The 54659-nt window shown below is 30.5% G+C and overlaps 1 protein-coding gene across 4 annotated transcripts; it reads right to left on the reverse strand.

Moving 5' to 3' along the window:
- Nucleotides 1–7111: 7111 nt before the first annotated feature.
- LOC142334106 (tRNA endonuclease ANKZF1-like) lies at nucleotides 7112–54388 on the reverse strand. 4 transcript variants are annotated; one of them, XM_075381807.1, is made up of 14 exons: nucleotides 54282–54338; nucleotides 53407–53527; nucleotides 52992–53268; nucleotides 43610–43909; nucleotides 37548–37741; nucleotides 34832–34961; nucleotides 32203–32354; nucleotides 27180–27405; nucleotides 23980–24201; nucleotides 23242–23451; nucleotides 15492–15753; nucleotides 14841–14982; nucleotides 11539–11712; nucleotides 7112–8736 (listed from the first exon to the last, which is right to left on the reverse strand). In XM_075381807.1, the coding sequence occupies exons 3-14, from the start codon at nucleotides 53203–53205 to the stop codon at nucleotides 8545–8547; spliced, it is 2418 nt and encodes an 805-aa protein (XP_075237922.1). In that variant the 5' UTR covers nucleotides 53206–53268; nucleotides 53407–53527; nucleotides 54282–54338; the 3' UTR covers nucleotides 7112–8544. The 4 variants fall into 4 exon arrangements, with proteins under 4 accessions (XP_075237922.1, XP_075237924.1, XP_075237921.1 ...); XM_075381809.1 differs by lacking the exon at nucleotides 53407–53527 and having other exon boundaries at nucleotides 54315–54388; XM_075381806.1 differs by lacking the exon at nucleotides 53407–53527 and having other exon boundaries at nucleotides 54282–54380.
- Nucleotides 54389–54659: the final 271 nt, after the last annotated feature.

Below are 54659 nucleotides of genomic sequence, written 5' to 3' on the forward strand. Positions count from 1 at the left end.
GTGTAGGCAGGCCACGTTTGGAATATGTAAAACAAATTGTTAGGGATGTAGCATGTAGATGGTATTACTGAAATGAAACGACTAGCACTAGATAGGGAATCTTTGAGAGCTGCATCAAACCAGTCAAATGACTGAAGACAAAAAAAAACATATATACTTAATAACACAAATTATATAATAAAAAAAAATTCGTCAAATTTTCTCAAATATGTTGAGTGAAAATGCAAAAACTCAACGCAAATCATATGAGTGATGGTAATTCTCCAGTTCTAAATCCTAATTAGTCATTTATAAGAACTCCTAATGTATAAAAAATTTGATGCAATTCGGGTGTATCATGCAAAATAATGTGCATTTAATTTATACAATTATTTTTGAAAACATACTTCATTTTTTTATGTTTGAATTTTTGACAATGTTTAAATTTAATGAAAGAAAAGTTTGATCTATTATTTTTAATTCATGACAGTATCAAACGATTCAACGATTGAATATAATTAATTAATTAGCTGAAAAAAATATTAACGGTTCGAAATTTCTTTGTTTCAAAAATTGATTTTATTCTACAACAATATTTTGTATAATTAAAAAATAGCCAAACAAAACGTAAATTTCGTTCACAAAACTGAAATATGTTTTAATAATTTTTTTATTCACAAAGTTAATTTTTTCCAAGATAATTATTAATGCACACTTAGAGGCGGTATTGGTAGTATGACACTTTAGAGTAAAGGGGACATTAGAGATGATTTCGTCACTTTGAATTTTCAAAATATCAAGGGACATTTTATTAAAGGTAAAATTACATACGATTAATATTGTGTGACGTTTTAATCATTAGGAACATATGATAAATATATCGATAGAAACCTACGAATAATAATTAGCTCGCGTAAAAAGGTGTGTAACAATCACTTTAAATTGTCACAACGACCCGTACTGCCCCTACTGTTGATTTTTGATTAATCTGTTCATCAAATGATCAATTAATTGAAATCAGAAATTTGTTAGTTTTTTATAAAATTTTTTCGCCGTAACGAACAAAGTTGAAGTTATTTTTGAGATCGTAATGCATTTGCGTAGAACAATAAATAATAATAGTAAGCGTAAAATATTGAACTTTCGTTCAAATTTGTTCTTAAAAGTATGAAATCGGGCCGGCAAGAGTTTTTGCATTTTCAATCAACATATTTGAAAAAGTTTGACGAATTTTTTATTGCATGATTTGTGTTATTAAGTATATATACAAGTGCATAAAAAATTTGTTTATCTCCAATTATTTCTGTATGATTTCATACATATTTTGTAACCTTTTCCCAGCACAATGATCCGCGGTTGATTAGCGCACCGCGAAAATATGTCGGTATCTGATTGCCTCCCTTTATAGTCTTATGCTACCTTCTTGTCAAAAAAATTACAGTATATTAAAGAGATTTAACAGATTCTGACAAAAAAACCGTTACGATTGGATATTTATTATGCCTGTAACAAAAAAAAATGAAACAGTACAAAAATTACGATAATTTAATTGCAGAATTTTTTTGCGCATTTCTTAGTAGAGAAATTTTTTTTTTCTTTGTGTTTATGAAACATTTGCTGATTTAAAAAATAATACTTTCATGCAAATCGGTTGAAAATTGGGTAAAATATGATGAAAAACCCGTGTCATAAATCACAGATTAGTAACATATGTTAGTAAAAGTGAAAGTAGATTCAGAAAACTACGTTTTATAAAAATCCCCACCACTCAAAAGGCTATTCAGATTGACAAAAAACCATTTTTACTGCATACTGTTATGCATTTACGAATCGATATGTGTTACATGTTTACTGATATAATTTGTCTGAAAAGATATTTATAGACCTCAAGTAAAAGTGACGTATTTATGACCACAAATTCCTTCTTTTTTTTGTGTGCCGTATATCAAAATTTATTATGTGTTTCAATACATCAATATGTTGCTTGTAAATAATAAATAAATCTGTAATCCTCAAAGCAATTATAATACACAAGTTACACACAAGCACATTTCTGAGAAAAAAATGGTCATATTCTTTCTAGTCTATATAAAACATTTTACATCGTATAAACGTCGTTCAAATTGTGTAATAAAACCGATTACTTTATGAATATTAAAAAAATAACCGACTTAAATGCCATATGAAATGATTTTGTAACAGCGTTTTAAAATTGACGCCGTATGTAACCAGTTCCAAGGCTACATGATCTGAAAAGGTTAAAAAAGTTCTATCGTTTAGTTACAATATTAGTAGAGGAATAAAATATTTAACGGTGTATGTTGTTGTATTTGAGAAAATGAAGTAGTAAAAATATGTAACAATTATCTCCCTTTTTATACGGGCTGATAACTGCCAACATTACTTCCTTTCCTGGTTTTAAGAGCACCCACACCAAAACCACTTTCCAACAAGTCCGGAAGCAGTCCCAGCTAAGGCATCCCGTGAACAGCCTGCCAAGCGGCTCTCTTATGACAGGCAGCAGACGGTAGAATATATCCGGGTCAAGTCGGTCAATCCCCGGCGCCTTTTTCAGTGCCAATCGAGAAAACACTCAGTCTATATGTACAGGATCAACAGCCCGTACGCCAGGGAAGGGTGTAGCCCCCGCCCTAACGCCGACCTCTGCTTCACCCTCCAGAACATCTGGAAACAGAGCATCCAGGAACGTCCGGTAAGTCGTCACAGATGTTAAAGTGTGATCACGTGAAGATTAAAGAAAAACAAACCAACATACTTGGCATTTATAGACCTAGAAAAGGCATTCGATAACGTAGACTGGAATAAAATGTTCAGCATTTTAAAAAAATTAGTGCTCAAATATAGAGATAGAAGAACAATGGCTAACATTTACAGGAACCAAACAGCAACAGTAATAATTGAAGAACATAAGAAAGAAGCCATAATAAGAAAGAGAGTCCAACAAGGATGTTCCCTATCCCCGTTGCTTTTTAATCTTTACATGGAATTAGCAGTTAATGATGTTAAAGAACAATTTAGATTCAGTGTAACAGTACAAGGTGAAAAGATAAAGATGCTATGATTTGCTGATGATATAATAATTTTAGCTGAGAGTAAAAAGGATTTAGAAGAAACAATGAATGGCATAGATGAAGAAGTCCTACGCAAAAACTACCGCATGAAAATAAACAAGAACAAAACGAAAGTAATGAAATGTAGTAGAAGTAACGAAGATGGACGGCTGAATGTGAAAATAGGAGGAGAAAAGATTACGGAGGTAGAAGAATTTTGTTATTTGGGAAATAGAATTACTAAAGATGGACGAAGCAGGAGCGATATAAAATGCCGAATGGCACAAGCGAAACGAGCCTTCAGTCAGAAATATAATTTGTTTACATCAAAAATATGTTTGGAGCGTCGCTTTATATGGAAGTGAAACTTGGATGATCAGAGTATCTGAGAAGAAAAGATTAGAAGCTTTTGAAATGCGGTGCTACAGGAGAATGTTAAAAATCAGACGGGTGGAAAAAGTGACAAATGACGAGGTGTTGCGGCAAGTGAAGAAAGAAACATTTAAAATAATATAGCTAAAAGAAGAGACAGACTTATGGGCCGCATACTAAGCCATCCTGGAATAGTCGCCTTAATATTGGAAGGACAGGTAGAAGGGAAAAATTGTGTAGGCAGGCCACGTTTGGAATATGTAAAACAAATTGTTAGGGATGTAGGATGTAGAGGGTATACTGAAATGAAACGACTAGCACTAGATAGGAAATCTTGGAGAGCTGCATCAAACCAGTCAAATGACTGAAGACAAAAAAAATAAAAATGTATATTTTATGTCATTTTCAATTGAAGCGTATACACTATTGGAACTTAAAATATTCGATTTCCAAGAAAGACGTAAATATTTTATTTTCTACAAAAAAAGCCATTATCACTGTGGAGCCTAATAAAGATAACATACACATTTACGTGAAACATCTGATTTTCTTATCGCATTCAAACCTCAACTGTAATACAGATAAGGAATAAAGCAGCATAATTATTCTCCTATCTGAATAATAAAGTAGATAAATCATAATTAATAATACTTATCTCTACAAAATTAAAATTTTATCAACATTATTTCCAATCTGGGTGTCTTAAACAAATTATTCTAATAAAACTGTGTACATATTACGCGTGTTGTTAAATTCATCTTTACGTGAATAAACAATATTATTTCATTTTAAGTTTTTTCTATTTTTTTTGAATTACTAATTAAAATTACTAAATTAGACACATTGATTGCCCAAAGGGGTCGAATTAAGGGAAATCTAACAAGATTTCAAACATTTTTAAACTAATACTTAGTAAACCTTACATCATCGGCTGAAATAAATTTACGATTAAACAAATCAAAGGAACTACTTGATTAATTTAACCTAATTCAAGACAAAATTGACGATCTGTACATTGAAGATGGACAACAGGCAAAAATTACGGGACCGAAAGGACGGACTTCGAAGATAAATTTTCTAACGTTATTAGGCTGAAAACATATCTCTTCCTCCACCTGCCAAAATACCAGTGCTAATAGCACGGTACCCACAGTAAAATTCCAAACAGCTACTCGAATAAGGCTTCCTCAACTGAGGAATTCGATTTGTATGAAGGTTTTCTGGTTTGTATGAAGATCTGTTTGCAAGTAAACAATTTACCAAACTACTTGAAATTATTAAATACAAATAAATATAAACTAATATATTAATAAGTAAATAAAGGGTGTTCAAAAACTGACAAAACCTTATGGAAGAATGTTTCCTTCTTTTGTTGAAGGTTTAATTGAGGAAAAATAGATTACAGAATGCAGCAGAAAATAATCATTGTCTCCCGACGCATTAAATGTGCCAGATTTGCCAGACTAAGAACGCCTTCACAGAAAAGTACGGTATGGACGCACCAAACAAGTCCTCCATCAAGCAGCTGTTCCAAGAGACAGGGAATGTGACAGATGCAGCCAAAGGTACTAACACCAGAAAAGTTGATCGACGTGCAAGCTGGATATTCTGTTAGTCCCAAGAAATCTGTAAGACATCTATCTAGCCAGTCCGGTCCATCTGCATTCATACAGAATTTGTGCTGTTTACTGCAGACTCTGGCTGGTATTTTTCTGTCAGCGGTTCACGTCAAATTTGTAATGCCAAATGGGGTTAGAACTCTACGACCGGTTTTGGTCTGATGAGACAAGGTTCCACCTCAAAGGAAACATGAATGCGCAGAATTCACGCGTTTGGTGTATGAAAAATCCAGATCAACTGCACAAGTATCTTCTGCACGGACAAAAAGCGGGTGTTTGGTGTATGATGTCATGAAGGCAAATCATCATGACAATCTTTCACGGCACAGTGAACAGTGAGCGCTACATACAGATGGTGCAACAATTTGTAAACACTATACCTGTAGACCAGCTACAGTACATGTGATTTCAGCAGGACAATGCTACGGCTCATACAGCCAACGTGATTTTGTTGGATCAGTGTTTTCATGGACAAGTAATTTCAAAGAGATTGCGGCCCCATGAGTCTCCTGATTTATCAGCTCCAAACTTTTTCTTGTGGAGATACCTTAAGCACGGTGCTTACAAAACTCATCCTCACACCGTTCCCAAATTACAGAGCGAAATTGAACGATGTGTCGGTACAATTCCTCAACAAACATTACAACATTTGTTTAAGAGCATACAATGTTGTATTCAATGATGTCAATCGCATAATGGAGGCAACTTTCAACTATTCTAACTTAATCATTTTCGCATAAGGTTGTGTCACTTTTCGAACATCTATAGAATAATGCAAGAAAATATTTTTTTAATATTTCTAATAAATTATATAAGAAGTATTTTTATTAGATTAACTTGGTAATTTATAGCGACTTATAATTTTTTTAGAGTAAATTCTTTTTTATGTTTTTCTTTTTAATTCTTTATCCAAGCTCGTACTAGGTTCTATAAACCTTCTAAGAGTTGGAGTGCGGCTTATTATGTGTACTAGAAGATCCTATACACACTTTATAAATTAAAGTGTGTATAGGAAAATTGTAATAATACCTGGTAAACAAATAAATATATATATTTGAACTGGTTTTTCAACAAAAAAAATTAAAATCACTTCAATAAGATGATGAAAATAATTCTTTACCTGTTTCATGATATTTGGACCTACTTTTGATAACATTTGCTCATAAATGTTTGAAATATTACTTTCAAAGTTAGTTTACAGTATCAAGGGTAAACTATTTTGAAAAAACTATAATTCTTAAATATCCTTGAAATTAAAAACCGATTGTGTATAATTCAGAAATTTTGGTGACAGCAAGTCATTTTAGATGAGTTGTGGACCTATTAAATAATGATAATCAATTTTATATATAATTAAATGATTATTTGAGAAAATTGTGAGGTTTTTCAGCGTTCTACAAGCATTCTCACCTATTTTAACAATGAACTCAGATGTCAAACCTTTTCTCTAAATTAAATATGATTTATTATAAACTCTGTAAAAGTGAGGAGTCTACTTTTGGCATCTGACAATTTGTCAGAATGTTGTTAAATTATTCATATATAAGATAATTGTACAACAAAATTGTTAGAAAACAATAACCTGTCTGAAGGTCCGACTGAGAGAGAGAGAGAATTTGAAGTTGATGAATTAGAAAAAAAACATAAAATTAATACTATGGTAGTGTATTACAACAATATAACCATGAATATAAATATTCTTTTACTATGATAAAAATATTTTATTCCACTTAAAGAAAACATGTCATCAACATTTGCATTATCAATAAACATTTAAATGTATATTAAAACAGGGTTCCCACCGAATTTTAAGATTTGTGTTTACTTACCTTTCCTGACTGATTTAGTAAAAATTTACTGATGCTCATAATGTTATGCTATTGCCATTTACTCCCCAATATATATAGATATTTTATTTTTTAGCAACCTCCACCATCCCTATTGCTGCCCAACTCACGCCTTTTTTTATTATTTATTTTTACATTCATTTTTTAATGACTTTTTTACAATATACATTTAAAATTAGGATATTTTTTGTGATAAATTGTTTCAGTAAAACACATTGCAAAATAAAAAAAAAATAACACTATTTAATAAGTTTCTTGCACAAAAAAGAACAACATGGTAACTCAAAGTTACATAGATAAGAAATAAAAATTAACTAAAGCAATTTTTAAGAATAATTGGCTCGCACCAAAGACTGCTAAACATTTTTCCATAAAAACTAGCTTACATTATTTTTCAGAGTAAACAGAAAACAATAAATATTTAATAACTTGGTTTGCATAAACATGCTAAGTAACACAGATTTCAATTTAACAAAGAATAAATGTATGATCACAAATCAAAGGAAAACTAAAATGTAAAAGTAATATAGATTAAAAAAACTAGAACAGAACACCTTATTTTGTACAGAAAACAAACGTTATTAACATTTACTTGAAAAATATTTTGTCATTATTATTCTAGCATATTTACATGAAATTAAGGATAACTTATTTTGTACAACATTCAGAATCCACATTATCTCCGCCTTAAAAACATCATCTTTATAACAAAAAGAAGTAATTGTGTGGTCATTTTACGTAAATGAAGTCGAGGATTCAAATGTATCATTTGCTACTGAAATACTATTATTCTGATCGGAAGATCCAGGCAAAGAACACATAGATATATCACAACCGTTCATCAAAGTTTTAGTTTACCGAGTTGAAGTAACGGGAGATAAAAACGTTTTCAGTGAAGGCTGAGAAGTCCATAACTTAATTACTCACCATAGTGAAATAATTTCCTTTATTGTGCGAAGTCATTGCCTTTCAGCCCATACTGCCCGGTCCAAAATGTTTTTTATGCATATCATAAAAAGCATTTCTACATCTTCGCAGTGGACTGAATTCTGGGTGTAAGTTTATATCTAACCACTGGTCAATATGCCTTTAAAAGCAATTAATTACCTTAAATACAAAAAAATTCACGATGGTTTGAGAGAAAAAACAATAAAAACCTTTAAATTTTTTCCTTTAAAACTTTTTTTTTGTTAAAATTTCACCGGTGAAAAAATTAACTGGAATTTGGAATAATCTTCTTTTAATAAAAAAGAATAAGCCGGGAAAGTATATCAAATACATTCTGTCATTATTGAAAAAAATACTTTATTAATAACTAACATAATCTTAATTTGGTAACAAAAATGCAATTGTTTCAACATTTTTACAATTTTTCCTGACTAAATTTATATTTCCTGACATTTCCTGCCTGTGGGAACCATGTAAAATACATTTAATTTATTTAATATTTAACATAATATTACTGTAAAACCTTAATCCAGTTTAAATAATTATAGAAAAAGAATATCTTTAAAAAAAAATTGTAAACATTTTTAATACTTCAGTTTCACTTTTATTTTTATACACACAATATTTATTATAATGTTTTTAATAAAGAAACTGAAATATAAAAAATATTTTTAACTTTAAAAATAATAAATAAATAAAAAAACACGATTATAATTGATTTGTTTTGTTAATTAACCTATGAGCTTTTAGACAATCCATTGAACAAAACACAAAATTATTATATTCAAATGGAACTTTGCCAGTGATATTAACTGCACACTTGTAACATCTGACCAACGCAAGATTATCAGCTGCTTTACCAACAGCTGCCAATATACGGCGTTCAGCTGCTAATGCTCTCTGCAAAAAACAAAGGTTCATTAATAACTCAACACAATCAATATTTTTGTATACTATTGACAAACTACACAGAAACGTAATGCATAACTTATAATACATAACATACGATATTACAACCTCTATATATATTTAGTGCAGCTTTCTTAACTCAAGGACTAAAAGCTGCTGTGTTCTTTTTGTGTAATGAGTATACTTGTAGCCTCTTCCATAAACAGCCAAGCCAGAATATGTTAATTAGAAACCCAACAACAGATACATGACAGGTGACAGTATCAAAAATGTCATATAGTAATGGATTATAGGAACCAAACCAAATTAAAGCTTAAAAACCTACTGATTTAATTACAATGCAATTTTGAAGCAAAAAAATATTTTTTCAGTGAATCACAAAAATAATGGATTAAGATTAGATTTTACAAGATGTGTAACTAAGGTCTGTTTTGAAATAAAAACAAAACTGAAAAATATGAATACACTTAATTACATATTTTACTCTACATTTACTTGATACTTTTGTACATAGCTGCCTTCAATTTCAACACATTCTTCATAGCGTTTCACTAGCTTCTTTATTCTTTCTTCAAGAAATATTGCTGCCGCTGATTTAATTAACCACACAGGAAAGTCATTTTTCAATTCATCATCATTGTCAAATCTTTGTCAGCAAGCTGCTGTTTAAGGTAAAAAAAAAAGAAAATAATCACTTGGCACTAAATCAGGGCTATACGGTAGACGATTGAATATATTCCATTGCAGCAATTTTTCTGATCGTCTCACCATCTAATTTGCAAGTGGCCAGAGATCATCATATAAAAACAAAATTCCAAGGAATAGCATTCCACGTCGTTTGTTTTTTATAGCTCTTCTAAGATATTTTAATGTTTCACAATATGTATCAACATTTACAGTAGTTCAGTGATCACTAAATTTGACTGTCAAGACACCCTTTTTGTCTCAAAAAAGAAAAAAAAACAATAATCATCGGCTTCTTTATCAAACATTCTTATTAAAACTTCTTTGATCCTTCTTTCTGCTGTCGAGAACCACTGTAAAGTATTACTTCAGAGGATGAATGTAAATGAAGGCAGTGTTGTATGGACTCAGGTCGACCGTTCCGGCAATTTGTGGTTAATTGAAAACCAACCGCCAAGGAACATTGGTATCCATGATTTAGTATTCAAATCCGTATAAAAGTAACTGCCTCTACTACAATTTGAACCTTAGAACGCTTGATTTTGAAATCGGCCGAGTTGCGATGACGAGTTAACCGCTACATCAGCTCGGTGGGCTAACTTCTTTTCCAGATGATGATAAATGTCACCATTACTGCCACTTTGTCTCAACATTCGAATAAGAAAACTAGGTTTCATCTTAGTAACATTGAGATCAAACAATTCACCTTCATTTTCATAATGCTGCAAAAATTCAAGCACTGCAAGAAGATATTTTACCTTGTGTGCGTCAGTTAACATCTTTGGCATCCATCTGGCCACAATTTATTAATTCCCAATTTTTCTGTTAAAAGTTTATAACTAAGAGAATGTGAAACATCAAAGACAATTGTGATACGGTGAAGTGCTGGTTTTCTTGAATTTTTTTAAATTTTCCAATCTACTGAAAAATTTATCACTGGTGGCTGGCTACTACGTTCTTAATCATGAATGTTCATTTACCCTCATAATATTTCACTCATAATTTGCCTCTGAATTTCAGTGGCAGAATTGTGTTTTTCCAACAATAATCTGGTTACTCCTCGTACTTCACAGTCAACAGTATCAGGAATTGTAGCGCTCATTACAAATGAATGATATAAACAACTAAAAACAAAATGACTAAATGATTATTGCTAACAGCTGTCTACTGATTAAAATAACTGAGCTATGTAAGCGTCATCTGTTTACATCCCATACACGGGTGGCAAATTTGAAATGAACTTTATTTTAAAAACAAGCTTTCACGAAAGTGATCAAAAAAGGTGATAAATTTAAAATGTAATATTTCAGTCAAACGGTGATAACATAACAAATTAAAAAAAGGTAAATTTTTGAAATATCTATAAAAAAAAATTTCTTCTCTTTCCTCTTCCATATAACTTAATAGTGCCATTCTGACATGGGCTCAATGTTGATCTCGGATACCAACCTTATCTTCTCGATTCCCAAAGCAAAGAAAATAATGTAAATCTTAAATCACAATAAGTGTAATTTTGAAAACAAATATTTGTATGCATTGTGGTTATAGCGTATAATAAAAAACAAGTAATAAATAATTTTATCAAATTAATGATAAAAAAGTAATTGATTTAAATGCAAATTGCAAATCATTATAAATTTTCTGTTATTATAGCTGTTATTTGACAATCAAAGTAATGTCTTACATGTCAATTGAAGTAGCCTAAACAAAGGTAATATTATATTTTAATCTACCTATAACAACTGTGACAAAATAATAAATTAAAATTGTAGAGTAATAATATTAAAAAATACATTTCATAATTCTAAAATAGCAAAAAAAAAGGGTTTGAACCATTCTTGTCATAAAACTTAACTGGTTGAAATTGAAGATCATATAGCGCAACCAAACATTTAGTACACGAAGAATGCACGAATAAATCATAACAAATCTACTTATTAGAATACAATAGAAGTAAGCGGGTATAGAAGTAGAATAACCAGGATCTGTAGGCTGGGCAAATTGAAAAAAATAGTACGGCCTTCAACTATCAACTGATTTCAAAACTACTATAGCATAATCAATACAAAACTAAATATTATTCCATAAATTATTTTCTTTTCTAATTACCTTTTCTCTATCACTTAATGACAAAAATCGCTTTTTCTCAGCTTCTTCTTGTCTTCTTGGTTCATCGGCGATTCTTTTTTCTTTTTCTTTTTGTCTTTTAGCTTTTTTCAAGGCTTTTCTCTTTTCTGCCATTTCTTTTTCAATAGAATCTGTCAAAGGACTAGGTATGTGTGACTGAAACAAAAATACTAATAATATTATTAAAAAAACATACGTTACTACAAATTATAAATACTCTACATTTGAACTATGTTTTTTTAATATAAATACGAATAGCTAAGGATAACCGACTGAAATGATGAAATACTATTTATTTTTGCACTGAACTCTATACAATCTAATAATAAAAGGATAATTTTGATTTATAATTAATATGGACTTTGTAGCTTAAAGCAATTTTGAGAACAACATCTCATAAGTAAAATTTTCTTTAAGATGCACTGATAACTATAAAATAGCAACAAAAATTAAATTAATACCGTTCATCATTAACAAGGTACATTGTATTTTAAGGTAAATTATATAATAATTAAACTAAACTTCAAAGAAAGATAACATTTAATTTAAAACAAAAACTTTTAATGATGTTTTTGAGTTCCTAGATCACAAAAAAATAAAAAAAATCTTAAAATTTATTATTTATTTTTTGGCTGAATTTTAATGTATAGTTCAGTCAAAAGATTAAAACGCCCTAAGGCTATAAATGAAAAAAAACAACAAAATAGTCTAACATTACTTTGCTGAAACACACAGATCTGCTTTACTATACTTTGCCTAACCTAGACTTAGTGCCAGATAATAAGGCTTTGTGTGATACACAGGTTTTTTGATACTATATCATGTTTCAAAATGAATACGTGGTGGGGGGGGGGGCATTAATGTTACATAACATTTATTAAGTTTTATTAACATTGATAAATTTTACATGAAAATGAAAAAGCAACTCAAACAGTTTTCCTATTTTCCTACAAGTGTTCAATGCAAGCACCATTCATCACAGCAAACGTCTAGCTGATAGGATTGTTCATCCCATACTTTAATCACCAAGTAAGGAATAATTGATGCAATGGCTGCTTCGATCCTGTATCTCGGGTAGGTCAGCTGCGTAACAGCGGCAGATATACTTGATCCTTTATATACCCAAAGAGAAAAATCACAGGGTCAGATCAGTTGAACTTGGAGGCCACAGCAAGCAAGCCCTATCATCTTTTCCGTGGTGACCAAACCAGCGGTTGGGAAGAATTTCATTCAACCAATCACTTAAAATGTTATACCAGGGAGGAGGCGCACCATCTTGTTGCCACATAAAGTTCTGTGGTTCATACTGCAGTAGTTGTATCATATCAAGATTCACTCCAGACACACTTGTTCCCGTGAAAAAAATGGTCCATAAATTTGCTGTCAGGATACGACACAAAAAACATTCGGTTTTGGGAAGTCTCGTTCATACTACAATATTTTGTGAGGATTTTCTGGCCCCCAAATACGCACGTTATGCGTTTACTTTTCTATTAACTGTTGATTCATCACCGAATATGACATGATAAAGAAAGTCTTCATCGTCATAATGCATTTCATTTGCAAAGCAGGCATGCAAATCATAATCTGTAGGCTTTAGAGTTTGTAACAGTTGTAAACGATATGGATGCAGTTATAAGTATTTCCTTAAAACCCTCCCTACAGACGTCACTGGAATTGCTAATTCACAGCTAGCCTTCCTAACGAATTTCCTAGGACTACCCTCAAAAGACTCGTTACACATTCAACATTGTCTTTGGACACACTTGGTCATCGTGTAATCCTCCCTTTACAAATACAGCCAGTGGTTTCAAATTGTTTATACCATCTACAAATGTTATTGTCCCTAGGCAATCGAAATGGAATGCATGTTGAACAGCGATTACAAATTCACGCTTGCAAACTGCAAAACACAGAATGCTTTCTGTCAGGTGGTCGCCATCTTTGCTGCTAGTGTTTTCAAGCAGAAGGTACAGGAAACAGTTTAAGAGCTTGCACACAGCTAAAACTGTTTCAGTTGCTCTTTTGTTTCACATATGATTAATCAATGTATGTGAAACTTGAGAAATATTAGATAGCTCTAAAACTCAAATATTTATTTTGAAATAAACGACACAACTTTGCCTTAGAATATGATTCTACTAGTCCATTTTTTTAATGGAATTCTGTACTTTTTTAAGGCTTCACTACGTATCTGAAAATTGTAAGTAATAATTTTTTTTTTGAGATTTGTAATAATTATATTTATTTTCATTATATCAAAATTTATATCAATAAAATATGATCTATTTTTCAATTTCCTTTCAAAAATTTTTTTGAAAAGTATTAAGATTATTTTAAAATATGTTTTACCTGTGGTAAAAATTAATTTCTCTTCCTTTTCCCCCATCTACTTACTGTAATGCAAAACATACTTTATAATCAACACAGTAGCTCTGTTTTAAATATATATTAAGATGTGTTTGAAAAACAAAATAATTATTGTTTCACGTTTTTGATATCTCTTATTCTTATTTTGCATTATTATTATAGTTCTATTACATTGTTTGGTCTTCCTGTTTTGTTATCAAATAAAGAATATAATTTTACGAGAAATATAAAAAAAAAGAAAGGAACTGATCATTCATTCAGAAGGATCATAGAGATCCATGTGATCTTTGTTAAAGGATTCCAATCGGTGAAAAATATTTGTGTGTTAAATGAAAAAAAAAGTCATTGTGACACGTTAAAAAATAATTTAACTTCTCAGAAACATAAAAAAAGTTGTAAACCAATTAAATGAAAATCAAGGATAAATTTAAAATAAATAATTATTATTAACTAATAATACATAGGAATAAGCTAACTCAAGGCAGAAATGAAAAGGACCTATCCCTTCTTTCCTCTGATTTGAGAAACCAATAATTTTAAACGTCTATAGTTTATAATTTGTTTAAAAGTCACACTTTTAAAATCTAAAGGCCGCTTTATTTTAATCATATCAACATGTAGAATATTACTGTGAGTGCTAATGTAGATTAGTGTTGCAACATTCATAAAATTCAAAATCAAGAATTACATAATAAACCCTTACAAGTGAATGTTATATTATGTTTGGTACGCCAACAGATGATATGAAAAATTCATAAAATAGCCTTTTTTTTAACAGATTTACAAACATTAATACAGACAAACACATAAATACATTCAAAAAACAAAATATATATAAATAATTAATAGAATAAACAACTGAGCCTTATGTTATTGAAATTAGTAACTGGATAAAAATATTTTATCACATTTACCTTTGAATAGTCATATCTATCTGGGTATTCACCCATAAATCTTCTAAAAACGTTGCGTGTTTCTTTATCTGGTGCAAAATCATATGCTGTCATAGATTTTTTATCACGTGCACAAGGGTTGGCACCGTTTTCCAATAAAAATCTGAAACGAATGATGGTAAATTACATCCAGCTAAATCAATCCATCATTTTTAACTAAACATAATTTATTTAACTACATGAACAGATTTAAATTTGTATACACTATTGATGTAATTGAATCTTATCATTTTAGTATAGAGCAAAAATGAATGTCCGCCGCCTCAAAATGTGTCCTTATTGACGAAGGAAAGGAAACCACAACAGAATTCATAACACTTTTAACAAAAATATCATTCTTTTATGGAGAAACATCCCAAAATTTAAGGATACATACTAACAGCAGAAACCATGAATAACATTATAAAATATTAATTATAACAAATACAATAACTGCAACATAAGATGAACAGTACAGCCCAAAAATACAACAGGTGTTATCACAGAGCAGCTTTTGAGGAAAGTTCAAGCGATGAACTTACATTTTGAGGTATACTAGTAACACAAAATACACAACTACATAAATAAAAATATTAAAAGTTAACTTAAAAAATTAACTTAAAATTAACTTACTGTATCACATCCTTGAATGCATTTTTTGAGGCATGTTGAAGTAATGTTAATCCATCTTGTGTCACCTGATTTAACGCCAATATGATATTATCATCACAACTGACTACAGTTATACCATCAACTTGCTGCTGTTCACAATCTCTTTCTTCTTTAGCTTTAATTTCTTTAAATTCATTTAATGCATTTATTAGTCCACTTATATCACCATTGATGCACGCCAAATGAACATTTTTAGTTAATTTACCAACAACTGCATTTTTACCTACACATAAAAAACTGAGCGATTAAATATAACATAATTATACAATGAAGAAATGCCATATGTTAGACATCATGGCAGAAAAATGTTCAGTAGACCACGGGTTAAAAATTCCCTTTACTTCAATAGATTTCTCACAAGTCAAGTTATTTCATATTATATGATGATCTGTGAAATAAATAGGATTTTTGTCTTATAAATAAACATGTGTGGGCTGGCGTGGAAAGTTATGGACGACAGAAATGTGAGGAGGGGGGAGTACAGCAGCCTCCCCCCTCCTAACACTCTGATCAGTCTATCATGCCAGTGCAAGAGGTCCCATTATTACTGTGTATTACTGTGAAATTTCTCACAAACAAGGGCATCAGAACCTTTGAAATGTTGATTAGATTTGAATGCACAGTTTGGAGATATGATGTTATCCCCAAGACTATGACCAGGCCAATAAATTTAAAGGAGAGTATGAGACTGTACAAAAAGAGTCACAATTAAGCATTCAAGGTCAAGTGTGACGCATGACAACCGTACGTCAAGTGATGATGAATCATTGAAGATGATCTGCACCTTACAGTTGCTGCAACTACTTCACAAGTGGATATCAGTTACGGAAGCGTACATTTGATTGTCACAAAGCACCTTGGGTTTTTCAGTGTTTGCGAGGTGGTTCCAAAATTTTTGACCCAAAAGTAGAAAAAGATCCAACAGGAAATTTTTTAAAGGCTTCTGAACCGATTTCAAAGAGAAGAGGAAAATAATTTTTTTACATTAAATCATCACAAATGGTGAGGAATGGGTTCATCACTAACTTCCAAATCGAAATCAGTGAGTATGGAGTGGAAAGCCTTCAAATGTAAAAATAAAATTGTAAGTCCGCTGGAAAGGTCTTTGCAACTATCTTCTGGGAAAGAAAAAGCGTATTGCTCGTTAATTTTCTCCACATATATCACACTGTGAATGCTGCACACTATTGCCAGCTCTTAGACAAAGCGAAAATTGCCTACAGGAACAAAACGCACCATCAGACGATCAGATATTTAATTCTCAAGAAAACGCCTAGCCTTATACAGTTGTTGATGCTTGAGATAAATTGGATGAAATTTATTTGGACACTTTAGAACGTTCTTTGTAAAACTCAAATTTATGCTCCTGCGATTTCTTTTTGTTTGGCCCATTGAAGGAGGCAATGGGAGGACATCCATTCCAGAGCGACAAACAATTTACTTGAGTTCATGTGCAACTGGCCTGTAAACACATCCGTAAACAATTTATGAAAAAGGTTGTACAAGTTCCACACATGAAAATATGTATGACACTTCAGGGAGATTACATAGAAAAGCAATAAATATGTTTTGTACTTTTATTCTGTACTAATAAATGTTAAAAACACATGTTTAAATTATATTTGACCCTCATAAATTAAGTTTTTATTTATTCTCAATACAGAATGAAATAAAAAAAAATTCAATTGAAAACGATTTTTATCAGCACGCAGCAAGTAATGAAATAGCTTCTTTTATTTTGATAATGCACCATTATACTTTATCAGTAGCATTTATAACAAAAATTATTCCCTGAATTCTTGTACAACCCATAATATGAAAACCAACCCATCTACATAACTCAGGTGTAATTACTCGATAAGTTTAATAAACTTAATCATCATTACAGGAATAATCATAAACACATAACATTTTTTTTAACATATTCAGTGCTGAGCACAGGTGCATAGTGTATGCATAAATGCAACCTGCTGATCATGCACATACGAGGTGTGACAAATAAAGTAATGAGACTGATGTGAAAAAAAATGTTGCTTACCATTTTAGTCATGTTTAGTGTTGTCTCCTTCAAAGTAGTTCCCCTCTGATTGCACACACTTATTCCAGCGCTTCTGCCATTGACGGTATCATTTCTGGAACTCATCTTCTGTAATATCCTCCAAGACCCTCGTCACAGCTTTTTGGACATCTTGTGTTGTTTGAAAATGGTGTCCCTTGACCGCCATTTTGATTCTTTGAAATAGAAAAAAGTTGCACGGAGCGATAACTGGTGATTAAGGTGGCTGTGGTAGTACTGAAATTTGTTTTGAGGTTAAAAATTGCTGTACTGACAGAGCAGTATGGGATGGCGCATTATCGTGATGCAGAATCCAATTATCAACGATGTTGGCATGGACACGAAGAACTCGTTTACGAAATCTTTCTAAAATTTCTTAGTAGAAATATCGGTTAACTGTTTGTCCAGGAGGCACCCACTCTTTATGAACAATTCCCTTGGAATCGAAGAAGCACACAAGCGTGCATTTCACTTTTGACTTTGACATGCGAGCTTTTTTTTGGTCTGGCTGATCCCTTTGAGCGCCATTGCGAACTTTGGTGTTTTCTCTCTGGATCGTATTGAAAAAACTAACCTTCATCACCAGTGATAACACGGCTCAACAAATCTGGATTGATTTCCGTTTGCTCTAACAGATCGGCTGCCACATTTTTCTGTGTTTCTCGCTGTTGTTGTGTGAGATTTTTGGGGACCATTTTTGCACAAATCTTTCTCGTACCAAGATCTTCAGTTAATATTAGACGAACCGTTTCTCGATCGATGTTTAGTTTTCTGCGATCATTTTCACGGATAAACTTCAATCAGATCGTATGATTTCACGCACCCTGGTCAAGTTGACATCTGTCCGTGAGGTTGACAGTCGTCCACTGCGGTCTTCATCTTCAACATTCGTTCTACCTTCACTAAAAATTTTATGCCACTGAAAAACTTGAGCTCTTGACGTAACCTCCTCTCCAAAAGCCTTCTGAAGCTTACCGTAAGTTGTCGCGTTTTCACCCGATTTAACGCAAAAAGAAATGGCATACTATTATACAATATTTTGCGGTTTCATTTCTGTGACGAGAGACACAAACACGTGTTCACTTATTACGGCACAACTCACGACTGAGCAGTTGCATCAATGTGCCGCTTGGACTAGAAGTAGCTTATAGACCAAGGTCAAAGATGGTGTGCCTACGCAAGCTGCAGGGTTGCCACATCTTGCAAAGAAAAATCAGTCTCATTACTTTATTGTCGCACCTCGTATGTATGGTAGTACAGTGGCTTTTTTATCTCTACTTGTGGGGGGGGGGGGGTTTAGGAGGTTACTGTTGACTCGGTATCGTATATTACTACATCAAAAATGTTTATATTTTGTTACTGTGCAGTTTGTTTTTAGTTACACTGAACTAGCATTTTTTGGCGAAACTTTAAATTTTGTAAATTTTCATCACTTTTGAAAGAGGATAGATAGATTTATAATAAATAAATTTATTTGATAAATTATTTGTATTTTAGTTAATATTGATTAGACAATCATGTTTTACTTAAATTTTATAATTATATATTACTATACTATTTTCATTTCAGAGTAATACTTTTTGATGATTATATTCTTTTTAATAAAATGTTTATTACATAAATATTTTTAATATTTTTACTATTCTTTTTAAATAAAAATATTAAAATATACAATGTATTATTTCATTATGTGTTTAAAAACATAAATAGTACACTTAGTTACTTTACTTGTTTTTCAGATCTATTCTATAACGTTCAGAGGAATTTACGTAAAAACTAATTTTCTGGTCATAAACAAGTCAAACGATAGATGAAATCAGACGAATATAAACTACAAATTAATTTGACACAACAGTAAAATAAAAATTCTAAATTGATTATAATACACAGAATAAAATGAGAATTTATCGCAAGAAAATTTAACATGGATGTAAGTAAAATCCACAAACTTGGGTTTTTTTCCATAAAATGAAGAAATAAATTATTTTATCTAATTAAAAACTAGAAAATTAATTAACATAAATTGCCAGCATGAAAAAGTAAGGAGTTTATGAATACACTCCAACCATGCCCGAGTGAATGTTCAGCACAGGTAGTATAAATCCAAACTTTTTCATGTGTGCACACGTGGTTGTGTTTTTCAGGCTTTTCAAACGTTTTATACTTCAAGACAGATAAATGTTGATAATAGTGTAATTAAGCAAGTTAAAAACAAAAAAATAATTCAGCATGAAGGTTAATATACCTATGAAAAGCCACCAATGAATGTTAAATTTATTATAAAGAAACAAATTTACTATCATAATTATTAATTACTATATGTTTTTACAACTGGCTAAATCAGTCTCTCTTTTCTCTGTTTAGCCTTTGGAACTACCATAAGGTATTACTTCAGAGGATGAATGAGGATGATATGAATGTAAATGAAGTATAGTCTTGTACAGTCTCAGGTCAACCATCCCTCAGATGTGTGATTAATTGAAACCCGACCACCACAGAACATCGGTATTCATGATCTAATATTCAAATCTGTATAAAAGTAATTGCCTTTACTAGGATTTGAACTCTTGACTTTGAAAACAGCTGATTTGCAATGACGAGTTCACCGCTAGGTAGACCTGGCGGGTTGGCTAAATCAGTTTACATTTAATTAATATAAAATCATTTTTAACTGGCTGATCTGAATAATGATGAGATAAATTGTTATCTGATCAGTATTCATATCATTCATCTCAGATATTTAGCAGATAATTTATTTGTTGTGATGAACTATGAATGAGGAATCACATTCTCCTCCAAGTACAGCACATGAAAGACCAAGTATAATCTGTATAACATATAGATTGATCTATTACAGTACCAACATTTTTTAGTATCGCTGGAGAATATATAATGTAATATATTTTTTACAAGCTTTTACTTTTCAAAAATCTAAATATCTTTGACAACAGTAGTTCGTTTAACGTTTTCAATTTATTTTTAATAGTTTGAAAATCTGCTATCGTGGAATTGTTTTTTGTCTTGATGCTTTATATTTGGCCAGATCAGCTGCCACTAACCTGATAACCTTGAATTGTCTGAAATTTTGAGTTAATATAATGCTAACGGAGGTAGAAGATTTTAGTATTTGGGAAGTAGAATTACTAAAGATGGATGAAACAGGAGATATAAAATGGTGAGTAGCTTATGCAAAACAAGCCTTCAGTCAGAAATATAATTTCTTTACATCAAAAATTAATTTAAACATCATGAAAAGATTTTTGAATGTATATGTTTGGAGCGTAGCTTTATATGGAAGTGAAACTTGGAGGATCAGAGTACCTGAGAAGAAAAGATTAGAAGCTTTTGAAAAGCGGTGCTGTCGGAGAATGTTAAAAATCAGATGGTTGGATAAAGAGACAAATGAAGAGGTATTGCGGCAAATAGATGAAGAAAGAAGCATTTGCAAATATATACTTAAAAGAAGAGACAGACTTATAGGCCACATATTAAGGCATCCTGGAACAATCGCTTTAATATTGGAGGGACAGGTTGAAGGAAAAAATTGTGCATGCAGGCAACGTTTGGAATATGTAAAACAAATTGTTAGGGATGTAGGATGTAGGGGGTATACCGAAATGAAACGACTAGCACTAGATAGGGAATCTTGGAGAGCTGCATCAAACCAGTCAAATGACTGAAGACAAAAAAAAAATGCTACTTATAGCATACAGTATAAAGTATTGCAAATATAATATTACAATAGTTAACAATCAAAGCAGAGGGTTGCTACAACAGAGTTGTAAGCCCAATGACTACTTAATACATCATCAAATACCCTGTTTAACTCTACGTTTAATTGTTAGTCATTGAAATACAAATGTAATATAATTAATGATTTAAATTAAGTATATTATTACTTAAATTGAAAATTCTTAGTTAATTCTTGAGTTGAAAATTCTTAGTAAAAGAAAATTATGATAAATATGGCTGTGACCTGGTTTTGATAGTAGTTTCAGGTACTTATTAAGTTTTAATCAGTTTATTCATGAATATATAAAATTTAATTCACAGTTAACATTTATACCAATATTATCAATATCACCTACCTACTATGTATTCTTTTTACAGCAAAGGTTACCTATTTTTTATAAAAAAATCCTTTTTAACTTGTTTTTAAAAAAAATATTAATAATTCTTTATTATTCTTAGCATCTATACTTTTATGGGCAAATTATTTTAATTTAAAAAACCTTCTTGCCACGCTCGAATCAAACTTCGAAACCTTATCATACAAATGCTATTTTAACAAACAACAATAATTATAGTGATCCAAAAAAATTTTGATAAACATTATTTTACTCACTTATATTTTATTTCTGTATAAGACAGCTAAAGAGCAGAGATACATGAAATTGAAAATAGTTATGGACTTTGGACCTTTGTAACATAAAATAAACAATTCAGCACCATTTGTTCCTTATTTCTCTTGCTCAGAACTTTACATTCTTTCTATCAAAAAACAATTATATGAAGTTTTATTGAAACAACAACTGACTGAAATCGTTCAACCTAAACATCATATAAACTTCAAAAGAATATTTTTATAATTTACTATTATATATATATTTTGTGTCACTTGCCATAAAAACCATGAATCTGTGAATTTTAACAAAAACATCGTGATTCGTGTAAATCTGATACCTTATAATTACAGTTACAAAATAAACTGAAACCGAATAAATAAATCATTTACCCTAGAAAAAGGAATAGAATGTACTCTGCAACTCTTCCTTCAATAAAGACTGCTCTCTAATTTTCTATAGACTTTTTGTTGTAGCTGATAATTTTATACAAAACATTACTGAAAAACTATATTATCAATGACCCAAGTGTTGAGAAATAGCAACGCATACAAACCTTTTGAGAGTATAAATGTTGCAGATGAAAGACTTGAAGGTCTAGTATAGTTATACATTTAAAATAGAAAAATGTCTCATCTGTATAAAATATTTTATCCAAACTGCAGTACTATCTATCTATTGGCTACACCACTCTATCTATTTGGCATTATGAAAATATTACTGCCAAATTGAAAATCGAATCTACATCAATTATGTGTATTACTAACTTCTTGATAGAACTTTACAGGATGTAAAAATCTACAGAGTGCTACTTTACTTATGTGAGGATGAGTTTTTGCGGGTCACTGCCAGATTAAACAATAACATTAAATTCAGTAAAACATAACTTTCGATATTTATATCAAAACTTTGTTAAATATGTAAGTCATCTTTTTTTTTAATTTTATCGTCAAACTAATTTGTTTTATATATGCTACTAATAATACAGATTGATATTTTGTCAACAATGAAATTAAATTTAGTAAATGATGTAACTGTCTGAAAAAGTCAATATTAACAAATATATATATAAACACACACACACACACAAACAAATACACACACACAACTGAACCAAAAAAAAAAAAAAACTACTGAACCAATCATTAAAAATATTAACTGTAGCTTTCTTATGACCCCCAGAATGTTTACCATAGTTTAAACCTCATAGTCTTACTACTTTATAAATCAGAAATAAAAAAAATAAAAACAAAAAAAATATTAAACAAAAGAGCAATTATTTTATTAATAATACTCTAGTAATAATAATTACCATATATATTTAATTGTAGTTTTTCATTTTTCCTCTTCTTCTTTTTTGTTTTTACTGTATTCTCATTATCATCATTATCTTTGACAGCGGTACCAGAATGCTGCTGTTTTTTTTTAGGTACTGGTGTGTTATAGTATTCCTGTAATGATTCAGTAAACGACACGTTTTCGTCATTAACTGAATGACTGTACGCATTTTCATTATTATCATCTGAAATGAGGAAAACCTATTAAAAAAAAACAACATAAAACAATAGCCTATATTAAATAAAATTAAATAATCTTTTTCCAGTTAAATTGAAAATAACATTTTAAAATATATACAAAAAAGAAATACTATTAAACTGAACACATTTTGTAGTTATTTTTTTTTCTAGTTCTGCAGTACACTACATATTTATTATTATGTTCCAAATAATATTCTGTTACATAATTTTGAAAATAACAATGTTCTAAAGAATCCATTAATCGTTATTAGTAAGGATTGGCTTCTTAAGAAAGAGTCTTTTTATGCTTCTGTTATTATTTTTTTAAATTTACCAAACTGGTAAATGGATTTCAACGCATTATCACAGGTTTGTAGAGGGGGATTTTAGCTATCATGTACTGCCACACCCAACTTGATAGTACCTTTTGTCTTCATGTAATATGCTAGTGTGCAAAATTTATCAGCCGAGCCTCGTATGTTAAAATCACTTTAGCATAACATATTAAAGGTAACATAAAAAAAAGCTTTTACCTGAATCAGATGTTGATTCTTCCAATTTGTTATGGGTAATTAGATCTGTAACAATCTGTTCATAATTATCTCTTGTGGGTGACTGCCTCTGTTTGCTGGCTCTATTACTTTTATCTCCCCCATCTTTATCAATTTTCTTTTTAACTGGACTACTACTGCTAGATGTTTGTTGATTATTTAAATTATTCAATTGAAACAAACTTGAGAATACTTCCTCTGATTCTGAAACAAATCATGTTCTATTTATTTCTAAACTGAAAGAAGATATATAATTTTTCATAATTACAGTACACCTGAAACTTAAATGATAATTACATCTTTTACTTTGCATGTAAATTTAAAAACACTCCAAACATTGGTAATACAATTATTTACACATCCTTTTAAATCTGTACAGTGTATTGCAAATAAAACAGATACCTTTGATGGTTTACATAAAAGGTACTGCATGATTTTCCGGCTAGACCGGTCAAGTCATACAATACCTTGTAGAGCTTTTTCATTGCAAAACTTTTCCAACTTTACCAGGAAGTCTTAGCAATTCAATCATTAAGTCTTATTTTTATTTTCATAATAAATGTTTAAATATAAATATCAAAATAAGTCTTTCAAACTTTTTTACAATTTTGGGGCCCCCCGTATCAGTGAAACTTCTTTAATTGATTATAACAGTTATCAAAATAAGATTTAAGCACCAAATATCAAATAGTTTTTTACTTTGGGGCTCCCTTACTCTGTTGGGATAATTTAGTTATCCCAACTTTTTTCTAAATTAAAAAAAAGTGATCCTAAACAGAAAAATCAATTTAAAAAAAGAACTGTAAAAAATATTTAAAAAATAAAGTATAGCTTTTGTAATAGTAATAAAAAAAAATTGCATATTATTTTGGGTCCGGAGTATACTGGTGAATAAAAAGGACTTCACAACTTTAAAAGCGTATAAAAATTTATTGAGATAATTTACAGATTTGGTTAGGGTCTTATTTCATTTAAAAAAAAAACATCAAATTTGTCACCAGACATTCACTTTGATTCAATATGGCTTCAGTTTGTAATGATATTGACTCCACCTGAAGTAGATTTCATTCCAGACTGTAACCAGAAGTCAGATGTTACCTGTGCAGCTGTGGCGTTAATTCGAAGTCTTAGCTCAACAAGATAGGAAGGCAAAGGATATACATAAACCCCCACAAGAAAAAAATCTAGTTGGGGTCAAATCTGGGGAGCGACATGGCCGTGCAATCGGACCTTCACTACCAATCCACCGACCTGGGAATCAACCTAGTAGTGAGATGGTGCCTCATCTTGCTGATAGTAATGGCATCCATCTTTTTCATCATTGTCTAACCAAGAAATTTTGAAGCACATTTAGATAAACGATATCATTTAAGGTGGGCTATACAGTCTTTGTCTGCTTAGGGTACAAAAAAATTGATCCTACATTTTTTAATGTTCTTAAATACAAATGCCACCAGCAAAAGTCATCTTGTTCAATCATCACAGTTAGATTTTTTTCCGAAAACAAATCCAATATCTTTCATTAATTGATAGAAAGTACTTAAACTGAAGTTAGGAAGATTACCATAATATTTACTACTGCTAGAACCTGAGAAATGATTGGAGGTTGTTTTTCCATAATGAAATGATTGTGAAATGAACTTATGGTACGTATTACAAAGACATTGTATCTAACTTTACGGCTAGTTTTATAAACAATTTTTTCCTTGATTTCAAAGTGTGATAAGTTTTTGCCGATTTAGAATTAGAATTTTGAACATAGTAGCCCAGCTAGATTAACCCACCGGGTTGGTCTAGTGGTGAACTCGTCATCGCAAAATCTGCTGATTTTGAAGTCGAGAGTTCTAAGATTCAAATCCTAGTAAAGGCAGTTTTATATGGGTTTGAATACTAGATTGTGGATACCGGTGTTCTTTGGTGATTGGGTTTCAATTAACCACACATCTCAGGAATGGTCTACCTGGGACTGTACACGACTACACTTCATTTACATGCATCCTCATTCATCCTCTGAAGTAATACCTTTTGGTGGTTCCGCAGACTAAACAGAAAAAGAGAGAGCCCAGCTGGATTGAATTACTTCACAATTTTTTTCAACTATAGAATTAATACTGTACTGAGGATTTGTTTTAAACAAATAATTGAAATCATTAGTTACAGTTTACAGTTAACCTTTCCCTGCTCTTAAGTGGCTTTTTTTTTATGGGGACTTCTGCTGGCTAAACTCATTTGGGTAAAAACAAATTAAATATATAGAATAAATGAATTAAACAGTTTTTAAAGAAGAGTATATGCGATAAACTTGCTGTGCAGTATGTGAAATCACAGTTGTGAAATTAATAATGAATATGTAAACTTTATGATGCGTCCAGTTTCAGCTAAACACAACAGCTAACTAAGTGTTATTAAGAAAAGGATAAGTTTGTATAAGATTAGCCACAGCCTATACGATAGCTACAACATAATAACAAAGTATAAAAATATCGATTAAGGAGGTTTAAATGTAAAGGAAAAGATTTCTGTATGAATCAGATTTCAGTCATTAATCAAAATTAATTGTTGAAATCTGTAACTGATTTATAAATGTTTATGTAATATGTGTTAAAGATAAAAATAAATACACATGGAAATGTTAAACAAATACAATATGAATGTAAACATTTAATGCATATTATTATAATATTTAATGCATATTTAATGCAAAACATTTTAATGTACATTAGATGCATATTTATAATCTTTGGAAGGAATCTGATTTAAGTTATTCCATTCTTAAGAATAATGCAAGGCTCCTGATGGAAACGGTATATCAGTAAACTCCACTGTCTGCTCTTAGTAGTCAAACATACTATTTACCAGAACGCTAAATATTTAGCTCTACTAAATATCATCCAGGCAACACAGGATTTCGCCATACAATGACATCATTTCCAAAAGAAAAAAGACCGACTGACCTTTACAATGATGTTTTACAATTATTGCTGCTAGAAGAATGGAACAGATAAGTAATGTAATAAATCGATATACCGGTTTCTGAAGTGAACGATGCACTACTTATTATTATACCTTCACTTGACGGAGAAAAATTTTATTAAGGAATAAATTAAGGCAATTTAAGGTATTCACGAGCTTCACCGAATGAACCATCATTATTAATAAGTTAGTAAATTTATAATAATTACCATAAATATTAATAGACGATAATAAACTATGAACCCGTTTCACTTCGCTGAACGTAGCACGTCTTGTTGGAAATGGAATCGTATAAAGACGAGAATCATTTTTATCAAGAGGAGGGTGTTTACCCCCAAAGAGTATTGAACGATTAGAAGGACCAACGGCACGATGAAATATCAATTGACACTCGGCTATTTCATTTGACCAGGCGGTAAGGATGTCTTGAATATGCTGAAACAAGAATTTTTTAAAAATTTTATAATCAGTTATGGTTTTTAAAGTTCATACCAAAATATCTAATATGAAATTTTTAATTTGTTTTCTATCCTGGAAACTAGAAGATTTGCCATACAGCAGATACCGATCAATCATGATTATGATATGTCATTCTCATCTGATTTTATCAATATTTAACTTTTATCCAGTTTTTGTTTAGTATTATAAACTAGTTGCCATAGATTATAAAGTAATAACTGTGTAAGTTATTCTGTATTATTTTCATAATTTATTGAAATTCATGTAATTTGAAAATATTACTTCTGTAACAGACGATCCCAGTTCCAGAAATAATGTGACTGATGGGCAGTGAAGCCAGGGAATTAAGTGAACTCTTTTTTTTAAAACAGTTTTTAATGATTACATTTTATTAAAAACCATTACTGTAACTAAATAGAAAAAAACTGAGCATTTTTATTTTTCTGATAATAAAAAAACTGCTGTTCCACTAAAATAATAATTTACTACAACTAGATTTACAATATTACAAAAACTTTGATAAATAAATCTTTTATTCTGATCGCTATATAATTTTAAATTAAACAGAATACATCATTATAAGATAAATCAAACACAAAAACATACGTAAAAAAAAAGAGAAAAATTAGATGTGATTAAAATTAAAGCCCATATAAATTACTTAAAATATTAACATATGAAATAATGTTTAAGGTAAATACGTGCAAAAAAATAAACAATTCAGAAAACACAATTGAAAATTATTTTGAGTATATATTTACAAAAATGTTGAAATGAATGCAGAAAAATCAGGGTTTTTTAAAATTTTTGAATTCGAAGTTTACAAAAATCTTCAATAAGAGTAATACTGTTTCCATAAAAAAAATCTTTGAATTATATTTTAAATAAATCAATGGGAAGATTTTTTAATATGGTTTGACAATAATTTGTTAAAAATGACAGTGGAAGTACAATAAGGCTCTTTCTCTTTAACCCTTTCGGTAGTAATGTTTGCATTTATTTCAGTGCTACCGAACAAGGATATAAATAGAAAATCTTGACTATCCCATAACTGGAATACAATGTCTACACAGAGCATGCTGTGGTTCAGACAAATATTTGGCCTAAGTTGTTTTCAGTCGATTTTAACATTTTTTCGTATTACAGACAACAAAGACATCCCAAAACCTGATGAACCAGAATACGATCCTTGCTCAAGATTTCAGCCACTAGATGATCATTTCAACAGAATATCTAAACATTACTTTACTCCTAATAAATTTATTTCAATTGATGAGAGCATGATCGCAACAAAAAAGTACATAGAAATTCAGACTTTAACCAAAATAAGTTGACCATTTTAAGTCACCTAACAACCTCATTCTGGTCCGTGCAGGAGCCAGGGACAAACCGCTCACCCCCACCCAGTTCCATTATGGCGTCTCGTGTGGCATTACCAAGTCATGATCAGGACTGCCACTGGTGGAGGGAAGCCACACCACCGGTCGCACAGGTACCATACCCTGACAGCGCAGCCACCCCTACCAGCAGGAGCCCCCCAAATCAAATCACAAACAATACCAATATAATCGTGGCACAATGGCAATGCACCTACCTCCAACCAATCCAATGCCTAAGCCGGAACCTTAGCCACCCGGGATCCTACCACGATCGAGTACCTTGATTAAACTCCCTCTACAGACCTACACACCACAAGGGTGTGAAGAAAACCAGCCACTAATGACTATTCCTCGCAAGTCATCCAGTTGATACAGAGATCCAGAAAGGAATGTATTCTCTCAAGTTCCCTAACAGCTCGTGAATGTTCAACCTCATATTGGCAACAGAGGTAGAGGACGTAGTCCACTGTATCATCAGTCCTGCAATCCACCATCGGGTGAATCCACCAACAAAACCTAGCCAAACTTGCTCGAAAGGCACCATGCCCGGAGAGAAACTGTGTAATATACCGATTGGGAGAAACTCATCCTATCGCACCTAAATCAAACTCTATAGGAAATATACCATGCATGTAGCGACCTGTGGGGGATTCATCCCACCTGACCTCCAAGACACAAGGCCCCGGTCTTCAATCTCCTGCTTTCATTCTGACGTCAATAGGTTATTTACCTTTGAAATGTAATGTTCTTAACGCTAATTAGCCAAGATATCTATTGGTTTGACTCCAGCTATAACACAGAGACCTACTGCGAGACTGTTCTGTAATCGCCTATAACAGCCAGCAAGAGGAGTCGCTGGGCCTGCAGCAACAGTCAGCTTCTTCAATATTTACTGAAAAAATACCATCGATGGTGAGTTCAATTATGGTTAATTCACGACTCCATTAATCACTATTATCTAAGGTTTTTCGTGTATAAAGGAGCTTCTACGGGAGAAGAAAAACATTATAAAAGGTAATGGTTTACGGTTTCATGTTGCAACAAAATTATCGGATATGTATCGATTTTTCAGGAAAGATTTTAATTTATTTACTGCTAATTTTTTTCCATTCTATTCCTTTCGCTAAACATTTGCATGAAAATGGTACTTTTGTGACTGGAATTCTAGATAGAAATAGAAAAGGAATCCCAAAATTCGTTAGAAAAATTTAATATTGGCCAGAAAAAATATGCGAGGAGTAATGAGTTAGTGATATTTGGATTTAGAGAAAAAAAATCTAAGAAACACCAAGTGTTACTTTTGTCTTCTGATGCTACGGCAGACTGGTGAATGACGAACCAAAACATTCAGAACTTATGCAAAATTGACAAACAAATAGACTATGATAAGAAATTACAATAACGCATATGGGGGGTTTGATGTGTCTGATCAAATGTTGTACTGATATTTACAAGAACGACATTCATTGGTAGAATGATGCTGAATTGTTATATCCTGTATAAAGAAAACACAGACAAACCCCTTGAAAGATTAGATTTGATTATTTCTATTATTGAAGAATTGTCTCATGATAGGCCGATACATAGAAGTGAACAAATAGTACTGGCAGGGCTATTACTACACCTAATATTTAACAGATGCAGATGCTGGAGGGAATAACATTTTTTTGGGGAAAAAAATGCTCTTGGGAGAGAAAAGAAATGTTCAGTTTGCAGTGGAGCTAGCACCAAAGTTGGAAGAAAAAGAAAAAAATCAACTTTACAGTGGATAAAATGTAATAAAGTACACATTATATTTGCTTCATTTTTGTATAGGTTTATAAGTGAAATAATTTATGCTAAGAATTGCTTTATGGTATTTAATTTTTTGTTATCTTATAACGTTGAAATATGTGAAGTTGTTATATATGTTGAAACATTCGAAGAACTAAAGACTCAAAAACCTGTTTTTTTCAACTTAATATGACTTTTTCATTCTTTAATGAATTTTTTCCAAATTTTGTGATTATATACTGTTTTAGTTATAGTTTTTAGTGAAATAAAATGTTTTGTGCCAAGAAATCTTTTTAAGTGTGTTTCACCAAGTCAAAGACAAAAATATTTTTGAAAACATATTTGGTGAGTAATTTTTTATATTTTTTATATGTTTTTTCTTTTCTTTTATGTTAATACTTATTGTAATAGAACATTTATTTATGGACAATTTTAGTTTCACCAAAAATGACGGTTTGTAGGAGAAAAAATGTAAAATACAAACAATCAAAAATGGGTCTGATATCTCTCAGTAGTCTAATCACAAAAATCACGAGTATTTTTGGAAAATGTATTTTTTTCACTTTGGTATCAAAATGGTTAAGTCAAGTATTGTGCTGAATTAGATGAAAACAGTTCTGTTGTCTCATTAGTACAGATGTATATAGTTATTTTTTAAGAATAAGTGACTTTTCTTTTAAGCAAAGATCGCACCTTCATAAACACAACGATAAGTTAACTTATATTATTTTCTAAATATTGGTCAACATGATTCATACTTACGCACAGCAATCAATGATCTTTTTTTATCTTAAAAACTTGTTCTGAATTTTGAGAACCTTAACAAATTAAATTTTACTTTAGACAGGAACAAGCACAATAAATATTTAATAATAATGACAAACTTAGTTTCATTCAGGAGTTTCAGAGCAAAGATGTATGTTTTTGATTTTGTAATAAATTAAATCGGTATGATAACGTTTCTCAAGAACTTATCATTTAATAAAGTAACATTAATTGATAAATCGCAAAGTGATAATTCATGACTTGAAAGTGATCATGCATGATTTTTTTCAATTTTTCAAACGCCTTAATAATAGGTAATAATTTAATGTCACTCTTATCATGTATATCTGCATCCCTCACCAACACTGGTCTTCTCGCAGTCCTTTTACTCTCATTACATTACCATAAACATGATACAAAGATTGTTGAAGGACGTTTGTTAGCACTGTCTATCCGCTTACATAAAACAAACCTTTCTATGGTTATCACAGTACATAGGAACAAAAATAAGCGGTTCTCAACTACTACTTTACCAACAACATATAAAATTGAGAACAGATGGGTATAAAAGATCATTACAGGTTACTGATGACTAATATGTACATATTATGTTGCTATGATAACCAATTATTTTCAACAGCAAGTGGAAAGTTGATTCTGGAATAGTCTTGTAAAGAATTACATTTTTACGTGGAAAAAAATTTTTCTATTGGTTTGTATAGAAGCGATACACAAAAATTATTCAGTCAAGTGGAGTAGTTCAAATGAAAACCATTTAGTGTGGACTACAAAAAATATGAACAGTATAAAGTAAGTTATATGAAATGATTATAAAATATAACACACACCACAGTACCTGTAGTAATGATTGTTCATTGTATCTTCTTAAACTTGCACCAGCACTTTTAGCACCAGTTGCACGTCTACTATCTTTTGAACTCTGAGAGCCACCTTGTTTTGCACGAACTGTGTAACTATGAAATGTTTTATGCAAAATTGGTTCAGAACCTTGAAAAATAAAGCGACAAACGTAAAAATTATTAACACTAAATAACAAAGTATTATTTATTTGAAAAAATAAGGATATAATATTTATTAAAGACCTGAATATTTAACATATTTACTCGAGTATGAGGATCAAACAGATATAAACAGGACTTTTGTTTTTAACATCTATTAGTACAGAATACAAACACAGAACATACTTATTGCTTTTCTACGTAGTCCCTCTGAAATTCTACATATTTTTCTCATTCGAGGTGCTTGTGGGTGGATACTTTCTTCATTAAAAGTTTGAGGATATGTCACTAATCGATTATAAATGAACTTTTCTTTGTAGTCATTCTTGAATCAATGTCCTCCCATTGCCTCTTAATGGCCCACACAAAAAGAAATCACAGGGAGATAAAACTGGACTGTATTGAAGATGTTATACTATGATTTCTCAGTAAATTTCATCAAGTTTACCATTTGCTAATGTTTGCCATTTTGTAAAAGAAAATCATATTTCTGATCAGCTGATGGTGTCTTTTGTCCTTATAGGCAGCTTTCACTTTTTCCAAAAGCTGGGAGTTTTCAATAATTACAATTTTTGTAGAAAAATCAATAAGCAATAAGCATTTCTAGTCTCAAAAAATGGTTGTTAGAACTTTTCCAGCTGACAGAAATGTTTTCACCTTTATAGGACACTCCGAACAAGCTGATTTTGAATCAGGATTGCAACGGTGGACTCTCATGTCTTATTAAATATGATTATTCGATCCAAAAAATTTCCTTCTCTTCAAAATCGATTCAGGAGCCTTTGACAAATTTTCTGTCAAGTCTGTTTCTGATTTTAGGTCAAAAGTCTGGGAATCCACCTCTTACTGATTTTGTGGAACTCAAGGTGCTCTCTGTTAATGGAATGGGCACTTCATGATCGGTACCTACTTCTGAAGCAATTCATTAACCGTAAGGTGCTGATTGTTTACAATGAAATTCATATCGATTGAATGTTGTCAAGCATTATACTTGTAGGACTAATCATAAACTTTGGTTCAAGATAACATCATATCCCCAAACTAAGTACAAAAAAATGACTATTTCAAAATATTACATTCCATTATTTTGTGAAATGTCTATTTCACAAATGAAATAAACATTATTGATGATTGGTTTATAAGGGATTTAATTTTTATATGTAAAAAAAAAAATTAAACTAATAAGGTTTTTAAATGAATTTTTTTTTAAGTTGACATGATATTGATTTTTGTGTCACATAATCACCAGCCTGGCAAGTTGCCCATACTCGTACAGAGAAAGCTGTTCATGTTTTCAAATCAGCCAAACATAATCTATTACTATTATGCACTGACAATTCAGAACAAAGTACAGTAAATGATCACCAAAAAAGTAATCCATTATGACTGGAAGAATTAATTAGAGAACATAAGGTGTCTGTATAAAAAGAAAACTTCTGGAAAACCTCTGTGTCAGAAAATTTTTTGTTTATCTTTGTGCCATGACTGATGTAGTCCAGGTATTTTGACTAGATACGCGAGTTTAAAATTACAAATTCCATATTTGACTATGTGCAAAACTTTGCAAGACAATTTAAAATGACACCTTCTAAATTACTGTTAGTGCACAATTTAAGGCACAAGATAGTTTTATGTAAAAATTTTTCACAAAATACAATTGCTTGTGGACAAGCAATTACATGTTGATGAAGAAGATGGTTTCTTTCATCGCCTCATTTTTAGTGATGAATGTACATTTTAAATTAGTGGAAAGATTAATAGACATGATGTACTAATATGGGGAACAGAAAACGCTGAGAGACTGTGCAACGTATATGCAATAAGAATAAAGTATATACCAAAATGCCTAAAGTATGCCTACTCATAATTCCCATTAAAATATTTATGAACTATTCTTTTTTTCACAAACGCATTATAACTAGAAGAATTTATCTCAACACGTTAATTGAATTGCTATGACCTCAACTCAAGAAATGAGAACTTCATTCTTGTAAAGATATAGCTCTGCTTTAAAGGCGCATAGCGGTTTGAAATTATCTGGATGATCACCTTCTAAGATGTTGGACTGGAAATTCAATTCACAAAAGCGTAGCGCTGATATGTTGGCCTCAAAGAAGTCCAAAGTTTATATCTTGTGATTTCATTACGAAAGAATTTTATAAAAAACAAAGTTTTCATCCCTCCACTTCCTGTTGATGTAGATTAATTAAAGTAACATTGAATTCACAAATACTCTTGAACACTTACATTTAAAGACACAACACTTAAAAAACTTCCTTTAAAACCACATAAATAATCCGTATTTGACACCACCAACAATCTTCATGGCGTTTGTTGTATCACCATGAAGTTTTTTTTGACAGCGCTTTTCTACTGAAGTATATCCTCTTACAATGAAAATCAACATAATTTGTCATAATGTAAATAAAAAAATACTTAATAATTTTTTAAATACCATTCACTTACCTTTAAATACAGCTGCTGCAAAGTGTCCACCTCCTAACATAACAACAAACCATTTTGAATTTGGCAAAATATTTGGTAACTTATTTACAGCATCGATAAAAACAGATTCGGTTAAAGAATTTTCATCTACCTAAGAAATCATAAATGAAAAATAAAAATAACAAAACTATCAACAATTATAGTATAATATTTCAGTGTGAGAAAACTACAAAATAAAAAACCTATATTAAGGCAGCCTTAATGTAAGTTTTACTGATACAAATATGTTTAAACTATTGATGTTAATATACAAGATAGTTTCAATAAGTTCCCAGAATTTGCACTAATTGTTTGAAATTAATAGTGATGTGAAATAGTTTCATAAGTTAACAAGATTCATGATATAGTTTTGCATTTTCCTTTCCTCTAAAACAACAACAGCTATATGTTAGAACAGCATTTTTTACTTGTTAAAAAGCAAGCTTTTCATAAATGATTTGATTATTTTTATAGGGAACAACCAGAGAAGTTACTGACTGAAAGAAAAATTTTATTTTAATAAAATGCCATGTTTTTCAACTTAGAGGTAAATTTAAAACTAGTTTTGAAAAAAAGCTTCATCTAATGATGAAACTGGAAAACCTGTAACACTGACCAATCATGGGCCATCAAAGTCAATGTTACCATATAAGAAACGTTGGAGATAAACAAAAGAATTTTAAACTACTAAAAGAAACACAATGAGTGGCTGTGGATATAACCAAACAGATGGTCTATATCGGTTACTTATGTAGTGCAGATGAGAGCTGCTGATAAATGATGTGTTAACAGAAGCCAGGAAGAAATAATTTAATAGGCAGTTCAAGTTATGGACTTATAAAACAGTACTACACTTAATTGTTTGCCCTGTTAGCTAGCTAATTCATCATACTGCCATTTATTTTCAGAATGTTATATATTGATAAGCAAGATAAAGATCAATATTTATCGCTAAATAGAACTGTAATATTCTTTTTTCTCAACCCCTTATAAACAATAAACGATTTCAAAACCTTGAACATGTTTTTATTACCAAGACTATAAGCTATTCAGAGGTCCACTGTAATATTTTAATGCTTAACATCAATAAATAACATAATAAACACATATGAGGTTAGTCCTTAAAATGACCAAAGTATTTAAATTGTGCAAAGATGGTGCTAATAACGGATCGTATAATATGCTGCAACCTAGCAACAACACTGAGCACCAGTCCAATAAAAACAGCAGTAATTATTTTGTTTAATCATCGTACTATGCCTGTTTTTGTCAACAAGAGTTAATGTGTGCCTATTTCAATTTTTATTCCATGTAAAACGAACGATTATCATAAGCGACAAATGAAAACATTTGACATATAAAACGTGAAATTTTATGTTAGATTTAGAAAATTTTTTAAGAAACTTCTGAAATGTTACAAACAGCATATAGGAATGAGATTTTACTTGTAAACCAAATTCAAATGTACGAGCGATGGAAATGTTCCGACGATGGTCGAACTTCAACTAATGATGATCCTCATTCAAGCTGACCATCAACATTCAGAACTTACAAAAGTGTTACAAATATTAAGGATTTTATTTATTCTAACCATTATTTAGCTATTTATGAGTTACATGAATTAGTAAGCGATTCAAAAACTGTGTGCCCTGAAATTATTACGCAAAATTTAAATGCGAGTCATAATGCAGCTAACTTTATGCCTCACCTTTTGATCGACAAGCAAAAGCAGAATCAAGCTGACGTGAGTCAAGAGCTAACAAGGATGCAAACTTTAAAAAAAAATATCATTACTGAAGATGAGACATTCAAGTACCAATGCGATGTTGAAACAAAAGTTTAATCATTGAAATACATGTCAAAAGGATACTAATGATTGAAAAAAGCAAATAAGTAAAGCGCAGAGTCCACCATTAATCTCTTTGAGAAGTCAAGACAATAAATAAGGAGCATTAATTTGTAGTAATACAATATGTCTTCATGAGGTATTTGCATACAAAAATACTATTAATCGATTAGTTTTAATCAGATTAATAGATTACTTTTATAATAGTTTTTCAAAGCACAAAAAAAAATGGTCATATCAAATCCTGCTTATTTACCTGATCTAGCACCAAAATATATACTTTCATCCACCAAATTAAAAACAAAGTCGAGAGGTTGATATTTTGATCGATTACCTTGATAAAGAAAAATCTGCAAGCTGAAGCACAGTGTTTCAAATAAAGAGTTCTAGAAATGTTGGGAGTAGTGTATTTCAAATGGAGGGACTACTTTGAAGGAAAGAATGCAGAATAGTTTTTAAGGTCAGTAGAATATATTTATTTAAAAGTAAAGAAATTTTACAGACAAACCTCATACATAAATAAACACATAATCTGCTCATATAATAATAACAGTTTCAGAAAGTTAAAGCGTGCAATCGATTGAAAGTATAAATCTCTGTAGTAATACACTAAGTCGATCGCTGTGTTCATTAGCAATAAATTTCCAACAGAAATATATATCTACTATCATTTAACTACTTTAGGAAAAATTTACTTATAATTATTTAAGTCGGTGGCATTTAATCCTTACTTCACATCCTTTAATTTCTAAAGTTATGAAACAATCAGATTCTAAGAAAATGCAACTTATCAACATATCAAATGAAACACTTTAACTATAAAAAAACTGTAATATAAAATAACAGGCTTACCTTATCAATATTGTGAAATAAACACTTATAAAATGCAATAATATTGCCAATTTTATTCTCAAATAATATCCGAGTCTTGTTACCGACGTAAGTTTTTGTAATGTTGATATTATTTAACCGAGGCTGTAATGCTGCAATATCAATATCACTACTTTCATTGTCAGATTCTGATCCTGATATACTCGATATATCATCTGCAATTTTAAAAAGATCCTAATACAATTTATCCTTTAATGTTAAAATGTTTTATTAAAAAAAAAAACCAACACAACTTTGTTATTTTTCATATGTTCATTTTTACTAGAACAATAACTGAATGCTTCTCTCTCTGAAATATAAAGCAGAAAAGTTTGTTTTATATTTCAGAGGTGTGGAGAGTGAGGGGGGAGAAGAATATAAAAAACTATTTTGAAGAATTTAATAACCGTTACATTTTTTTATTTTATCCAAGAAACTCTGCAAAAAATTATGGGGAAAGTAGAATAAATGCAAACAAAATATGATAATAGTAAGTATTATGCAATGAAACTTTAATGATAGCCATTTTGCACAAGTGCAAACTAAGTTACGACATGAGCCTTGATGAGTGTCATTAATGGCCATTATAGAGAGTTGTACACTGTATTTTTTCTATGGCTCAAAAAATACTGGGATGTTAACTTAAATCAATGATAGAATAAATTGTACATGTAATTAATTTCTCAAAAAATATATTAAACAATACATTTTTGTGGCATTAGGTTATTATTCATAAGTTCTGTCTTTGCTTTAATATCATTCGGTGTTAAAAACATTTCTTCCTCCAAATCCGACATAATTAACAAAAGGATAAACAGTTTTAATAGAAACTTTACCTGCTGGAGTACTTTCAAATTATCCTTTGCTTGCTAACTACTAAATCGGATTAAGATTGATACATTAAACAATATCTGCTTCGGATCAGTCAGTGGCTGAAAAGAATGGATTTTTTATCAGTTGAAACACCTGTATCATAATGAAAATCTGTTTCATACATTATGATACAGGTTCCAGCCACGTGATTCAAATGTTATAAAATACCAATACACGTAATCTACAATTACTTATTTTAGAAGATACAGGCTCCAATTAAAATTACTAAAAAAAAGATTTTTTGTATGCTATAAAATTAGGTGAATTTAATAACAAAAAATGCCAATCATTTCAAACTGCAAACAATGAAAAACCCTTTAAACAAGTAATCAAGATATAGAACAGTCATACTGTAATATAAAAATAATAAAACTGTATTCATTTTCATTATGACAAAGTGAATCAAAACAGAAGAATACTTAACGTAAATCTGTAAAGTACACATTCAACAGAACAAATTCCCATCTAGTGCTATAGCTTTAGAAGGGAAAGTATTGTAATTTGTCCGATTTGGGCATATGCGGTTTTCACCAAATCTTTACATTTTGACACCTAAGGATCCCAAAAACTGGATAGAAATCTCCAGGATGTTCATATATACGTGTATGTTTGGTGTTGTCCTCTAAATCACCTTATATCTCCAGAACTACTCAACCAATTTTGACCACACTTCATCAGATTACTTTTATGTATGGGGATGCCAATACATTTTCAGCTTACAAGATCAAAAAGGTGAGGCTATAGAGCAAAGCCATCCTCAGTATCTTGATTTCATGTAATTAAGGTATTATTTTTCTTAGCACATTTGTTAACGATACAAAAATATTTGCCAAAAAAAATGTTTTTACAAAATCCCACCTCCGCTCCGAAAAATGCTTTAAATAAACTAGTGGCTAAGCAGGTACACTGCTTCAATAGTACCAACTCTCACACCACAAGGAGCGCTAGTGTAGCACTGATACACAGCTGCTGCAGTTATCTGCTACATTGCGATGTCACAGCTGAATGGCAGAATTAAATAAATGAATAATATTTAAAGGGTAAAAAAAATATTTAAAATGGCCTCTAGTACCGCCACACCGACGCGAATGAAATATAGTAAGCGTATACACTTTAATTAAAATCACCGAATTAAATAAACAAAAAATATTGTATTTAAATAAAATGATAAATATTTTAAACTAAGTTGTGTGTGTAAGTCGTGCATCGGAAACAACTGTTTTGTCAGGTTTTTTTTATTTCTTACGCCGTGCATCGGAAATAGCCGCGTGACTGTAAAGTCCTACAATTATGTTGTCACCTTTTCTATTATGGGATTTATTTGTTACTAAAGAATTCTACACCAGCATTTCTTTCCAAGCACAGTCTTATTTATTAATATCAAATTGACTATGCAACAACTGCACAAAATGACAAACACGTTGATATTTTTAAAAAACACATATCAATCTTTTACATATAAATAATGAAGAGATTTGACCTTTGTATACTATTCAAACACAAAAAACTAGACCTTAAAAAATTACATAATTAAAAAATAAACCCTGTAAAAACTGTTATCAAGTTATGGAAACCTGGTTAGGCCTCAAAGACAATTACACTGAGCTGTATTAAAATTATCAGATTAAAGATCAAAATTTGAGTATTTTATATCAATTTATGATTCATTTTATAATTCTGTATTATGAAAAAAAAAATTCAAATACGGGCTTAAGGAAAATATTCAATATTAAATGGATTAACATAATAAAAAAGAAAGTCCTCAATGTGGCACATGAGGAGAGGAATCAAATACAAATAAACTATCAAAAAAGAAAATGGAATGGTTTCATCTTTTGAAATGAATCTAACACAATTGAGAAAGCTTTACATGATGCAGAAAAAGCTAATATCACGTAGAGCTTTACATGTTATTGGAAAGCTTTACAGGTTAGACATATGGAAAATATGAATAGAAAAAAGGGATATGAGGCGTGTAAATCATGGAATCATTTGTGGAGAATAAGTGGTACTGCTTATACTCCCGATACAGATCAGCAGGAAATAAGTCAAGAAAAACATACTCACTGTTGTTAAATTGTTTCAGCAATGCTGATATAAAATTATTTGCCAACAATATATATTATTTTTATTTAAATTATTGTTCTACAGCAAATTAATTAGATTTATTTCCATTTTACAAAGACAAAATTTTTAAAAAGCAGATAAAACTTTTCCAGTACTATCCTTTATGTTCAACAGCATTTTAAAATGGAAATAATACAATTAAATAAAAATGTTCATTAAAATTTATTTAATTTTAAATATTATCATGAGGTTAATAATTTTGTTAAATAAAATTAAATAAATAAAAATTATGAATATTAATTATACTAATAATAGTGAAAATTCTGTTTTCATCAGGAACAGGAAACAGATTTGTCCCACAATTGTAAAAAGATCATTTCAGGCAAGCCTCCAAGGTATGTTAAGCAAACCTTTAGAAATCAACTTGTCAACTGCAAAGCATACCCAGGAGCAAAGATTGATAACAATCATAATTTAGTGATAATGAAATATAGATTTGGGTTTAAGAACCTGAAGAAAGGATGACAGATGAATCGGTGGAACTTAGAGAAGCTTGAGGAAGAGGTGGTAAAGAATATTTTTGAGGACATCGCAAGAGGTCTGCGTAAAAAAGATAAGGTAGAAAATATAAAAGATGAATGGGAGAATGTTAAAAAGGAAATTCTTAAATCAGCAAAAGTGAACTTAGGTGAAACAAAGAGAACTGATAGAAAAATTTGGATATCAGAGGACATATTGCAGCTGTTGGATGAGCGTAGAATGTATAAGAATGCTAGTGATGAAGAAGGCAAGAGGACCTACCGACAATTAAGAAATACTATAAACAGGAAGTGCAGATTAGTGAAAGAAGATTGGATTAAAGAAAAGTGTTCAGAAGTGGAAAAAGAAATGATCATTGGTAATACAGACAGGGCATACAGAAAAGTTAAGGATAATTTTGTGGTACATAAATTAAAATCTAATAATGTGTTAAATAAAGATGATACAGTGATTTATAATATGAAAGGAAAGGTCGACAGGTGGATGGAATATATTGAAGAGTTATATGGAGGAAATGAATTAGAAACTAGTGTTATACAGAAAGAAGAGAAAGTCAAAGAGGATGAAAAGGGAGATACAATACTGAGATCTGAATTTAATGAAGCATTAAAAAATTTGAACGGCAGAAAGACTCCTGGTATAGACAGGATACCTGCAGAATTATTGTGCAGTGCAGGTGATGAATCAATAGATAGATTATACAAACTGGTATGTAATATTTAAGAAAAAAGGGAAGTTCTGTCAGACTTCAAAAAGAGTGTTACTGTCATGATACCAAAGAAAGCAGGAGCAAATAAATTGAAGAATACAGAACAATTAGCTTAACTACTCATGCATCAAATATTTTAATAGAATTCTATACGGAAGAATTGAGAGGTGAGTGAAAGAAGTGTTAGGAGAAGACCAATTTGTTTTTAGGATAAGTATAGGGACAAGGAAAACAATTTTAGTGCTCAGGTTAATAGTAGAAGGAAAATTAAAGAAAAATAAACCAATATATATAGCATTTATAACCTTAGAAAAGGCATTTGATATCGTAGACTGGAATAAAGTCTTAAGCATTCTAAAAAGTTTAGGGTTCAAGTATAGAGATAGAACAATTACTAATGTTTACAGGAACCAAACTGCAACAGTAATAATCGAAGAACATAAGAAAGAAACCGTAATAAAAAATAGGGAGTCTGACAAGCATGTTCCCTATTCCTGTTACTTTTTAATCTTTACATAGAACTAGCAGTTAATGTTGTTAAAGAACAATTTATATCCAGAGTAACAGTGCAAGGTGAAAAGATAAAGATGCTACGATTTGCTGATGGTATAGTAATTCTAGCAAAGAGTAAAAAAATTTAGAAGAAATAGTGAATGGAATGGATGAAGTCCTACACAAAAACTACCTCATGAAATAAACAAGAACAAAATGAAAGTAATTAAGTGTAGTAGAAATAATACATATGGACCACTGAATAAAAAATAAGAAAATAAAAGATTATGGGGGTAGAAGATCTCTGTTATCTGGGAAGCAAAATTACTAAAGATGGACGAAGCAGAAGGAATATAAAATGGTAAACAGCACAAATGAAATGAGCTTTCAGTCAGAAATATAATTTGGTTACATAAATTTAAATGTCAGGAAAACATTTCTGAAACTATATGTTTGGAGTGTTGCTTTATAAGGAAGTGAAACCTGGACGATCGGAGTATCCGAGAAGAAAAGATTAGAAGCTTCTGAAATGTAGTGCTACAGGAGAATGTTAAAAATCAGATGAGTGGATAAAGTGACAAATGAAGAGGTGTTGCAGCAAATCAATGAAGAAAGAAGCATTTAGAAAAATATAATATATTAAAAGATGATTTTGATTTGATTTGCATGGCATTTCTCCCGCCCCATCCCATTCGGTCACCCTAAAGTAAAAGACCGAATGTCTTTGCCACAAACGGCTACTGAGCCTCAAATCAGTTTAGCGACCAGTGTCCTAACTAGCTCCTAGAAGTAACCTAATTGAGTTTGTGAACTAAGTACGGTGTCACATATCACTTGCTTCGTGTCCCACTGCTCGCTTGTCATATATCGTTAAAAGATGAGACAGACTTATATGCCACATATTAAGGCATACCGGAATAGTCATTTTGATACTGGAAGTACAAGTAGATGGGAAAAGTTGTGCAAGCAGGCAATGTTTGGAACATGTAAAACAAATCGTTAGGGATGTAGAATGTAGGGGGTGTACCGAAATGAAATAACTAGCACTAGATAGGGAATCTTGGGGAGCTGCATCAGACCAGTCAAATGACTGAAGACAAAAAAAAATTATTTAATCACATATCTATCTGAGGAAGTCGATATTAAATAAACACCAATCAAAATAGACAATGATGATTGATATAATGTTTGTCTCTTGATATATACAGCATTAAATTTAGTAAAAAAAGTTTTAGGTTATTTATTTATTTATAAATATTTTTATAATAGTGAGATCGTTTACATTTGAACTGTTGGAAATATTCTAGGGATAGCAAAGCATTGCTCAAATTATTTTTAAAATTAAACAATATATTATACTGACCATTATCACAATTATCACTGTTCATCATTAACTGATTGAAATTTACTTCAGAAACTGACTGTTTTTGTTTAATATTTAATTTAATATTATATCGATGCCAATCTAATTTATAATGCTGTCTTTGTTCTATTTGATCGATAAATCCTACATTACAGAACGAGCAAAATTTTACATCTGGTACCAGATTATTCGATAAACACACACTTGATGTATTTGTATTTGATACAGTCGACGGCAAAGTGACGGTGGCATTGATGTCATTTAAGTTTACTAATTTTTCTGTTGATGAAGGTAGCAATGCTGAAATAAAAAAAAAATTGTATTATAAATAAGGATAATAAAATTAATCACTTGCTCACAGAAATGCTAGCAACATTATCATTCACTAACTTTTCTAAACTACTACAATAGTGGGATGGTCTTTTAGAAGTATAACTGTTATAAACTGCCTACTGATTTTCCATTAAAAATACTAAATCACACTTGCAAAGAATTTTTTTAATTTTATTCTTATTATGGTGGTTGATTATTTTCTTTCATCGTATTACTTTATTTGGTATCTTAATAACATAATAAATACAAACTCTATTGTAAATAAATTATCCATTATAGATTTCAATTCCCTCAGTGCTCTTCTCACCCTGACAATTATGTCAACAGGAGAGCACTCATAAATTTTCAAATACTGGAACATTTGATTTTGTATTACATCAGACTGTAAGAATATAGTTCACAGCCACAGGCAGCCGGGTACATGACAATGCTACAAAAAATGCACATTCATTTCAATGTTTACATCATTAAAAAGCAAAACTTATCTGTTTCATGGTAATGTTTAACTTTTCTTTTACAAATTAGATTTTTTGTGACGTAATTTAGTTACCACTTATCTACGGATATTCAAAAGCAGGGACCATTTTCATAATGATTTTTATCATTTACACCAGTACCCTTTCGTCAGATCATACCATTTACAGATGTGATAATATCTTTCATTAAGAAATACGATAACAATGAATACTTAATGTTAACATAAAATATAGGCCAGATTTTAAGTTAAAACAAATTCTATATGAAGGGACAATTTTTTATTTCTCCCAAAAAAAGCAATACCAGAATGGTATTCCAGCACCGGTGAATCCCAGTACATAAATCTAATTAATATATAACAACGAGGTATTCAACCCAAAAGCAACAAATACCTTTTACAAATAAGTAGTAGTTAAAAATAATTGTTATTTCAGAAACTACCAGATATAATGAAATAAGTTTTTTTTTAAAATTCACAGACTCGAAATGTTCTTTTCATACCTTATAATGTTTCAATATGAGCTTCGTCAGTCGCTCTACAAACATCCAAACTGAAAATCTATTTCTGCCAAAGTTCGCTGGATCATTGCAGGCGTAACTGTGGCATTAGCAGCGATGCTCCATCGTCTTAAATGCTGTACATCCCTGATTTTGTATACAATGTTTTTAATGCATCCCCATAAAAAAAAATCGAGGGGTGTCAAATCTGGGCGTCTTGGAAGCCAAATCACAGGACCGGCCCTACCGATCCCATGACTAGGGATCTCTTTGAGAGCGTGTCGAATACGTAGGCTAAAGTATGGGAGCACATTATCTTGTTGAAACATTACAGCGATGTTACTTTCTCGTTCAATTTGGTCAACTTGCAGAAAAGTGTACAGATGTAGCATGTATAAATAAACATTGCCTGTGATAGTAGGCTCATGAGAAAAAAATGGACCGACCAATCACACGATCAGATATCAAACTGCACCGCATGTTTATTTTTGGAGATTCTGTAACATACTCAATAATTTCATTGGGTTGCTGAGATTCCCATATCTTAAAATTATGTTGGTTGACACAACCACTGATATGGAAAGTCATTTCATTCATAAACATAACAGGTTTTAAAAATGTTTTATCATCAATTTTATTAAGAATTCTACTTCCGAATTCAACACATTTAGGACAATCCGTAGGTTTAATTTGATGTTTATAAGTAAAAAAAAACATTTTGAGTTGGCATTTTTAAAAAAAAAATACTCATTTGATTATCTCTAGTAGTTTCTGAGATATCATTTTTTTCAATTGCTGCAACCTTTTTCGATTTCCCTATACTATAAAAATTGGATAGTACACTAGACTCACAACTTTAATGGTCAGAATAAATGCAACAAGCTGAGGTTTATGCAAAATTTTAATATTAAAACATTACCCTCTCTAAATCTGCTTATATTACAAATTATGAAAATACTTTATACTTCAAACAATATTATGAAAATATTCTAATTTAACTTATCATTAAAAGTAAATAAATCTATACTAGAAAAAAAATTATCACATCAGGCAGTCAATTCATATTTCATAACTTTGTCTAGCAATTCTGTGTAAATTCCAACTTTTCACACCAAATTGTAAATTACTGGCTACTTGAGATAACAATAAGAGTTCACTCGAGATTACAATACTTGTATACATGTATGTAATAAGAAGGTATATGTTTCATTTCATACATATTTTGGTACTTATGTATTAACGCCACCGCAGCTTCAGCTTTATTTAAAAACAAAGTAGTCAATCGGATTTCGGTGGAAAATGGGCCGATATAGAGTTTAACATAGATTCAAAACAGTCTCTTTATTAATTTTAATATAATTTAACCAAACTTAACCTACGCTCGCTTCGCTTGCTAACCTTGACTAATTAACACCCTAATTTTTTGAGTATTTATTTAATAAATTCAGTAATTATTGTTATTTAAATAATAAATAATTGCATTAGTCAAGGTTAGCGAGCAAAGCGAGCGTAGGTTAAGTTTGGTTAAATTGTATTAATAAAATAAATAAATATAAATAACCATTTATTAAAATTAATAAAGAGACTCAATAAAATAAATACTCAATTTTAAATAAAGCTGTAGCTGCGGTGGCGTTAATACGTAAGTACCCATATTTTATATAAATATATATTAATCACCATTAAGGCAATAGGTACCTTTTTTATTATTTTTACAAATTAAGTAATTACTTGACAACGATTACAAAATACTAATTCTATGAAATGTGACCTAGAGTAAAACATAAATCCAGATTACAAACAATTACACATTATTCATTTCATTTCTTTAAAAGAAAAAAAAAATATATATATATATACAAATTTTTATATTTTATGTAGAAATAAAGTGTTGTGAATTCTTGGTAATTTATCATATAGAATTAAGACTTTTTTAAATCAAAAAATTATCTCTCTTTTACTTCTCCACATTTAATATTATTAAATTTCTATTTACAAATTTATAAATATAAATAATTACAACCTTTCCGGGTTAATTCACCGCCACCCGTATTAGTTTTACTACACTATGAAACGTTAAAGTTAGTTTTACTTAATTAAGGAGGGATTAAAATAGGAGCATGTGCAACAAAGGGAACAAGTAAGGTGGTGGTGAATTAACAGGAAGGATTCAATAATTACTTACAACAAAAAGAACGCCTTAATAAATGTCAAAATCAGGCATTACAATACGGTAAACAAATCAGAAGACCTGTACGCATCATAATATAACTTGACTTTGAAATTACTGAAATATATCCTGTTTTACTGAGAAAAACCTAGTTTCAATAAAAACAGATGAAAATACAAATCCAAAAATAATAAAATTCTTTACAAATAAGATAGGACTGAAAAAAATGCCAGATTCAATAAGAAAAAGATCAGCCAAATTTTTCATCCATTACATGAGAATGAATGATAACAAGCTCACCAAGCAAATTTTTAACTACATTTACAACAAAAAAAAAATTAATTTAATCAGCAATAAAAAAAGATCTAAAGAAAATGAAAACATCTGAAGAAATAGTACAATAAAGAACAACGTTCTACAAATCGGTTCAAGATTTCAGGAGATTCTAAGAAAAGGAAAAAGATCTGAACTAAGTGTTTATCAAAAGAAAGAAGACAAAAACAAAGCAAAAAATTAATTATTGGAAAACCAGGAAAGAGAACATCCAGAAATGAATGCAGAATGTTGCTTCACGTGATCTTCAGTTGGCCAAATTAAAAAAAAAAATTAATTAACTTGGGTAGGTTAGGTAGATTTTTAAAGATTATTATACTAACTAAAATCACTTATTTTATAGAATTAAAAACTAAATTTTCAACATTCCTATTTAAACTAAAACAGAAATTAAAATAGTATATTCATTTGTCAATGTTTGTCTAAATTTTCTAGCCTAACAAACCTTTTTTAAGCTTCTAACATTCCACGCTCCGACTTGTAGAATGTTATTTTTTTAATTTTCTGGTGACCCCTTCCTTAGTAGTTCCCACCGGGAGATCCGAACGGGGGACTAGTTTAACTCCGGAATATTTTACCAAGGAAGGCGCATCATTGGTATATGCAAATGCAGAGAGCCACATTTTCTTTGAAAAAAAGCAGCTGTAGTTTTCCATTGCTTTCAGCTGCGCAGTACTCAGAGGACTGAGTGATGTTGATATGGCTGTTTAAGTCATTGTGACTCACGCCCCTAACAACTACTGAAAGAGCTGCTGCCCTCTTTCAGGAGAAAAGATTATGGAGGTAGAAGAATTTTGTTATTTGGAAAGTAGAATTACTAAAGATGGACGAAGCAGGAGCGATATAAAATGCCAAATAGCACAAGCTAAACGAGCCTTCAGTAAGAAATATAATTTGTTTATGTCAAAAATTAATTTAAATGTCAGGAAAAGATTTTTGAAAGTGTATGTTTGGAGTGTCGCTTTATTTGGAAGTGAAACTTGGACGATCGGAGTAACTGAGAAGAAAAGATTAGAAGCTTTTGAAATGCGGTGCTATAGGAGAATGTTAAAAATCAGATGGGTGGATAAAGTGACAAATGAAGAGGTATTGCGGCAAATAGATGAAGAAAGAAGCATTTGGAAAAATATAGTTAAAAGAAGAGACAGACTTATAGGCCACATACTAAGTCATCCTGGAATAGTCGCTTTAATATTGGAAGGACAGGTAGAAGGAAAAAATTGTGTAGGCAGGCCACGTTTGGAATATGTAAAACAAATTGTTAGGGAAGTAGGATGTAGAGGGTATACTGAAATGAAACGACTAGCACTAGATAGGGAATCTTGGAGAGCTGCATCAAACCAGTGACTGAAGACAAACCAATGACTGAAGACAAAAAAAAAAAAAATGTTTGTCTATAATTGGCAAACGACATAATACTTAAAAATCTAATCTTTAAGAGAACAAATTTTAAAAAGTGTCAAAATGCTGAATTTTTAAAATTAATTGTAAATGAACTCAAAATGGAATAAACTTGTAATCGTACCAAATTCTTTATAGTTTAGGTAACATTGAAATTTTTCCTAAGACGTCAGTGAAATGGTGCAAGGAATGAAAAAAAAGAAAAATGTAAAAGAAAAGAAGAATAAGATAAAAAAATTTGGCCAATATACATTAATGCTTAAATGCATTCAGTGGAATATAATCAGAGGCCGAGAAATAAAAACTCGTAACAAAAAAAAATTTTTTTTTTTTTTGTTAATGGTTTAATTCATCACATGAACTTAAAACTTGTGTATGTGGTAATGTGCAGTACAAAGCCTTGCAGTGTATGAAAAACCCCACGCTAACTGGGATTCCAACTCATGACCTTCCATATTAAAGGCATATCAAACACTGCAACTCTCCATCCATGAAGGGAAGCACAGTTTTAGTTTTCAATAATGAAATTAATTTCTTTTATCTGATAAAAAAATAACCAATACATTTATTATATGTCAACAGCTTATTTTACCATTAAGAAAACTGAATTAATAAAATATAACACAACATACCTCTAGGATCTAGTCATTTGATACAGGTAATATTCAATATTATTTTGAATTCTAATAACTAAGTATAATTAGGACTACTGTAAAAAATAAAATTTTACAGAATATTTCATGTATTTTCATAACAAGGTTGTAGATGAAACCAGAAAATGAAAAGGCTCGTCTGCCTTTTTTTTTCTTGGAGTCTTGAACGAGTCATTGGATCTGCCTTGCATATAAGTAGTAAGTTAACAATTTACAGATACTGAACAAGAAGATGAGTCCTTGAGTATATTCACAGGTAGCCCTCCCCAATATTCTACAGTAGTGCCTATCTATTCGGTACCATCGCTCTAGTACCAGAATGGTCCGCACTCTACTATAAAAATTCTGGCAGCCTCAACAAAAATGAAGCAGAAATCAAACTACATCCCCGTAAATAAAAATGGGAAGTAACTAGATCAAAAAAAAGGAAAAAGAGATACTGAAAAAATTTAAGCTCGGAACAACAGCCCTTTTCAGGCAACAAGTACCACCCTACTTGCAATTCCCTGGACACTCAAAACATTTTTATTCAGATGAAAGGAACACAAACTATTTTTAATCCAGACATTAAATTTTTAATAACAACATTTTTTTTTAAACATAGATTACATAGAAAGTACTCTATTTTTAACTACTAAGTTAGATAGCTACTTTTCACTAACAAGGGGTATTTTTGTTTATTTTATTGTTTTTTTCCATTTTAGTGGTAGACAAGACTATTTTTTTCAGTAACCTGCTTTAGAAATGAAACCCAAATAATTATTGGTTTTGTATCAGAATTTGAGGTAGGCTTTTATTAAAAAATTATAACCTCACTGTTCCCATTCTAAACATTCTGACAAATTATCGAATCATAAACAAAAAAAAACTTGGAAACAAATTTTATAACTTTTTGAAAAATAAATCTTAGTTTCATTCAATCATTTTCAGCTCTGTATCTTTATGATAAAATAATTTCTTTTTATTTTAAAAACAATAACCAAGATTTATGCATTTTTAAATATGTAAATCCAAAAAACTGACTATTTCCATATTTGTGGAGTACATAATGAAAATTGAACAGTGAAATTATTGTTTTGTGTTGTTAAATAATGAAATGAATTTTGTTTTCATTTTCGGATTCCCATAATTAAGGGGAACCATTCGCGTAAAATTAATTTTTAAGAAAATAATCTCTAAGTGATGACAGTTAATTTTTAAAATCGATCTAGATAATGTAGATAAAAAACACCCATAACTTCTTATCTGAATCAGGACATAGCTAAAAAAAAAAATATACGGTCATTTTTAGAGAAGGGAATGAATATTAAATAACATTTTTTGGTATTTTATCTTGAAAAAAAACTTTTGTAAAAATAAGTTTTTTATTAAATTGCCGAGGTAAAAAATAAAAATCTTATTTTGCCCAAAACACCTTTGATTAACCAAATAAGTTTTATTTTCACAACAAAAAAAAAAAAATTGGAACATTATGATGAATGTTACCTTATACAACGCATTTACAGATGTATAATACGAAATGGTTGTTACTTATTCTCTTTATTATTTTGAAAGCAAATTTAATATACTCAGAGTGGAAATAGTTCATTTTAAAGTCAACAGACTGTAGAATAAAATTTATAAAAAAATTATTTTGGTCTTGCTAATGCAGCATCAGTACTCAACCAACAAATTTTGAAAATAAGTAACATGGACAGTTATATTGGTACTCTTTAATAACTGTTAATATACAACATCAGGCCTTGAAAGGAAAATAAATCATCCAAGCATAGATACAGATTCTTCCAGGAAAAATCCTACCATCCCTAAAATTGTTGTAGATAAAAAACAAGGTGGATTATAACATCCTTTACCCACCGGATTTATCTAGTGGTGAACGCGGCTTCGCAAATCAGCTGATTTGGAAGTCGAAAGTTCCAGCATGTCCTAGTAAAGGCAGTTACTTTTATATGGATTTGAACACTAGATTGTGGATACTGATGTTGTTTGGTAGTTGGGTTTCAATTAACCACACATCTCAGAAATGGTCAACCTGAGGCTGTGCAAGAGTACACTTCATTTTCACTCATACCCGACGGAAATTACCAGAGGCTAAACAGGAAAAAGGAAGGAAGGTTATAACATCCTAAATATAAATGTAATTTAAGTACAGTTAAATATAAAGTCCAAAATAGAATTTACAGGGATTTTGTTCTAAATTATAACAATTGGAGCCATGGGAGGATGACTAAGATCCTCATTGTGAATGAAATCAAAGAAATATTGAACGAAGAATTCTAACACAAAATAAATTGCTGAAAAAGAGAATTATAACAAAATATACAGAATAATAAACACAACAAAAACTCCCAGAAAGTGGGCATAACTGGTGCTATTATTTTTAATAGCATGCTATGCTATTTTTTTTTTTGTTCACAAGTATAGTAACTGATATATGGATATCATCTAAAAGAAAATAAAACATAATTGAAACCTTAGATATATTTATTTGTTTTAGAGCAAGTGTTGGATAAGGATATGGACATGAGTGCTGAAAAACTGAATGCAAGGGCTGGTTTTCTGCATATCAAGTGGTTGTGGATCAATCCCTCAGCTGACTTTCCTGGACGAAGTATAGCAAAATACGATTTACTCTTTTACGTTGTGTAAGTTAATAACTGGAATACCACTGTTAACAAATCCATTGATAAGTAATGGTTTTTGACATGATAAGCATTCTGTTATAAATAACTGTATGTTTAATACTTCCACTATATTATTAACCAAATTATTACCCTTGATTCTGAATGGCGTGATACCCATAAAGGTATGACTTCCATACAAAGTAAATCAAATTAACTAACAGCTTGAACTATAAGATTAAGCAGCTGACAATGGGCATTTTTGTTGATAAGAATGCCAGGGCTGGATAAGAATCTGTGTTTATAGTAATTAAGTTTGTATGCTAAACAGTTTTGGAAGTAGTAGAATTATGGTTAATGTGGATTGTGGGACTTACATGGGGTTGCAGCGACTTTTTGGAAATAATGATGTATGGAGATCAGCAGCAAACTAATCCCTGAATTGACAACAAAAGAAGAAGAAGGATTACAAAAATATCAGATATAAAATGCCAAAATTAGTTTGTAAAATGTCATAATTGTGTTGGCATGAAGTATCTCTTTATGAATTATCAATAAATCACCTAGACACTTAACGTAGGCAATTCCACAATATAAATATAATATATAAATTATTTCTATTTGTTCATAGAATTTTAATTTTAGTGCTCAAACTGTAATCTTTTAAATATATTCTGAGAGAGTGAGAAAATGACAATATCTTTCCTTGAAAGGGGTAAACACAAAAAAAAAAAAATTAAAATAGGGCAAAGCCAATGTTAAGATACCAGCAACCTGCAAGTTTACTTAAAATCATTCTGTTATTACTTATAAAATACAACATAAAATTACTTTGCACACACAAATTATTTTTATTATACATTACATGCTTAGATAATATATCTAAAGATACATACAATCTTGGGTATTTCTTGCATCATCAGTTGACATTGATTGTGGTATAGAAGTATTAAAATTCAGTTTCATTAACTTTGAAATTCTAACATCACTTTTGCAGTTACTATTGCTACAGTCAATGTTAATAATATCATTATATTCTTTTACATTAAAAATGGAGCACAATTTAACACTATTACTGGTTGGTGCCGCTGATACTTCTGGTTTATCCATGATTTTCAGAACATTTGCATCACGATACAAAAGAGTAATATATACCTTCTTTAAAATTTATACCTGAAAAACCACAAAAAAGATTATTTCAATATAAAAGTGTTCGGTTTAGATCTTTTCTTTAATTACATATTCTAACTTCACTTAAGATTACATTCAAATTCTAAAGTTATTTATTTTGGCCTATTCTAAGATACCTACCTGACTAACTAAATATATTGCAGGCTGCAGTTACTTTCAAACCAGTTAAAATTATTTATCAATATGTATACGCATGTGTTAACACCTACTAACATTAAACCATTAAGATCCACATTTCAATCTGAAAACCCATCATTCATCTACAAAAACTGAGGAAATAAGGCTTTTAAACAACTTATTTGTTAATTTCTTAAATAAATAGGTTTTATTGTTTTCAAATAAACAACAATATTATAAATCAACCAGTTCATGGATACTAAAATCATCAATTTCATAAATCTAATATTTCCTGTAGAGAAAATTGTACTTCGAGAAATAACGGGCTTATAAAATTTAACAAACATAGCAAATTATTTAAGGGCTAATTAACATTTTAAAACGACCACGTGGAAAAATTTGGAATTTTCAGAAAAAAATTAAAATACATAGCAAAATCTGAACCACTGGCATTGGAAAGATTGTTAGAAATAAATAAAAACGTACAGCTATTTTAAACATTAATAAATACATAAAACTGGTGTTTGCTCATTCCACTACATTTAAACAATCTGTTAGAATTGATGAAGTGATACATTCAGTTTGACTTGAACAGTACAATTTACAAATACTTCGTACAAAATGATAATTTACTTATAAAAAAAGGTCAGAAATAAACATAATAAGCAAACGTAGTAATAAATTAAAAGCTATACTTAAACACGTCTCACGTAATATCTTTAAAAAAAAATCAAAACTAAACTGAAAACCAGATGGAAACCTAACCTACAACGGTAGTATGAAAAAATAAGAAATTCTTAACTCAGCTTGACAATAGCTAAACTACATACATAAATATACGCGAAACTAAAAAGTCTAATGATCCCTATTAAACTGACCATAATTTATGTTGGTAACAAATATTTACTCACATAACCACAAACCTATTCACGCACTCAGCTGACAAGCACGTTTTACGAAAGCTCACTGTCACTAAAACCTGTACGTATACAGTTTGGGTAACCGTTAACTCGGACATATATGAACCACTTACAAAGTTGCATTACTGCTGTTGTTCAGGGCTTAGTTAAAATAAAACATATTTATCTCATAAAATCTGAAATAAATAATGATTTTTTGGCATATTCAAAAAATGAAATTTAAATTAAACGTTTTCAAAACTAAGCAAAAATATTACTAGCAGTAAAAAAGTAAAGAAATAAAGAGTATTACTTAAATGTTAGTCATTCAAAAAAATACTTTACTTTCAATCTTAC

The sequence above is a fragment of the Lycorma delicatula genome, chromosome 13 (assembly GCF_047948215.1).
Source record: "Lycorma delicatula isolate Av1 chromosome 13, ASM4794821v1, whole genome shotgun sequence".
In the NCBI taxonomy this organism is placed as follows: Eukaryota; Metazoa; Arthropoda; class Insecta; order Hemiptera; family Fulgoridae; genus Lycorma; species Lycorma delicatula.

Bases quoted from the DNA above. Each gene is read 5' to 3' on its own strand.
- LOC142334106 (XM_075381809.1), bottom strand. From the start codon at position 53,205: ATGGATAAACCAGAAGTATCAGCGGCACCAACCAGTAATAGTGTTAAA. The intron at 43,910-52,991 runs GTATGTATCTTT...TTTTTATTTCAG, and splicing joins TGCAAGAAATACCCAAGATT to CATTGCTACCTTCATCAACA. The intron at 27,406-32,202 runs GTACTGTGGTGT...TTCTTGTTTCAG, and splicing joins ATGAACAATCATTACTACAG to CATATTCAAGACATCCTTAC.